Below are 60,948 nucleotides of genomic sequence, written 5' to 3' on the forward strand. Positions count from 1 at the left end.
ACGCCTTGTAAGTTACTTCAATCTCCATTGCCTCAGGTACAAGCTTACATTGTGAGCCTTCTGGGGATACTGAAATCCCTACAGCACCTGAATGTAATCCACTTTGAAATGCCAAAATACAGGTCCTTGTGATGTCTTATTACATCTAATATTTTCTAAATATCCTCATGGCTGTCAAAACTAAAGAAAGCATTGTCACCAATATCCAGCCTCACCATTCTCTTTGAAGTTTGTTTTTAAAACATGGTCACGCCATGCAGGTCACCCCAATGAAGTCCATTACAGCTAAATCACTGCTGTTAGCATCATAACTCTGATCTGTGCAGGTTACCCCATTTTGCTCTTAGAAGCCCAATGCAGTTTTGCCACTGCTGTTTGGGTCATAAACTTGTCTCTATATATTTTTCCCCTTACAGTCCTAGATGTGATGCGTTCTGTAGCCCGTGCATAATCCACTGAACTATCCAGTACTAGGGTTGAAAGGCCAATTCAATAGGCCTTAGACTTTATTTCCGTGTTCTATTTTTTACTACTAAGTGCTCCTTGGTGTTCATCTCTGGCCGTAAAAGAATAATGTAACACTTGGGAAGAAAGATTAAAAAAAGTAACCCTGCACCAGAGGACAGGATGGCGAAGATCTCCACTGCCACCATGTACTTCCCTTGTGTGCTGAGGTAGGCAGGAATGAAAGACAGCCAGACGCTCACAAAGACCAGCATGCTGAAGGTGATAAACTTGGCTTCATTGAAGCTGTCAGGCAATGTCCTAGCCAGGAAGGCCACAATGAAGCTAATGATGGCCAGAAAGCCCATATATCCCAGCATGCAGTAGAAGAGTATGGACAACCCATCATTGCACTCAACGATTATCTTCCCACTTTCAGAGCTAGTATTGTTCTCAGGAAAGGGAGTATGGTTGGAAATCCAATAAGAGCAAATAACTAGCTGGATGATGGAGCAAAAAGCAACAATAAAGTTGGGTATCTTTGGCCCTACCCAGTTTCGGAGGTGATTGTGGGGGTTGATGGCCTTGAAGGCAATGACCACAGTGACTGTTTTTGCCAATATGCAGGACACACTGACAGTGAAGATGAGTCCAAAGGCAGGCTGGCGGATCATGCAAGTGAGCTTCATGGGAAATCCAATAAATGTTAAGGAGCAGAGGAAACAGAGTGTGAGAGAACAGAGAAGGAGGTAGCTGAGGCCCCTGTTGTTGGCTCTGACAATCGGCGTGTTCTGGAACAGGAAGAAGATGGAGAGGATAAGGATGGTGACCAAAGACATAATAACAGCAGCAGCAGCCAAAGCTGCTCCCAGGAGTTCCTGGTAGGACAGGAACTCGATAACCTTTGGTAAGCACTTATCTCGACTTTCATTGGGCCACTGGTCTTCTGGGCATTTCCAACACTCGGTTGTATCTGAAAGAGAGGAATAACCCCAGTTACAAGCCCAAGTTAACAACACAATCTCTCCATTTCTGTAATAATTTTACAAGACACCTGAGGATCATTTTTAAAGACACACACATAAACCCAGTTTTATGTGTGTAAGTGGCTTTTTGAAAATAGCCCTCCCTGGGTATTGGTTTGTACATGAAATAACACGATCACAAGGGTTCTGCCATCACACCAGTGTAATTCTTAGGGGGGTCCAAAAAAAGTATCCCAGCCTGCAAAGATGCCCTATTATGCAATAATGGACCATAGAAGCTGAGTTACAGGAAGATTAATAAAAGAGAAAATTGAGAATTGAATGCCCAGTGTTGCCTTTGCCAACATTTCTGTAGCTGGCTGTCCTGACTGAGAGAACTACCTATGAATGGGCCCTGTTCAGGAACATATAGAGACAGACATAGATTTTGATGGGCAATATGGGTCACCAAGTAGCTTTGAACTACTAGATCCATGCTAAAACACATCTGTTCTTGCCCCATTTCAACTATCAACTTTCCATTGTTATTTATTTCTTACAGAGATTCAAATTGCAAATCCTGCTTGCAATGGGGGTAACAAGTGGATGGACTCATGGACAAACGTTGCATATTTAGAACTCAAATGATCCAGCCAAGCTCATCCATGAGAAGGCTGGAATGTATTACATCACAGCCTTGGGACATCACAGCTGCGGCACATACCAGTCATTCATTATCTCAACAGATTCACCAGAAGTAGCTCACCCGTTTCATTGGCTATTTCACCAGCAGAGCAAGGGACGCAGTCAAAGCAGCAGCTGGGCTGGCCAAGTCTGGCAGATTTCCTGTACCCAACAGAACAGCTCTCACTGCAGACTGAGCGATGTGTCTGTGGATTATAAAAGATTAGAACACAGATACATAGGCTTGTGATCATTATCTGCAAACTTATTCTTATCTGATCTGCCTATTCTCCCTTTCGACTTAAATAACACAGACTCGACTTGAATATGGCTTTCCCCTCACTTTTACTACCTCAGAACATCTAGCATAGCTGAGTTTGAAAGGGGTTTGGACAAGGTCCTGGAGAAATAGCCCAAAACCCATTTTTTAACCGTGTAGACTGGGGAAAGTCAACACATCTCTGAGTGTGATCAATAAGGGATGAAGAATAAAATGAAATACAAAATGGAGAACAGTCTCCGACATCTGCATCGTGAAGGTGGAGTCGGCGCTGGAGGTGGCTCACTGGCAGAAGCGGCAGCAGTGCATCTGGCTGAAGGCGGCCGACGAGGCGGCGCAGCAGGACGAGTCCCAGGTCAACTCCACGGTGGAGAACACCAGCCTGGAGCACGGCCAGCAGGGGGTGGTGAAGGCCTGCTACAGCTTCTCGGAGGACGTGGAGGGGGAGGGCCTCCTGATCATCCCCAGCAGCTTCCACGAGGAGCGCGAGGCCACCGCCGCCAAGTGCCAGAGCAGCCTGGCCGGGGAGGAGGAGCTGCCCGGCTTCCTGCTCAGCGTGGGCTCCCGGCCCCTGGCTTCCTCCGGCGCCGCCAGGGACGGGCCGAGAGCGGGCAACCCCCTGAAGAACCTGAAGTGCACCAAGTGCGAGGAGGTCTTCCAGAGGGTGGAGAAGCTGGTCTTCCACATGCGGGCCCCACCACTTCATCTTCATGTGCCCCCGCTGCGGCAAGCAGTTCAACCACAGCAGCAACCTCAACCGGCACATGAACGTGCACCGGGGCGTGAAGTCGCACACCTGCGCCATCTGCGGCAAGTGCTTCACGCAGAAGTCCACCCTCCACGACCACATGAACCTGCACAGCGGGGAGCGGCCCTACCGCTGCCCCTACTGCGTCGTGCGCTTCGCCCACAAGCCCGCCATCTGCCGCCACCTGAAGGAGCAGCACGGCAAGACCACGGCCAAGAACGTCCCGGAGGCCAGCGTGGCCAAGACCGTGACGGTGGCCAGCGTGGCGGCGGACCCCAGTGTGGCCGAGATCAACATGGTGATGCGCTGAGAGGCCGTGCGGCCCCGGCAGTGGGGGGGGGGGGGGGAGGAGTCCCGGACTTCGTGGGATTTGGGCAGTGGGTGACTCGGAGGGACCGTGCTTAGGTTACGGCAGCGCGCTCCGGGGCTCGGCGTTCTTGAACTTTGTAATCCTGCCGGGGGGAGGAGCTGGCCGTCCCTGGCGTGTTCCAGGAATTGTCGCCCTGCTCTGTGACAATGCGGTGGCCATCCCAGTGCCCTGTGGGATGCATAGTCTTGCTGGCAAGCAAGCTGGCCCATGGGCTGTGTAGTTCCACCATTGTATTTATTTATATACTGGGAAAGGGAGGGGTGCAAAAATGTTTCTTACTGGCATACGAGACTCCGGACTTCCAGGATTTACTGTGGGGGGGGGGTGTAAATGTCTATTCCCGCAAAAAGGCGCACACATCTGATGCAAAGAAGAGACAGAGTATTTTTAAATGCAGGCCCAAAGTTCTGGAATTCTCTGCCTGAGGCGCTACGTATTTTACCAGACAAAAAGAAATTTAAACAAGACTTAAAAACACGGATATTCAAAAACGCATACAATTTAACATACATCAACAGAACATAAAGGACAATAAAACAAGAAGGATAAAGAAATTAACCAAACTCATGAAGAATAATTCAGTCAAAAGAATGCAAGATACTCAAACAACTCTCTAAGAAATTAAAATTATCACTTCACGTCTATTACCCGGTCCCCTAGCCTAATTAAACTAGAGCAATATAAAATAGCCCAGAAAGTTCTCCCGATAATACTTGCAAACGAATACCACTCTGTAACCAATTGTTTCGTTATTTGTTTGTTGAATTTGAACTATGAATGTCACTTTGTAAACCGTTGTGATCTTGTGACCTACACATGGAACGACGGTATATAAAATGTCTAAATAGGGGTGCGGCATGGCCACTCCGGGATTTATGAATGAAACCAGCTTGTAAATATTTACGCGTACAAGAACGCGCCGGGGTCCCCTACTGCATAACTTTACTTCTGCTATGGATGGAGTGTAAGCCCTAAAACAAAAAAAAACTAGGCTAGTCAGTGGGGTTTTAAGGGTCAGGGCTAACAGGGTAAAAGGGAGGCTAACTAGGGGGTTACAAAAGCCTACCCTTTACCTGAGCAAATTGGGAACAAACTGGGGAAACTGGTAATTGTGTCATGCGCGTGTCTACTAAAATTCCTCCAGCATTTGCGCGCACATGTACACATCCATTTAAAATTGTGCGCATATGTATACACATAGAGTCTGTTTTATACCAACCATGCATATATGCGCATAAGCAATAATATGGCTGCATCCTTTGTCATGAGCTGGCATACGCGTGTACATGTGCCTTCACGGCTGTTTCAAAGTTACCATCAAAACCATAACAGAATTCAAGCATGCTTGGGACAGATATAGAGGATAAAGGTAGGATGGGAAAAGGAAGCATGAGTTAGAGAACATGGGAGGCAAGACGATAGGATAATAACTTCAAAAATTCTTGTAGTTGTTTAGATTATTTCAAAGGTAAGATATGATAGATGAGAGAAGGAGGTGTTGGTTTAATTATGGGAACGTGTATGCTTATCTATCAAGGTCTGCAGACAACCAAAGAGAAAATAAACAAAAAACGGATATCCAACAAATGTTGAAACTTCAACAGCCGATAGCTGGGATATACCCTTAGAGGTATAGGGCAGAAAAACTGAGCAGACAGGATAAGCCAATTGATCTTTATTTGTCATCATCAACTGCATTAGTTCTCACCTGGTTATTTTGGTTCCATAAGATGGCAGTGTTATTCAGAATTATTTCAACCCCCGGGGATTCCCTGGCATCATATCTACCCACTTTTATTACTTCATAGGTGTCATCCGGGTGTATCTGGATATTCAAGATGTCAAAGACAGCAGGCACATCCCCATTCTCATCAAAGTACACTTCCTCTTTGAACTCTGTTTTGAAGCGCACAACCTTCAGATAATGGAGGACCTGCAGAATTCAGTAATGAAAGAAAAACATTATGCTGAATAGATAGATATTGTCTGCAAATTTATGCCACCTTTATGAATTCCCCTATGGGCAATTACCTCTGCTTCTGTCCCACCAGACGTCCACTTTCCCTCTGTTATGCCTCCAACTCCCCAGATATATAGCTAGGTTTTTTACCTCTCCTAGGGTCAACCCGAACATATTGATCAAAACCTGGTTATGCAGTGTTGCATGCCTGGAACTGTAATTCTGATTTCTCTCACAAAAGTAGGACTGTACCATCATTCATGCAATTGGACTAAACTAGAAGCGAATTAGCCTGTTCATGCTGACCTGGGAGAGTTGGTAACCCTACCTCCATCACCTTCTACTTTCAGATCAGCAGCTGCACTGAGCATGGGGCTGATGAAAAAATGCTGCACTTTTTTATTCATATGTTTGCTCTTCCTCTACCTCATGGAGTGCCCTTCCACTCTAAGCAGGATGTGTGGGGTGGAAGCAGGAGTGGCAGACACAAGAACAGAGAGAGCCATGACGAACTCATGTAGTCAACAGTATTCCCTCTAATCTGACAGTGACCCTCTTTAAGGGCTTGAATAAATACCTTTCTCCAGTTTTACCATTTTAGAATCAAATAATACAACAATTACTTTATGCCTTCTCTCCAGGCCTTTAGATGTTTACATGCAGTGTGTAGAAACCAGTAATGTACTATCTGGCCAGCCGCATATATGTTTCCAAACCTCTAAAGTTTAAAGACTACCAATTCCCAATATAAAATTAGCATTATAAAAATCCCATTTACTATTACCAATACCTGCCATGGTTTGATAATATGAATGTCGGTGCCTTTACCAAAAGTATCTTCCTTGGGTCCACCTGAAATCATGTTCTGGAGAGAATGTGCATAAGTGTAAACAACCACATAGCCATGATAGCTACCACTTAAATCGTTCAACTGAAAGATAGCTGGGTCCAGTGTTTTGAGGTTCTCTTCACCTGTGCATGGGATAACGTCTTCCCCAATGACCATGAAAGTCATATTCTTTCCCTCCCATTGACATCCAAAGGTCTTTCCCCAGAAGACCTTGGTGAAAGTGCCACATGGGTACTCAAAAGGTAAAAATTGATAGAGGAATTTGAGTGCTGGGGATCCACAGATCTCTGCTCCATAAGAAGCAACTCATTCATAGATGACACCCATACTGGAAAGCTTGTGGACCATGCTTATCTAGCCAAGACTTTCAGAAGCATTGTTTCACACTCACACAGCTCTGAATCATGAGAAGCTGGTGGGATCTCTTCATTGAAGATTTGTCGAGGAGACACCTAAACGCAGTATGGGAAAGAGCTCTGTCTATCGCTGGACCACTGTTATGGAACTCTCTTCCGCAAGACTTGCGATTGGAAGCAGACATCAAGACCTTCAAGAAAGGACTTAAAACCTGTTTTTTCCAGCAAGCCTTTCCTTAACAGAATGTTTCCATCTTATTTTTAAAAACTTTATTATTGAGTTTTAGTTTTCTTTTATGAGTTTTAGTGATTTTAAATTATAGTGTGTTTTATTAAGTTTAGATTCCTTTTATGATTGCATAGAGATTTTATGTTTTTTTAAGAATCGATATTCTGTTTTATGTATTTCATACTTTGTTTTATTTTATTTCAAATGCTGTCAATTGTGCGCGCGCTTGTGAGCGTAAATACTTACGCGCTGACTTCATTTTTACAGACTTGGCCTGCCCATGACCCGCCCACTCCCTGCCTCTTTTTTGATTTTTGTGATTTGTGTGCGTAGCGGGAGATACGTGCGTACCCACGCGGGTTTTAAAATCTGCTTGGCCCGCACCGGTCGAAGTCACGTACGTATATCCTGGATTCGGCGCACGTAGGGGTTTTAAAATCAACCAGTATGATAGTTGCTTTGACCACATCCTCCGGCAACAGATCCCATAGCTTGATTGTGCAAAAAAAACTAGGCTAGTCAGCAGGGTTTTAAGGGTCGGGGCTAACAGGGTAAAAGGGAGGCTAACTAGGGGGGTTACAAAATCCTACCCTTTACCTGGGCAAATTGGGAACAAACTGGGGAAACTGGTAATTGTGTCATGCGCATGTCTACTAAAATCCCTCCAGCATTTGCGCGCACATGTGCACATCCATTTAAAATTGTGCGCATATGTATACACATAGAGTCTGTTTTATACCTACCATGCATATATGCGCATAAGCAATAATATGGCTGCATCCTTTGTCATGAGCTGGCATACACGTGTACATGTGCCTTCACGGCTGTTTCAAAGTTACCATCAAAACCATAACAGAATTCAAGCATGCTTGGGACAGATATAGAGGATAAAGGTAGGATGGGAAAAGGAAGCATGAGTTAGAGACATGCAGGCTGGATGTGGAGAAGACTACAACACCTCAGAAACCAAACGAGTCGATACCGGCAAGTTGGTGGTAACCAAGAACTGTCCATCAAAGTCTTGGGAACATGGGAGGCAAGGTGATAGGATAATAACTTCAAAAATTCTTATAGTTGTTTAGATTATTTCAAAGGTAAGATATGATAGATGAGAGAAGGAGGTGTTGGTTTAATTATGGAAACGTGTATGCTTATCTATCAAGGTCTGCAGACAACCAAAGGTCTGCAAATCTATGCCAGCTTTATGAATTCCCCTATGGGCAATTACATAGAAACATAGAAAAGACGGCAGAAAAAGACCAATCGGCCCATCTAGTCTGCCCAGCAAGCTCCCACATTTATTTTCCCATACTTATCTGTTTCATCAACCACCAAGTTCAGGGCCCTTGTTGGTAACTGTTTGATTCAAATTTCCTGCCATCCCCTGTCATTGATGAGGAGAGTAATGTTGGAGTTGCATCAAAGGTGAGCATAAGGCTTAATGGTTAAGAGTAGTAACCGCCACATCAAGCAAGTTACCCTGATGCTTGTTTACCCAGACTGCACAGATCGATACCTTGTTGGATGTTGTCTGAATGTAAATCCTGTTTTCCACATTTCCCCCTGCCGTTGAAGCAGAGAGCAACGCTGTTTATGCATTCAAAGTGATGTATCAGGCTTAATTGGTTTAGGGTAGTTACCGCCGTAATAAGCAAGCTACCCCCACGCTTATTTGTTAACCAGATTGTGAAGTTCAGTCCTTGTTGGTTGTTGTCTGAATGCAAATCCTCTTTTCCACATTTCCCCCTGCCGTTGAAGCAGAGAGCAACGATGTATATGCATTCAAAGTGATGTATCAGGCTTAATTGGTTTAGGGTAGTAACCGCCGTAATAAGCAAGCTACCCCCACGCTTATTTGTTTACCCAAATTGTGAAGTTCAATCCTTGTCTGAATGCAAATCCTCTTTTCACATTTCCCCTTGCCTCTGCTTCTGTCCCACCAGATGTCCACTTTCCCTCTGTTATGCTTCCAACTCCCCAGATATATAGCTAGGTTTTTTACCTCTCCTAGGTCAACCTGAACAGACTGATCAAAACCTGGTTATGCAGTGTTGCATGCCTGGAACTGTAATTCTGATTTCTCTCACAAAAGTAGGACTGTACCATCATTCAAGCAATTGGACTAAACTAGAAGCGAATTAGCCTGTTCATGCTGACCTGGGAGAGTTGGTAACCCTACCTCCATCACCTTCTACTTTCAGATCAGCAGCTGCACTGAGCATGGGGATGATTAAAAAATGCTGCACTTTTTTATTCATATGTTTGCTCTTCCTCTACCTCATGGAGTGCCCTTCCACTCTAAGCAGGATGTGTGGGGTGGAAGCAGGAGTGGCAGACACAAGAACAGAGAGAGCCATGACGAATCCATGTAGTCAACAGTATTCCCTCTAATCTGACAGTGACCCTCTTTATGGGCTTGAATAAATACCTTTCTCCAGTTTTACCATTTTAGAATCAAATAATACAACAATTACTTTATGCCTTCTCTCCAGGCCTTTAGATGTTTACATGCAGTTTGTAGAAACCAGTAATGTACTATCTGGCCATCCGCATATATGTTTCCAAACCTCTAAAGTTTAAAGACTACCAATACCCAATATAAAATTAGCATTATAAAAATCCCATTTACTATTACCAATACCTGCCATGGTTTGATATTATGAATGTTGGTGCCTTTATCAAAAGTGTCTTCCTTGGGTCCACCTGAAATCATGTTCTGGAGAGAATGTGCATAAGCGTAAACAGCCACATATCCATGATAGCTACCACTTAAATCGTTCAACTGAAAGATAGCTGGGTCCAGTGTTTTGAGGTCCTCTTCACCTGTGCATGGGATAACGTCTTCCCCAATAACCGTGAAAGTCATATTCTTTCCCTCCCATTGACATCCAAAGGCCTTTTCCCAAAAGAGCCTGGTGAAAGTGCCCCATGGGTACTCAGAATGTAAAAATTGATAGAGGAACTCTGAGAAGTGGGGGATGTCATTGGTGGAGCCAGTGAACAACAAGGTGCCATTAAGTAGCCTCCATGACTCCCTGGCAAAGAAGTTGGGGTTGACGGCGAAAGCTGATGAAAATACCCAAACCTTTGCAGTGATTTTCCAGATGGAAAGGAGCTCCAGGATAGGCTTGAGGTGCATTTCATAACAGAGGCACACAATCACACTCGCTGAGGACTGGTGAATCACCTCTGCCACTTTCACCAGCCTCTCTCTGGGGTAGCGATCATCAATCTTCTCCAGGAAAGCCACGCAACCACCATTCTCCACTACCTCCTGCTGTATCTGCTGGCTGCCCTGGCTGGCAGCATCTGAGTTTGAGAATATGATCCCCACCCATGTCCAGTTGAAGTACCGGAGCAGTTGGTCAATGGCCCAGGGCATCAGAGTGGCTGTAGGGAAGGTACGTAGGAAAGATGGGAACTGGAGCTTATTACTCAGCATGGGGTGCTGTGCTGAGATACTGATCTGAAAAAGAAAGATTTCCATCATCTCTCTCACATATATATATCCACAGGGGACATAATACAGCACTTCCGAACCAGTGTGCCATGGCTGAAGTGAAGATGTCCTCCTGATAGCCAGGGGGGCTAGAGAGCAGTGCTTATCAGCAGCTGCTCCTGCTTTCCCCCCTGCTGGCTCTCATCTACCATTGATATTGCATGGGGCCCTATAGTCTTGTAAGAGCTGCTGGCCCCATGTAATTCGGTTGCAGAGAGAAGCTGGCAAAGGAGAAAGAAGCACTCAGTATGCCTGCTCCAAGACTTCTGCTGTTTAAGGATTGCGGGCTGATGATGATACTAGGGGCGAGGAGGTGGAGAGAGAAGCTGATGATGCCAGTAGGTGCGGGGGGATTGGTGGGAAAGGAAAGGTGATAATGAAGATGCTAGGGGGTGGGAGAGAGGTAAAAGACTAGAGAAAGAGATGATATCAGGGAAGGGAGAAGGTGATGATGCCAGAGGCTGGGGTAAGAGGGAAGAGAAAATGATGATGGTGAAGTGGTTGGTGTGCCACAATGAACTGAACACAATGCTAGGTGTGCCATGAAACAAAAAAGGTAGGGAAGTCCTGGCATAACGCATACCAGTGACTTGGGTGAGCAATTGTGAGAGACTATTAAGGGTTTCAATTTCAATGGGTTTTGACAGAGACATAGAGGAATCTCGTACCTGTGGAATCCTGTAAACCCCAAGTATCCTGGCCATGACCTCAGACACTGAAGAGTAGACCTCCCCAATGATTCCTGCCAGGGTCAGGTGAGCTTCACACTTATAATTTGGGAGAATTCGGTTTCCCCCAGACAATAGCACCAGAGTGTCCTGGAGAGCGACTACCTCTGATGAGCAAGAATCAAAGATGCGAAAGCCCAGGGTGAGGTTTGGCAGCAGTCGTTGGTTCTGGTTAATTTCTTCTATGGCAAACACGATTGCCAATATGTCACGGTAATACCGGATCTGAAATCTGGTGGGAATAAACCAACCTGCTTTCATCATATTCTTTTGCCTGCCTTATCCAGAAAGGCTCAAAGTGATTCACAATTAAAAATAAATCAAATCATCAAACAAAATACATTTCAGAAAACTAAATTCAGTTTCAAAACAACAAACAAATAAAGCCAGAAAACACAGAAAAATAGAAACATGATGGCAGAAAAAGACTGTATGGCCCATCCATCCAATTAATTTAGCATCATCATTCCCATCACTTCAATACTTGATTTCAATACTGTTTTTGTCTCAGAGGCTGTTCCATGCATCCACCACCCTCTGTGTAAAGAAAACTTTCCTAAAATTACTCCTGAATCTATCCCCTTTCACCCTCATCTCATGACCCTTCGTTCTAGAATCTCCTTTCCATTGAAAAAGGCTCAGCTCCTATGCATGGAAACCTTTGAGATATTTGAATGTCTCTATCATATCTCCCTTATCTCGCCTTTCCTCTAGGGTGTACATGTTTAGATCTTTAAGTCTGTCCCCATATGCTTTAGAACAAAGACCACTGACCATTTTAAAAGCCATTTTAGTAGCCACTGTCCATTTTAGTAGCCATCCACCATTGAATAATCTACCTTATAAATGGCCTGTGACCGACGGCCCGCAAATGCGCAGTAGAGCGCAGCTCTACTGCGCATGTGCGGGCAAGGATGTCGATCAGAAAAAAAAAATGGCGGTGGGGCCGCAGGAGCGGGAGGAGAAGCAGCGGCGCCGCGCGCGCGGTGCCGCTGCTTCTCCTCCCCAGATCTGCCGGCAGATCTCGGGGGGGGGGGGGGTGTCACTCCCGCGCCCCCCCCACCGAGATCTGCCGGCAGATCTCGGGGGGGGGTGTCACTCCCGCGCCCCCCCCCCCCCCGAGATCTGCCGGCAGGAGCGGGAGGAGTTAATGGAGCCGGGTGAGGGTTGCGGGAAGTCGCGCTTACGGCGCCGGGAGGAAATGGAGGTGGGTGAAGGGAGGGAGGGAGGGAGAGGGGGGACTGAGTGAGTGGGAGGGAGGGAGGGAGAGGGGGACTGAGTGAGTGGGAGGGAGAGGGGGAGAGGGGGACTGAGTGAGTGGGAGGGAGGGAGAGGGGGGACTGAGTGGGAGGGAGTGAGGGAGAGGGGGGACTGAGTGAGAGGAGAGGGAGGGTGGAGAGGAGTGGGTGGGGGAGGGGGGTGGTGAAGAGTGAGGGGAGAGAGAATGAGGGGGAGGTGAGAGACAGAGGGATGTAGCCCGTTTTAACGGGCTTTACGGCTTGTATATTATAAAAATAATCAAACTAAAAAAATATAAAACTAAAATTCCCCAAACAGTTATTCTAAATGCATAAAAACTTATACCTAAAATACACCCACCATAATAGACTGAAATTGTAGACAGAATTCTTAGAGGGAAAATAAATGATCAGTGGTAAAAAGCTTATAAAATGTATTTGAAAGTTGAAGAAAACAGTCAAATTTAGAACATGGTGAGTCAATAGAATCCTCCCTCCTCTACACTTCTTTCTATTTGGTTCTCCTTCTTGGGACTGTGAAATTGTATCCCTCCTTTATGGTGGGCTTATTTAAGAATAAACGAATTGCCCTGCTGGATCAGACAAAGGTCCCTTGAGCCCAGCATCCTGCTCTGACAGTGGCCAGGCCTGGTCGTAAGTATCTGACAGATATCTCAGGGATAGCAATAGCTTCCCCTACTCTATCTGGCTAATAAGATGTTATGGACATTTCTTCCAGGAACTTGTCCAAACCTCTTTTAAACCCCGTTATGCTCGCCGCTTTTACCACGTCCTCTGGCAACAGATTCCACAGCTTGATAGTGTGCTCAGTGAAAAAGTACTTTCTCTGATTTGTTTTTAAGTTGCTGTTTGTTAGTTTCATGGAGTGTCCCCTTGTTTTACTATTATTTGAAAGAGTAAATAACCATCCTTTATTTATCTTTTCCACGTCACTCATGATTTTATAAACTTTTATCATGACCCCCCTCAGCCGTCTGTTTTCCAAGCCGAAGAGCCCCAGCCTGCATAGCCACTATCATAGGAGAGATGTTCTATCCCCTTTATCATTTTTGTTGCCTTTGGTATACACTGTGATAATAATTTGTATAATTTGTTGAGCTGAATGGACTGAAATATTGTGCGCAATGTAATACCAGGTTTTCCTCTCAAGCTTGACCTGAAGTTGTAATAAAATAGCATCCAGTCTCCGACAGGGGCCATGCGTCACATTCACCTCTCTGACTAAGAACCAGTTTAATTGATGATTCATTGCATTGCAACATAGCAAGATAGTAGATGATAGAATAAAATAATATCTGGCTTATTCAGTCTGACCAGTCATTCTGTCCACACTAAAAGTTGAATTTTCAAAACGTTATGAACATAAAAATTAGCATATACAGGAGTGAGTAGCGCTCCTTGTGTATCCTGTATTTTTAAAACTCCATTATGCGTGTGTATATTTATTTTCTGCAAATATAGAATGGGTGGCCTGGGGCATTGCTGGGCAGGGCCAGCAGTTATGCACATAAGTTACTATTTTATAAAAGGCTTACATGTGTGGCTTTGAGGACTCACTCGTGTATATTTACACCTGTATTTATGTGGCATAAGTGATAGCAAATTACTTATTTATTTATTTTATATACCTGTAAATATGAACTATTGATGGGGTGATGGGGGTCTGGGTAAACTGGGGGGAAATCAGGCTGAAGTGCCAGGAGGGTCTTGATGACCTGAACAGGGACTGGGCAAACTGGTAGACTAATTGGCAAAGCCGGTAATTTCACAGACTCGCGCATGTTACAAAATCTCTCAACTTATGCCCATAAAAGGGAGGTTAGGTCATGCATCTAATTCACGCATGCTAAATCTACTGGTGTATGACTTTAAATTTAGAAGTAAAAATATGCACATTTACCAGTCGTGCACACTGATCCGGCTAAATTCCAACGTATCCAGGTAAGTAGCAGGGTTGCTGCCATTTATCCGGATAAATTTCAAGTTATCCAGTTAAGTAATGGCTTTGCCGCTCCTTAGGCGGATAATTCTGAAAAGTGCTAATTGTCCATCTAAGTAGGTGCTTTTCAGATTTCTCAGGAGAGGATAACATCCCATATAAAGAATAGCTAAGTGAAAAACAATGTTAATACATGCGATTTAAGGTGACCGTGGAAGAGAGAGCTATGTGCAGACAATTTTATGAACACAAGAAAGGACAGTTAAAGTACTATTGGATGGGGGACACTATTAAAGGATGTTAAAAAAAATACTATAAAAACATCACGCAAATTATAAATCAAAAAATGGTATGTTTAACAGTAAGGCTTTTACCAACACATGGTCTAGCCTATTGAAAAATATCTGGACTGATCCAGGTATGTACAGGGAACTCGGCATTTATCCGGATAAGTAACAGCAAAGCCGCTACTTACCCATGTAAATCGGAACTGGTGTATGCGAGTATTTTTGACATGTGCGCGCATGCTTACGTGCATATCTGCATGTATTTTATAACCTCCAGATATCATATACATGCAGATTATACAATACAGAAGTAGATTTATACGTGCCCATGTATACGTGCATATTGGTGTGTGCGCAGATTTTAACGTTATCCTCCCTGGATACATCACTGCTGGCAGCCACAGAGCATGGCCACCTGCATGACTTCTCTTTATCCAGGACAGTCTTTCTGTCTTCTTCCTTCATATTCCACCATTTTGAGTAGAAAGGCATGCAAGAGCCCCACTTATTTCCTTCCAAAATTCACTTTTCCTAAGACTAATTCCAAAACTCTGAAATAATCTAAATAGCCAGAATTACTATTGCAGCCATTACCCAAACATTCAGTCTCCTAGTGCCCCTGAGTAGCCTGCCAGAAAGACCCAGCTATGTGGGTAGCATTTTTGTTAGCACTTACTACTATTACAGAACTTGCAGTCAGGTAGAGAGACCTGTGTGCTGCATTGCAGAATGATAGACAGTAGGTGCAAGGCCAAGCAACTTGAAGTATGTCTGAATTGATAAGCATGTAGAACAGTCCAGCTGCAAGGTTTCTATGTCTGTGGTCAAAAGAGACAATTGAGTAATGGTCACAAGAAGGAACAGGTGAAGACTGTTGAATTAATAAGAGGACTGCAAGAAATAAACAACTGACCTCTCAGAAGTAGGTGATAATAGACTCATGATAATGACCTTTCTGGCAAATAGAGCGTACCTCTGGTCAGCTGATAAACGAAAAGAAAAACAAATAGCGTTTCCCAATAATAAGTGACTCTGGTGGACATTCATGGGTACTTGGAAACAAGTTAACACCAGCTCTCACAATACTAAATGGGACTATCCTGTTTCAGGGGCAGAAGATGGCGATGCCAGAAAGGTAAAATCCAGATCACAACAGGACAACACCAGACCCTGAACGTTAAGGACAATGGAGAGAGGAACCAGACAATTTCCAGACATCACCCCTGTTGAGAGTCAACCAATGGCCAAACTTGCAAAGATGAGACCTAGGAGGAGCCAGTATCCTTGCTTAGGAATGCGGAGCTAATCACACGCAGTTAAGAGGTCATGCAAAGCATTTTAATCCTATTTAGCAATAAACCATGCAGGACTCCACAATTGATTCCTCATCATTTTGAACCCAGTAGAGGTGTCCTGGACTGGGAGGTGACAGTTGGGCAATGGCTTTTACAATATCATGATTTCTTCTAGAACTTCCCTTCCACTGAAAAATGTTTTCTTTGGTATGTTTTTCATAAATTTGAGTTATTTGAGCAGCTCTCCTAGAGTTTAATATGTTGCTAACATCTTTAGATAATGTCTATGCTAGTCTAATAAAAGGATTTAAAAACTGCCATTAAAGACATTTGCATAATTTGTTTCTAGAGTAGATAATAATGATTATGAATCATCGTCAGCAGCTTTATAAGTGCCTAGATAGTGTTGACTTTGGTCCACCTCCATCACTACCTCAACTCATACAACTGATAGCCATGATCCTGTCTCGTTACTTTTTAAATGCACCCATGAAGCATGTCACCATTAGATCCAAGGGTAGATTATTGTAGCACCTCATTGCCTACACAACAAAAATAATTTCCAATTGATTGTAAAGTAAATTGATCCTTGATCATCCATTGCTTCAACTTCCACCAGTTCCAGTTATCTTAAATATTCTTTTGCGTAAATATGCCTATAGACAATATGGGGTCAGTTTTAAAAAAAGACTATGCATATTGACCTAGTGCCTAAAGTTAGGGAATTACCAGCAAAACATAGACTCTTAGAGGTCAATATTCAAAACCACTTTATTTCTAAATGGCAGGTTATGAATATTCCACTATCTTATCCGGCTTAAATTTAGCCACATAAGAGAGGTGCGTGTTGACAGCATTCTGGAGTAGGGATGAGTTAGCCAAATAAGTTATTCAGCTTAACCAAGGCATGCTTGCTAGCAGGTGTAAAGTTAATCAACCCTGTGTGGTCAGATAACATTAGCCTTAACCATTTATATTCAAAAAATAAAACAAGTTAAGAGCTAAGCTGCATTTGAAAAAAAAAAGAAATTAAAACATTGTGGGCTCACTGGCCTATCAAAGCAGCCCCCTTCGCCAAACACATACACCCACAAGAGCATTAAATCCAGGACTCAGCCTGGAACCTTTCCTCCCCCCCAAACATCTTTACAAAGTTAATTTTAAAGGGCCAGTATGGTCTTCCCCAATCCAGTCTAAAATATTCCACAAACTGCTTTCCTGGGTCCCCTTTCTCCCTTACCTCCCAACCTTCCAGTACCTTAGATTTGAAAGATCTTCAGCCCAGATCATGCTAGCAGCCTAACATGATTCGGACCCAGTTCTTCTATGGTTGCTAGAGGTGCCACACTGGACAATTTTCAAACCAATTTTCCTGGGTAAATAGCAATTCACCTGCATCAGTTTTCTGTCGGAAAATTGTTCGGCCTCCATCTAGCGAAAAGCTACTTGTGATGTGCTACAATGTGCTACGTTATTATTATTATTATTATTTATTTCTTTTGTATACCGACATTCGATCGAGATATCACATCGGTTTCCAGAAAACAGGTTGAATAGAGCCGGAACTGCCCTATTTTACATTGTAACAAGAGAACAGTTCAACCATTGGTAGAGAGTCGTCTTCAGTAATGTGTGTTTTGCGAAAATAACATGCGTAGAATGTATCTTCAGTGCTACTCACATTATTTTCTATTGCAGATCTAGCCACAGAAAACAATGGTGAACTTTGAGATATTTTACCCAAGCAAAACAAAAAATGGACAGGCAATGGGTTCATTTCAGTTTAGTTCAAAATCACACTCAAGAAATTATCTAGTTGTGCCACAGATTGCCACATCCGATGACATAAACACAACCAAACCAACAGTCATCCGATGATATTCATACTAATATGCTGCTCAGCTCTGAGACCTGGGCCCCAGTTTATTACCAACTAAATGCCAGGTCTCTATCCTGGTTAGCAATCAAACTAACAATATTAATTTTCCATGTGGGGGTGTCTTACCCCTCACAGCGTGCTGGCTTTGGGGTCTCCCTGAAGTCATGGACTGGGTAAATTCCATTAGAATGAGCCACAGTTACCACTCCCAGGACGACGTCTCCATCCATGGTGAAAGGGGTCATCTTCTGGAGCTCCAGCTTGCATCCTGTAGTTGTGGCTTTTCCCATGGCAGCAGTAAGCAGCAGAAGATTCAGTGAATCAAAAAGCTTCATTTTCTTGTCCTCATTCACAAAGCCCCTGGTTTCATTATAGGAAGCATAGAAGATACAAAGATTAAGAGAAGAGATCAAACTAAGCAAAGTGAGATCTAGAGAAAAGAGACGCAGAAAAACATAAAATGAAGCAAGAGAGAAGTGGCCATGGAATAACTAGAGAAAGATCCACCAAAGAGTTCAGGATCTGGAGAATAAAAACCCAGGAAAGAAGAAGAGAAAGATTGAATAAACATGGCTTGCAATGTGGAGAGAGAAGAGGATTCTAAAAACGTTCTCACCTGCGAATAACTCTGCAACTCATCTGTGTTTGGAGGCAACGAGTTTATATCTTCTCTGTCTGGGGGTTGTTTCACTGACCCTGAAGTGGTGCAGCGACAATTAAACAAGGTGGTTGTCAGGTGCATTCCTACGCTCATTACATGATGAGAAGTTGCATGACCTATAATTATGGGTCCTGGTTGATAATCACAGCCTGGTGTGTCCTCTGGGACATAGGGGAGGAAATGTACATTTTTTTCTAATTTCAGATTCTTTATTTTTCTTCTTGTAATTTTAGAAATAGGAAGATTAACCCATTTGTATTCAATAAGGAATATGTCCACCACTGATACATGGAAAGAGAGTGCAATGAAATGTGTGGAAATTCTGAGAATCCAGCGATCTAGGTCTTGATTTTCAAAGTGACTTCTGGGCATAAAATCCCTCTACATGCATGGAAGTGGCATTTTCTAAATCAATCAAGGGCCAGCGAGCATAAAAGTACACCCATATCCTCGTTTTATGAGTTCTTTTGCGCACACTGAGGGGATGCATTCTGCGTACTGGAGTTGCAACTTCTGCACAATCTTTGTGATGTTAAAAAGTATGCAAACAAGTTAACATGGACAAGTTATGCCCTGCTTGGAGCATGTGCAACGTTGATATGAGGTCATTTGTAAGTGTATTTGGCCATTTACCAAGGAGTTTTCAAAGTGAAATGTAACATGTTTGCTTTGAAAATTCTCAAAGAAGGCTGCATGTACAATGTATACGCAGACTTTACCACTATTATATTTATTTTACTTATTTATTTACAGTCATGTTTATACCACAATATCATAAAATATCATGTGGTTTACAAACATAAAACACATACATAAAAGCTTTAAACATAAAAACAGCAAGAACAACAACTTGAGATACCATACCAAATTTCATCTGCATACAAAAGTCAGCAAATCTATCATACACTCCTGTCTATGTGACTATGCTACCAAAATATCTCTGAAAGAGCCAAGTTTTTAAAACTTTCTTAATGTGGAAGTGGTGGATTCAGTTCCATAGTATTGGCCCGCCCACTGAGCAGGTACAATCTCAAATTTCCCCCAAGTGTGCAACTTAATAAATGAAGGGAACATGAGGATTCACTCTTAAGGCTACACCTAACCACAGAAGCCTGACCTGCTTCATTTGTGGATGAGCATAAGGATTTTATGTTTGATTCTCAATGAGACTGGTAACCAACCAATGTAAGCTAGCCAGAACTGGAATAATATGGTTGAACTTCCTACCTCCTACCAGTAGGCGAGCTGATGAGTTTTGTAATAACTACAATTGGTGCAAGGCTGAGTCAGAAAGACCCGGCAAGAGAGTATTGCGGTAATCAAATCACGACAGTAAAATCGTCTGTAGAATTGATTTGTTCTGGTGGTTCCAACAGTGACTTGAGTCTCTTTAACAAGCAGATCTTATAGAAACCAGATCAAATAAGGTTTTTAAAGTGAATAAACATGGATAAACAGGAATCTAACAACACCCGTAAAAATCTGCCACAGGAGGCAATTTTTATCATTTGGCCCTCTATACTGAACTCTAAGATCTCAGGAGGATTTCTTGTTTAGAGAGACAATTGTAGGACATCCATTTTTGAATTGCCTTCAAATACATTTTTAGATATTCAATCAAGGAGGCTAAAGATCTTTTATCACTATTAGAAACTGGATGTCATCAGCATAGATGAAAAAAAGATAGCCCCAAACTGGAGTGCCGTTATCATGATGATAACTTCAGCGGTGGCGGTGGATCCACCTGGGAACAGTGATCATAATGTAATAAAATTTTACATAATCACTGGAGGGCAAATATGCACAGAAGTCGGGCCAGACTAAATAATATCAAATTACTGGGACTGAATGGTAATTACCCCAAAGTTCTGAAGGAATTAAAAAATGACATTGCAGACTTGTTTCTAGTGATTTACAACCTATCATTGAAAAACAGCCATGGAGAGTAGCCAATGGGGTGCCAATTTTCTAAAAGGGCTCCATGGGTAATTTGGGAAGCTATAGATTGGTGAACCAGACGTCCCTTCCGGGCAAAATGGTTGAAGCTATTCTTTAAAACAAAGTTACTGACCACATAAACAGACATTGTTTAATGTGAGATAGTCAACATGGTTTTTGCCTTACTGATTTATTTTTTTGAGGACATAAATAAACATGTGGATAAAGGTGAGCCAGTTCATATTCTGCAACTGGATTTTCAGAAAGCATTTGATAAAATCCCTCATGAAGGATTCTTCATGAAAATGGGAGGTGATGGGATAGGAGGCAGTGTCCTGTTGGGAATTGGTAACTGGATAAAAGGCAGGAAACAGAGGGGAGGGCTAAATGATCAGTTTTCCGAATGGAGAAAGATCTTTAGTGGAGCGCCCCAGGGGTCTAAAATGGGACCTGTGCTATTTAATATATTCAGAAATGATCTGGAGAAAGAAATGATAGATAAAAAACTCTTCCAATAAACCAAACACCCTGTTCAACATCGTCAAAAACCTAATAGACGAAAAAAGTAACAACGCCCCAGCTACCAATGCAATCAACCTATCCCAAGACCTCGCCTCATTCTTTAAAGACAAAATCAACAGAATAACTAACACATTCAACAACTCCACACCCACAAAGAATCATGACACACCACTGAACATATCGCCATGGTCACAATTCAACCCGATCTCGACCACATTAGCTGAAAAAATGCTAAAAAATATCAATCCTGCTCGTCATGACTTGGACACCATCCCTACTCGTAACCTGAAAGAAATGGCTCATATAATCGCCCCTACTATAGCCGCCATCATCAACAAATCACTCGAAGAAGGTGAGCTTACCAACCATGTTAAAAACAGCTACCATCACTCCAATTCTAAAAAAGAAGAATCTAGATCCCAAAGACCTGAATAATTATCGTCCAATCTCTAACCTGCCTCCACTTGCCAAGCTGACCGAAAAGGCTGCTCTGTCTCAACTGAACGAACACCTTGAAAACAACAAAATTCTGCACGATGCACAACATGGATTCAGAAAAAACCGCAGTACAGAAACACTACTCGTCAACCTTTCTAACAAAATATTAAGAGGTCTCGACAACAAAATAAACCATCTTCTAATTCTACTCGACCTTTCTGCGGCTTTTGACACCGTTGACCACAAATGCCTTCTATCAAGACTTGCCAACATCGGCCTCACAGGAAGTACCCTCAACTGGTTCTCATCTTACCTTCAGAACAGATTCTTCAAGGTATCCCTGAACAACAACTCGTCCTTACCCATTCCTCTAGAAACCGGCGTACCACAAGGGTCCGCTCTATCTGCAACCCTTTTCAACATATACCTCCTACCGTTATGCCACCTCATCTCCAGCCTCGGAATTTCATTCTACATGTATGCCGATGACATCCAGTTCATCATCCCAATCTCAAACACACTAGAAGAAGCTCTCTCCACAGCAGCAAACCACCTAACCGCAATAAGAAACATGCTCAACAAACTAAAGCTGTGCTTGAACATGAATAAAACCGAATGCATCCTCATAGGAAGAAATCTCCCAGATCAAACTATCACTACACACTCCCTCACTATCGACAACACCAGCATCCAGATAAAAAACAACTCTAAGAACCTCGGAATATGGATCGACAAAGGCCTCAACTTAAAAAAGAGCATCGCGGTTACCAAAACCAAAGAAGGATTCCACAAACTGCAAATCCTAAAACATCTAAAACCTCTCCTCCACTATCAGGAATTCCGAACAGTACTTCAATCGCTTATCTTCGGCAGCCTTGACTACTGCAATTCGCTCCTGTTAGGTCTTCCCAAATCGTATCTAAAACCTCTACAATCACTACAAAACGCCGCAGCCAGAGTCCTAACTGGCAAAAAAAAATCTGATCACATCACCCCTGTGCTGAGAAGTCTTCACTGGCTCCCAATCGACCAGAGAATCCAATTCAAAACCCTCACACTAGTCACAGCGGTCTACACATAACAGAAAACAACGCACTCTACAACTTGATACATCAACACAAACCTCAGAGACACACCAGAACTTCCAGCAAACTACTCCTGGATATTCCAACACTTCCAGCTGCCAAACTCACGTGCACGAGAAACAGAGCATTCTCAATTGCAGGGCCACACTTATGGAACTCCCTACCACAATACCTAAGCGCAATATCAGACAACAAATCCTTTAAAAAAGAACTCAAAACCTGGCTCTTCAGCAAAACATTCAGAGATGGCGTAGGCTAACTTCATAAAAAAAATACAACAGCGCCGCAGTAATCTGAGCACTCCATTCCCTACTACCCCACCCTCCTGCCTGACCCCCCCCTTACCCCCTCCCCAACTTCTCTTCGCTAGAAGTTCCCTCCCCATATATTCTTGTGCGTATTTATTTATTTATGTTTTACATATGCTTCCGATCTAGTAATGCTCTAATGTTTTTATGACCTGACCTTGTTCATTCAGTTAATTCCAGTTATAGATTATTTACCCGTTCAGTTTGATGTATTCTATACCGTTATATGTAACAATTTGTTCGATTGTAAACCGGGGTGAAGGCTAACTGCTAAACCTCGGTATAGAAAAACCTCGAAATAAATAAATGAAATAAATAAATAAATAAATGACGAATTAGGTCATCAAATTTGCAGATGACAAAAAATTGTTTCGATTCATTAAAACATCTGAGGATTGTGAAGAATTAAAGAACTTTGAGCAATTAGAATAATGGGTTTCTAAATGGCAGAAGCAATTTAATGGGGTCAAGTGCAAAGCAATGCACATAGGAAAATAAGCCCAACTACAGATGCACAATGATGGCTTCCGTGTTAGGAATCATCACCCAAGAAAGGCACCTTAGACACCTTGTAAACAATAGCTTGAAATATTTGGCTTAGTGTGTGGCAGCGGTCAAAAAGGCAACTAGAATGTTAGGAATTATTTGGAAAGGAATAGAGAATAAAATCTAAAAAATCATAATGCCTTTGTATAGATCCATGGTGCGACTGAGCCTTGAATATTGTGTGCAATTCTGGTTGCCCCATCTCAAAAAAGACATAGCAGGCATAAAAAAAGATGCAGAGAAGGGAGAGGAAAATGATAAAGGGGATGGAAAAGCAGATTAGGGCTCTTTAGTTTGGAAAAGAGATGACTGAGAGGAGATATGACTGAAATTTCTAAAATCATTAACAAGGTAGAACTGGCAAAAAGGGAACAGTTATTTACCATTTCAAACAATATTAGGACTCGGGGACACTCTATGAAACTAGCAACCAGTAGATTTAAAACAAATCATAGGAAGGATTTTTTCACTCAGTGCACAATCAAGCTATGGAATCTGTTGCCGGAGGATGTGGTCAAAGCAACTATCATCCTGGTTGATTTTAAAACCCTTCGTGCGCCGAAGCCAGGAGATACGTGCGTGACTTCACCCAGCACGCACCGAGCAGATTTTAAAACCCGCATGGGTACGTACATATCTCCCGCTACGCACACAAATCACAAAAATCAAAAAAGAGGCATGGAGTGGGCGGGTCATGGGCAGGCCAAGTCTGTAAAAATGAAGTCAGCGCATAGGTATTTACGCTCACAAGCACGCGCCGTGGTCCCCTACCACGTAACTTTACTTCTGCTATGGATGGCGTGCAAGTCATGTAACAAGAATCACTAGGCTAGTCAGCGGGGTTTTAAGGGTTGGGGCTTATAGGGTAAAAGGGAAGCAAGTTAGCCAGAGGGTTTAGGAAATTCTCTCCTTTACTCTCTCCCAATTCTTTCCTCTACCCTTCCCCTAGCATCCACCCACTCTCTCCTCCTTTCCTGCAGTCACAGTGGAGGAAACTACTCATCGTCTCTCTTCCTCCAAACTCACTACTTGTTCCTCTGATTCTATTCCCACCCAGTTCTTCAGCTCTCATTGTAGTCATCCCTTCCACCTGTCCCATCTTCAATCTATCACTCTTCACTGTTCCCTGCTGCCTTTGAGCATGCTGTGATCATACCTGCCCGAGTATGCGTGTGTGTGCCACTATGCGCACAAATGAAAAGCTCCAAAAAAGGGTGGGATGTGGGTGCAGTCTGGGAGGGACATGGGCATTCCTGGGTTTCACATTGAAATTAACCTGTAAAGACTTACACGCACAGGTAAGCGCCGGGGTCCCCAGCCGCGTAATTGTACTTCTGCTATGGATGACGGGCAAGTTAAACAATAAAGACAAATAGACAGATTGGCGAGGTTTTAAGGGTCAGGGCAAAACTGGTTTTTGCTCGAGTAAATACACTTTACTCAAGTAAGTGGGCTTTTCAAAATTGCTACAATATATGCCATTGAATTGTCCATAGGATTTACTCAAGTAAGTGCACTTTACTCGAGTAAATAGCTTTTGAAAATTGCTACGATAGTATGTCACATTTACATGCATAACTCCTTTGAAAATGACCCCCTAAGTCTATTTCATGTTACCGTTGCTAGTAATAGCAGTGGCTATTTTCTAAGTCAACCTTATTAATAGCAGGTAATGGACTTCTCCTCCATCATGTTCTCCATTGCCAAACTCTGTATTCTCCCAATTTCTCCGCTACTGTGCCTTCTCAGCACCTCCACCCATCTATCCCTTTGTTTTGCTTCCTTTACCATCTCCATCTATCTGGACCTTCACTCTTGCTCTCTGAAACCCTCTTCTCCCTTCTCCCTTCCCATTCTTCCTCCTCCTCTCTCAACTTTCATCTACCTCTCCTCTCCTCTTCCATCCCTCCTTCCTCCATCCTAGAAATCATGCATTGAATCAAACTGATTGCAATAAACTGCCTGACACCAATTCTGGTTGCCTTGAACCTACTGAAATAACCTATTGGTTTGCACAGATGTTTGTGTATTTATGCTAAGCTTATAGATTATAGTTTAAGGTAGTCATTATTGCTGATTTATTTCTAGTCCATTTCCTTACTGTTTTCACCTTCTTTCTATTGTTAAAGCTGCTTTTAAGTTTAGGCACTTATATACTAGTTCAGTGCTTACTGTGCACCTTACTCTATTGTTAACCTGCTGCTGATAAATTGTATTATACCCCCATCTTGAGTGGATTTCTTATTCAAAAAGCCGAGTAATAAATCCAAATAATAACAACTTGAATAAAATCGGTCACAAGCCTTGCTAAAGTTCTGGCCTTTACCATGTCCTCTGGTAAACCATTTTAGGCCTTGTCATCTACACTGAGGTAAATACAATCACAATTACAGGGAGTTTTGTTTGTTTGGGTTTTTTTGGAACAGAACTGGGGGGGAACTAAAGCTAAAATCTACGCGAAAAGGAGAAACCAGCGAATAAATGCTCATGAGGCACCACCTTCGTTACTTTCGTTGACCGCGCGCCGGCAGCGTCGCAGATCTCCCTAATATGCTCGCGCCACTTCGTGACGTCATGGGATGGGGCGGAGCTGATAGTCCCGCGAGCCGGCGCCTCAGCGCGCGCGAAGGGGAGGAGCAGCCTCTGGCGGGAAAATCGGGCAATTCAGAATGAAAGCCCTCGCTGGAAGCAGGTGGCAGCCGTGTGGCAAATGAATGAAGAAAGCAGCTGCTCCGTTCGACAGGCAAAGGGACAGCATGGCACAGGGATACTCTAGAAATGGATGGCTTAAGGCATCCGATGTAACCTCATTTTGGAACTTGAAAATTCATATGACCCCCACAGGCGTACCTGGGAACTTTTGATTTCCTGTCAGCCTGAGATTGTCGATGGTCGGGGGGTGGGGAGGGAGGCGATTAGCAGCAGGCGCACAAACTTTCTCTTTTTCAGAGATTAGGCTGGAGTTTACATGAAGCTGTGCCTGGAGACCCAGATGCAAAGTATTGCAGTAGTCTAAGCTAGAAGTGATCATTAAGCAGAGATCTTTCTTATCAAGGAATGGGCAAATCTGCCACAACACAAGTAGAAATCTGTTTGTCCAAGCTTCAGTAACGCCAAATATTTTAACATGCTCAGAGCATGAGAAAACAATGCCATCTAGCCTGATCACCAGGCTCCCCGAGTTAATAGCTGGTTTCCCAATTCATAGAATCTCTCTTTTCTGGAGCCTTAATTTGAGTCAGGCAGACTTCACTCAGTCCAAATTTCTACTCAAACATTGCTCCATAATCAGTGAGGAGGAGACATCCCTATCTTTCCCCAAAGGGAGAAATAGTTGCATGTCATCTGCATGCGTACAAGGTTTGAACTTTGCATCCCATACTATATCTCCCAAGGGCAGGATGCAAACATTAAATAGGATAGGAGGAGAGACAATGGACCTCTGGGGAACTCAACATTCCAGAGGCCATATGAATCCCTAGCACTGTCTGAAATCTATTACTCAATTACTGTAAACAGGTATTGATAACGCCAATCTCTCCTCAGGCTTAATACACAGGGAAGATTCTCTATATGATATACAAATACCACAACAGGAGGGATTTGAGTATGTACAATAAAGTAACACATTGGCATATTTCTATTTTTAGTGTGCCTTTCTGGAAGGGTGTTGCACAGGGAGGTGTCTGTGTGTGCAACACTCTTTTCATTTTAATCTTAAGGTAGAGGAAAGGCTATATTCTATTACCAGCTTCAATATATGGCTCAAACTTGGTATAAAGAAGAGGGGTTTAAGTATAATGGGGGCCATCTCTACATTTGGAGTATCAGAGGACTATATTGTGGAGAGATGACCTACATCTGTTTGTAGAAGGGGAAAAAAATCTTAGGGGAGAAATTCACTTACTACATTGACAGGAAGAGGAGAGTGATGGATTGATGGAAACCAAATGGGCTGGGCTATCACCCGCCCCCCCAAGGAAAAAATGAAACTAGTGGAGAAAGATACAATAGCAAGAATTATACAAGGCTCCCCTTAACCAACAGGGTAGAGAAGCGGAGCACGAATGAGGCTATGTGGAGTATGGAGAAGGAAAGTAGAACTAGCTGGAAGACCTGCTAACTCTAATGGCAGAGGCATACCTAGATCTGGAGACATGGTTCCATGAGGACTATGGATGAGATACTATAGGGAGGAAAGAAAAGAGAGAGAGGTGTCTTTTTAGGAGTTTCATATCATGACTCCTGGTTGGATCTGAAGGGTCGATAACGATCATTTAACAAACTGCAGCTGTCAACAGCTTTCCCCATGTAAAAGGAAACTTAGGGCGAGAGAGCATTGTAGAAATCTCATCTTTATGTGACTTTCCTCACTCCAAGTGACGTCAAATCTTCACTGAGGTGTACTGTGCTGTTCGTATGTCTCACTCTGCATGTAAACGTGGCCCCTAAACCACCACCAAAACCTCACCTCGCGTTACTAGCTGGCCCTCCTATAGTGATATAAATAGTTGAATACTGGGAAGGCCTCCCCAGAGGGGCTCTCTCTCCCTCTCACCCCAAGATTGCAAAAATGCCCTTTATTTTCATGAATCCCGCCCAAGCCACTCCCCAATCCTGCCCCTTTGAAAAATGTACGTTTGCACCACACGCTACCATTACTATCGCATGTGTTATGGTGTTAACGCCATAATTCATTTTGATGAATGACCCTGTTAGATTGTAAGCCCATTAGGGGACAGGGAAATACCTGCAGTACCTGAATGTAATCCACTCTGAAGTGCCGAAAAGTGGAATATAAAAATCGAAATAATTAAATAAAATAAATTCTGCCACAGTCAGGCACTGACAAGCACTTCATGCATGGTCACATCACTTGGGGATGACTTCTGGTTATGTGACAGCTCGCTCTCCTCATTCAGCTCTGAACATGGCCCACAGCCCACTCGTGTCTCAGTAAGGCTCAGAAAGCATGCATTCTAGTGTTGCTTCACTATCACTCTTCTTCTCTGCCATCCCCTTCAGGTGGTGGTGGGGCTCAAACAAGGAGACAGAAGGAGCTATCGGGTTCGGACCCAGCCTTCTCCTACCACTGTGAATGTAAACTATCTTCTCTGTTCCATGGAAGGAGATAAAAAGTAGACATCAGAGGACTTGCAACCACTATTCACTAGGGGCCATTTTCAGAATCCACCCTTGCTAGAGAATCTGAGGGCCTGATTTCACAGTGGTTGTGGATATTGTAAATTTCAGGCGCTCCACAGATGTGACGTCTGTGCCATGCTCATAACTTTCACGCCATGTGGGGAAATTGTGAGGCGTGTGTGTTTGCTGACTGATGCAGTTCACCATTTTAGAAAGACACCAGCTGGGTATGTGCTGTATGTGGGCGAAAGCCCCAGACTCTCATGTCCCTGTAAACTTGCAGGAGAGGTGACCTGCCTCATGTTAAACGTGCACCTTCTCATTATCCAGCATTAAAGAAGGCATTGGCACTGCATAAAGAGAAGGACATGGCCTCACTCTGTTCCTTACTTTCAGGGATTAGGCTACCTGTGGGGTGCGCAGTTCCTTGGCCTTCATCTTTACCGAGGGGGAATTTTTGAAGACTAGGAGGCTTGATTTTTATCTGGCAGGGTGACCAGCTTGTTTACTCTGTGTGTTAGAAGCTAAGAACATAAGAAATTGCCATGCTGGGTCAGACCAAGGGGCCATCAAGCCCAGCATCCTGTTTCCAACAGAGGCCAAACCAGGCCTGGCAATTACCCAGACACCAAGAAGATCCCATGCCACTGATGCAATTCATAGCAGTTTATTATGCTTTTCTATTTTCACATATTAACCTGACTGATTTAAAATTGGGACTATATTTTTGAAATTTATGATTATGCAATGTAAATTTAAAAACTCTTTAGCAGTACTGCGCCTGCATTCTAGATATAGGGGTATATGATTATTACTTGTGCAGCAGCGCTTTTGTACGACATAGCGCACACCAGCACTACTACATGGCACCTCCTTTTTCCAAAATAATTTTGTATTTGATGTAATCGCCCCGCATTGTTCTGCAGCTATTGATGTTATTGCATGGTGCTTACACTTTGCTGCTATTACTGCTTTTCACCAGTGTGTGGCGCCAGTTCCCTTAGCTTTCCTGCAAGGACAGACATCTTTGAATTTGGAGGAGCAAATGGAGAAGATTTTGCATAGGAGGGATATGGGCAGCAGAGACCCCAAACCCATGGTTGCTTGTCTTTAGCTGCAGACCCTTGCAGCATGCTGCTCAGGTAAGTGCTTCTTTGCTAGGCAGAAGTAAGGGAGTCCCGGGGAAGTGTGCGCCGGCAGCCGGCTGGCGGGTGGAAGTTGGAGCAGTAAGTATTAAAACAAAACAAATTGGGGATAGCTAGGTAGGGGTTAGGGGTCGGGGAGAAGAAGGGAAAAGGTAGGAAGTGTAGTTAGGGGGCTAGGGAAGTTCCCTCCCGGTCCTCTCCTTAACTGGAGCGGACTGGGAAGGAACTGGGGAAGGCCTACTGGTGTCGCCATGTGTTGTTTTTTAAAATTCTGCCCCCCTCTGCGTGCGTGAGTCACGACCCGCTCGCACACGCCCCCACAGATATTGCAACGTGGTGAGCATGTGTGCGCGGGAACCGTATTTTATAACGTGCGCATTATAAAACAGACGCGTCCATGCGCGCACATGGACACACGCGTGCTTCTTTTAAAATCAACCCCTGGTTACGTCTGGTCAGACTAATGAGCTGTCCTAAAGTTAGAAGGCTATAGTTAGCCGGCTAAATTCGAATAGTGTGATTGCATTATTGAATATAACTCCAAGGTTAGCCTTATCCAGCTAACTTTGCTGTCCGGATTGTGTCTGAATATGGACCTCTCATGTACTATGCATGAAGGCAGTGTTATACGTAGTGACCCTGGCTGTGTCCTGCAAGAAATCAGATTGCTCATAGGCATTACTCTCACAGTTTCAAGGACTACAGACCAAATGCACATTGCAGCTGATTAGTGTTATTAAACTCCTCACCTAGAATTTTAGTCAAATTAATATTTGTCTCTCTGTTATTGAAAGCTTGACTTTGGTACACTTATATTTTATAACAACCTATATTTAATATTAAGTCCACAGATCAAAAGCAGAGATCCCTTGAGGCTCAGCCTGTAGGCAGCAGGGAGCAATAAAGAGCATATGCTATCCTCATAGATGTTGGGTCTCAGCTTCACCTCCATGCCAGTGTTGCTGTCTTAGCTCAGACTGCTTTGTGTCCATGAAGAGGTCCGCCCGTGCAAATTTCAATACATAACATTTTTTTTTTTTTGCCCATCCTTCAAAAATGCAATTGGACATAGTCAACAAAACCCATACAAAATCCCCTCACCATTCTCATTAACCGTGGCGCAGGAAGGGCAGGCATTGCCACGGGATAAGCTGTTTCACGACTTGACAGATGGAAGCTCATCTGGTTTTGATTTTATTGATGATTTATGACGTACTGTGGAAGACCACTGAATGCCGATGTGCAAAAACAACTCAAACATCGTCAGATCCAGGACATGGCCTATATGGTGATTTTGTGATTGGGGGAATCATAAATGTTGGCCGTTTTGAAGAAGTTTCTATAGATGTATCCTTCACAAGACCTTCCTCTTTTACTGGAACTCTCACGTAAGTGCCATCCTCTCTCAGACATGCTTTTTCATTTTATGTTGGGTGCTCACTGGCAGGGATCTCGAGCTGTAAGGGGATCTTCTAACAATTTCAAATGTTCCTGCCACTATTGTGTAGGGCATTATAGAGTTAATAAAGATCTAAGGTTTCATTGTCCCTCAGAGGGTGCAAATGGGTTACTTGCCATTAAAAGACATTTATTGACCAGGTAAAGAGATGAGACAACGCACCAGGTCGGTATTCAAAACAGACTGTTGAGTAACTTTTTGAGTTTCATATTTCTTACCCTGCTGAGCATTTCCTAAGGTATAATTTATCCATATAAAGAGAAGCAGGGTGGGGGAATTTTCAGGGCCATAAGCAAGGCAAGTCAACTCAGGGAAACCATTGATCTTTTACCCTGATAACTTTAGGTGGGTCTATTCAGTGGCAGCTCTATCTGGCCAAGTGCAGTTGAATGTCTGAGTAAAGATATTTGGGTTACTCTACCTCTCAGCAGTCCACTGAACTCTTATTAACTACGCATTCGGGTTTATTAAGCTGGTAATATTTTATTATGTTTTGAACTGTTCTTAGCAAATCCAGATTCCCTAAACTGTAGTAACAGAGATGAGGTCAGCAGAGAGCGACAACTGGGTCCATCCAGTCTGCCGATTTGTGCTGTCGCTGATCCTTCTGTAACCTCTGCTCTTCTCTCTTTCTCCCCCCTCATGCTAAGATTCCTCGGTAGCAGTCCAAAGTATGTTTGAATGCTGACGCTGTTCTAGTTTCTATCTCCTCAGGTATCCTCCAAGCTGGCTGTGAAAATAAATACATTCTCCCTTTGCTTTTGACACTCTCTCTTTGTTTTGCATGATGCAACACCCCCTTTCTTTGAGCTTTTCATCCTATGGAAAAGGTGACTTATTTGTATCTTACTTAAGCCAGCTATTTGAATGTTTGCATCGCATCTACCCTTTTCCCATTGCTTTTCAGTACCTGTTACCTTCTTCGTTATCTCTTTCTTTGGCTTATAGCCGTGAACCTCCTGTGAATTTCTTTTGCCTTGTCTATGACATGTTTTGTAGATAAAGGTCTCCTGAAGAGCAATAGTATTCCAGACTTAATCTCTTACCCTACTCCCACATCCTGCTTGTCATTGAATTTATTTTCATCATTTTGCCCTCTTCCTTCAGTGCTTTTTTAAAATACATCTACAACATATCTTTGGGCTGATATTAGGAAATATTTTTCTGCATATCAGTACTCCACTTCGGTCCCGAGTCATTTTCCAAGATATTAAAACAATGAATTTTCCATGGTTGTAGCCAGTTACTGATTGAGCTCTTATTTGTTTATTTATTCCTGGATGCAGTCAGGTTTTGCTGTCCATCCTCTAATCACTAGGACCCATACAAATATCTCCTTCCTGTAATAGAAACAATTCCCTTTGGACCTATTTAAGAGCTGATGTATAGTCAGGGATTTTCCCTGCAGATTATACGCTGCCAGTTGTCCAATTGACCATGTCATTTAGAGGAGAATATTCAGTGGGGCTTTCCATAAGTTCAGGACTTAGCCAGAAAAAAAGAGAGGTAGCACTGGGGGACTCTGTGGATGGGCCAGACAGGGAGAATATGCAGTGCTATCCCAGGTAACGTTTTCCAAGTAAGTCTGGTCATGCCCTAGGCTGTTTTAATGTTAGACAGATAACTTTATTAGGGAACGTTTGATTTTTAGCCAGTCAAGATCAAGGGAAGGCGAATGCAGCTATGTTCATCAAACTGGCCAGGTAACGTTTCCTGGAAAAGATCCCTGCTGCCCGGATTCCCCAGGATGCTGTTCTAGGAATTCTCAGGGATTGCAGGAAGTTGCTTCATCTGCAGAAAGCAATGGAAGTCTCAAACCGTACCCAATAAAAAGTGGCAGAGCATGTGCCATTGCCACCTGATCCTCTCGTTCATTCTGGTGGAACGGCAGAGACAGTGAGGGCTGGTGGGAGCAGGGTAGGGGCAGTGGCAGCAGTCCTGCACTTCTCCATAATGGAAGAGATATTTGCAACAACGGAGTAAGAAAAGAAATAATGTCTTGGATTCCCTGTAACACAGACTATTGAAGCACTACACCTTAGGGGTCGTGCTGCCATATTCCACATGCTACACCTTAAGAGTTCTTATTGCTTTATGCTCTACCGCACACTCAACATCTTGGGGAGTTTGGATTCATCTTTGCTTTATGCTACACCGCACCCTTTAAACCTTGGCATTTTTTTATTCTTCTGTGCTGTTTGCAATACTGTAATGGTGGCTATTATGTCAGAAGGAATCACACAAAGACACAGATCAGAGTATAAATTCTTATATTCAGTTAGACACCAAAGGTTATGTACATATAAAAAGCAGTAACAAAAGGCATTTACAGTGATACTTCCTTCACATGTTCCCAGGTGCAAGACCATATCATAAACACAGAAAACTCAGTGCTGGAGATCAGTCTCGGGTCTTCAGGATGGCTAAAGGCATTCTCATTACTGATTTGATCTCTATCCTGAATCTCTCAGCTTTTATGCTTCATTTTGGGCTCCTTGCCCAACTATTACATGTGAAGCTGCAGCTGTTCGGTTCTTAACCTAATCTTTGTTACATAGGAGAGATCTGCTTCTAACCTAATCTTGGTTATACAGAAAGCCTATGAGCAATCTGATTTCTTGCAGGACACAGCCAGGGTCACTACGTATAACACTGCCTTCATGCATAGTACATGAGAGGTCCATATTCAGACACAATCCGGACAGCAAAGTTAGCTGGATAAGGCTAACCTTGGAGTTATATTCAATAATGCACTCACACTATTGAATTTAGCCGGCTATCCTAAAGTTAGCCGGCTAACTCTAGCAACCTTGCAGCTGGTCTGTGATTTTATACCTGCTACTCACATCACAGAAATGAAGCCACACTTACATTTTGTCTGCAGTTTTTGGGTGGCAGGTCAGGATAAATTGGTGAGGGGTCAGGAGAAGTGATGGATGTTTGGGTGAACAGGCAGAGGTGCCAGTGAATTGGGTGATTAAAAGTATGTGCACAAGGAAGGATTTTCATAAGTGGAGCACACATATGCAGTATAAAATATCTGCTTCTGCACGTACACCGTGCGTTCTTCACCTCACAGTTTCTAAAATAAGGCTTTCAGCTTTAGATGCACTGACGTGTGTATATATGTGCTGACTTATGCACGCCCTTGACTATTTACCCCCTTTAATGTCCCTTACAGGTTTTCAGAAATACATTACTACAACTTCCTGGCCTTGTTCTCTGCCGTAAAGGAGATTAACAGGAACTCCGAGCTCTTGCCCAACCTGAAACTGGGCTTCCACATGTACGGCACTCGCAGCATTCTGAAGCTTGTGATTGTTGCGGCCTTGAAAATATTTTCAGGAGGGGAGAACTGGATCCCTAACTACAACTGCAAAACGCTTGGCACCCCAGTTGCAATAATTGAAGGCCTAGCTACCGAGGAATCAAGTCAGCTGTCCAGTCTTTTGAGGATATACCACTACCCACAGGTCAATTTTACTTTACCGCCCCTACCGCATAATCCACCCCTCCTGAACGTCATCTTCCGTCACCTGAAAGGTGACAAAGGCACAGCGAGGAAGAGAGGGCTAGGAAACAACAGATAAATGAAATACATGCAAGTAAATAAAACGAACTGAATAGGGGGGGGGATTTTCAAGCCCCCCCCGTCTGCAAGTGCTTTTTACCCGTGGACTTTGCATTAATGGGTAAACGCTGGCTACAATGCGCCCTCGGACACTTCCGTTTGTGTTTTCTGCAGGGACTCTTCCTTTTTTTTACATAGAAAATAGCATGGGAAGGTTTGGAACTTCAGTCCCCCTCCCCGAAGTAAATATGCCCCCGGGAATGCCTTTTCATGAAGCTACATGTCACACATTGTGGATCCCTGCCCACACAATTGCAGATGGACAATTTCTGCAGCTTGTACTCGCAGACATGGCTTTGAAAATACGGGTGGGCTGGGATGAAAATAGCTTAAAAAGAGAGCAAAATTCTGATTGAGGGAATCCAAGACGAGATTTGTACTTCCTCAAAATCAGTTCTTAAAAATGCTGCCTTGATTAAGGGTCAGAAATTCACTCAACGTAGATGAGAAGCTTTGGAAAATAATTCTAGGAAATTCAATTTAGAAATACTTCATTTTCCTAAGTCAGTTAGTATTTCTCCAATTGAACTATTGAGGAAATTGTATCCTGAGGTTCTTAAAGTGCCTCAGGATTCAGCTCCTCCTATCACTAAGGCTTTCTGTTTACCCTCTAGACAGGCTGCTCTCTTATCCAGTGGTCCCCCTATTCAAACTATTGTCTTAGAGAACTGAACAACTGTCCTTCAAGATTCCCAGATTGAAATTCAAGGTACTGCCACTTTTTCTTGTATTATGTGCTTTAGAGCATGATCGAATTTGGACGATGAAAACATTTTTTCCGTACGCCTCTGAAAAAAGTTGTTGCGGCCAGTTTTGCAAGGTCCCCTTGCAATTTCTCTCAATCCTCTTGTCTTTTAACAACTTTGAATAATTTGTGTCAATCAGCAAATCTGATCTCCTCCCTCGACATGTATGTGTTTCACGAACAGCGCTGCACTGGGAGAGACATAACACCACAACAAAGAATAAAAGGGCAAAATCACTCAAAAATAATACATACCACAAAGAAATCTTCAACTTAGTGTTAATTAGTGAGGCATTGCAGATATTGTTCAAGTGCAGGTTAACTCAGAGATAATGCAGGCGTTTATGATCCTATTCATAATAGTGCTTTGCTCTGTAAAAGTTAGAAACTTAGAAACAAAACTACATTTACATGTAGATTTGGTACTGGAGGAAATTCGGAATCAATCACTGAGGTATTCTTATCTTTTAGTTTTGGCAGATTTTAGTTTACAAGTAGACCATTCTGACCCCCCACAAGTGCAATACAGTGGTCTCTGTCAGACTGTACAGGGTGAGACACTTTGTTATTAATGTGAATTTGTCAGTGCTTTTTTCATTTAGCGAGCATTTTCTTCCTCCTGCTTGATCTGCATCCCACTAGCTTACTGCATACCTGGTTTTAACTCTCCTGTTTAGTAAGCCCATGCTAAAATGTAACTCCAAGTTTAACACGAGTTTTATTATGTCCGTCTCACTGAGAGTTCAGGACAGCTCTACTGCTGCTGCATGCAAGCTGCCTTTATCTCTCACTTTCGGACTTCCACTCTTCCAGGTGTGGTTATGTTTTGAATATGTGATACGTGAATTAAAATGTAATCTCACAATAGCAAAGATAGTGATGCATTCAAAACGTTTTTCTCAACAGATCAGCTATGCCTCACAGAATCTTTATACGAGTGACACTTACACATTTCCTTCTTTCTACCGGACCGTTGCCAGTGAGGTGTCCCTCTGTGCTGGGATAGTCAAGTTACTGAAGCATTTTGGCTGGACCTGGGTCACTATCATTTCAATTGATGACGAAAGCAGCAAGAGAGGTGTCCAGATCCTAAAGGAAGGGATTGAGCTGAATGGAGGTTGTATCGCAAACACAGTAACATTAGGTTACATGAATACCAAACCCTCAGTGCAGCTCTTTAAAATTATTGATGACCCAATAAATAATGTGATCATTAGCTATTGTCATAGAGACTATACGTGGATCATATTTGGCTACTTACTGAGTTTTGGGACACCTGGCAAGGTCTGGATCACCACAACTGAACTGGACATTCCTCCATCTGATTTACTATATTATTCTCTGAAGAACCACATCTTGCATCTGAGTAATAACCTCTTGGCATTCACAATGGTACAGGAGAATGTTCCAAGTTTTTCCAAGTTTATCCGTGAGGTGGATCATACCATGTTTCCAAGTGATCATACCACTGAGAGATGGTGGGCTAGCCTCTGTGACAGCCGGTGCTCCAAGAGCATCAGAAGATCCTGCAGCACTAATAAGACAACGTTCGAAGACCTCCCTAACAAAATGCTCAAATACAGGCCTTGCAGCACCAAATACTTAGGAAGCAGCTATAGCGTGTATACTGCTGTGTACGCCCTGGCACACGCGCTGCATGACATGGTCGTGTCTGGCTCTGGAAACTACACTGCATGGAGAGGAGAAAGCGAGGGTTTTAAGGATTTTAGGCCATGGAAGGTAACATGCTTTGTCAGTGCAATGAAAGAATCAGAACAATAAAAGGACTGATCTGCAGTGTTACCGACTGAAAGGGAAGAAGGATGCAGTGAAGGCTGCAGGCGTACGCAGATGCGCTGTTCTCAAGAGCACAGAGTGCTCACAGCATCTTTGCCAGAAATCAAGCTGAGGTCAACTGAGGAGGAGGGAGGGGAGAGAAATGAAAGTGCCTTTTTGGCTGACAGAATTGAATAAATGAAGGTTTGTCTTAAAAAGATGAACAACTACATTAAAACAATAAACATTTAGGGGTAATTTTCAAAAGGGTTTGCATGCTTAAGACTGGATTTTTCACATGTAAATACACTTTACGCATGTAAACGGGCTTTGAAAATTGCTACAACAGTAGATTACATTTATGCAGGTAACCCCTTTAGAAGCGCCATTTTTTTTTTTCTTTCTTTCTGTAATATAAATTATCACTTAAGTAGAAAGGTTAATTCAGTTTGTAAATCAAATTACAAGGCCAAATAGCTCACATACTGTAAGAAGGGGGCTAAATCTCTCTGTTCTAGCTAAACAATTTTGATCATAAACAACCTTCATATCCTTTTCATACTTCCTACTCTCTCAAGCAAGACAAATCTCTGAGGAAAAAAAATTAGGTTCTAACTGACCGGCCAGGCCAAGAATTAGCGAATTATCCTTAAAAAGAAATGAAGCCAAATAAGCATCCATATATTGACTTGCAATAGGGATTTCTGAATGACTGTTTCCGATTTATCATTTAATGTAAGGGGTCTGCATTTTTTTAACCCTGTCATTGCTTAACTGCATGGAGACGATGCAAGGTGCTGTTTCCCGTTTTCATCAAGACTTGTCACTCCCCATGTCCTGTACATTTCAAAAAGCAGACAAGAGAGTTTAGCCAGCAAGGATGGAGGAAAAGAGAAGTTGGCAAGGAGTTAATAGCTCAGAATATTAATAACACTGAAATCTTGGAACCCTGTGAGCCTGCGGCTCCCTCCTGCTCTGTCTGTCTGTCTGTCTCTTTGAATGCCCCCCATCTCGCTCTAGGTGTGTGTGTGTCTCTGTCTCACTGCAATCCTGCAGCTCCTTCCTGCTCTATGTGTGTGCGTGTGTGTGCATGCCCCCGCCTCTTTTTGTTTGAGTGTTTCTCTCTGATTATGTGTGTATATTTCTCTGTGTATTTGTGTCTGCCCCTCTCTCTCTCTCTCGTGCTCTCCCTCTGTCTGTTTCTCTATCTTGGAATCCTGGCATCTGAAAAACTGATATAGCAAAGGCAATAGTTGTGAATAATTGTTACAAAAATAATAGTAAAGTGTGATACTTCCTTTGAAGATAGTAAATGGTGCCCAGGGAAGTAGCATGGCTGGGTTGCTTCTCAAAGGTCCAGGGATCGGGGGAATGGGAATTGGGAAGAGAGGAACTGGAATAAAAGACTCTCTTTTATCTGCACATCTGAAAATATGAAGAACTGAAGCAATTTCCCAAAACATGAACCAGAGTTAAGAAACTGCTCACTTTTTCATAGAGCCTGTACAACTGTTAAATAAAATATTACATTTATTTATAGTCCGCCTTTAGTCAAAGTGGATTATATTCAGATACTGTGGGTATTGCCCTATTCCCAGAGGTTTTACAATCCAGTCAGTATTTTTTACTTTTCTTAAAATACGCAAATAGAGGTTACTTACGTGCATACGAGCTAATTCTTCTGTGCATAACATTTTGAAAATTCCTGGTGTAATCCTGTCTAAACCTTTTTCACACGTTCATCATCCTCCTTTCCCAGCTCCTTCGTTATCTGAAGAACGTCCGCTTTAAGAACAGTCTGGGTGAAGAGATGTTTTTCGATGAGAATGGAGACCTCCCCATTGGTTACAATATTGTAAATATGGTCTATCTACCCAATGGGACGGGAAGGCATAAAATTGTTGGAAGCTATAACCCTTATGCTCCTCAGGGGCAGGAATTCACTATTGACGAGAAGGCGATTGTGTGGAATAGCGAGTTCACCCAGGTAAGACTGAAGTGACACTAGGAAACGAACCATGGCAGCTCCATGCATGTTGGCAAAAAATTCTAAGAGAAGCTGCTGCTTTGTGATCGTCTGCCCCATATGCTGGGTGCAGAGCAACAGACCCTTCCAGATAGGATTGGAAAGAATAAGGCAGGTCATATGTTGTTCAAAGGAGCCTGCCATGCAGGGCTTATTCCCCTCACTGATTGAAAGCCTTCCTGCAGGCTGTCTGTGGACCGATGCTCAGAGGCGTCCAGCTCATTCTCATCTACCACTGGTTAACATCATCATTTCCCACACTCAGTTAATGCACTTATTAAAAGCTATTCCATCAGACTGCTGTAGGATCCACACTCAATCAATGCACAAAGAGAACGAAATGCAATGTTTGTACTGAGTTCTTCCTTCACTTGTTGATACCATTAAACAAGTACAGAAAATGTATTCTAACCAAGAGTACATGTGGGCGTGTGGCACCCATAATGACCAATGAGTTCACGTTGATATGCCTCTCCGTTTGCCGTCCTGCATAGCCTTTGAGAAGTATCTCACCTTAGCTCATGTTCTGCTCAGTACTGGGACACAAGACTCTGTACTGGGCTGCGAGGGTGGCTCTGTGCGATCCGTCATGTGAGGCACATGGGCTTCAATTCAGTCCTCTTGGCACCGTGTCACCATCTGGATGCTCCCCCCAGGACAGCAAGCTCCATCTTGCTGAGAAGAGTGTGAGACACGGTGGTGGCAGCATTTTCTTAACCTTGCCACGGTGGCCCCTGTGAGGCTTGGGTTCCGAGCCGGCCGGTCCTGACCTATGCTCTCTTGGTTTCCATCACCAGAGTATCCCCCACGAGGCAGATCCCAAGACACTGGAAGAAAATGGTCACAGTCAGACAGACAGACAAACAGAGAGATAGATGGACAGGACATGGAAATGCGGCATTCCTATTCATTTTTAGAGAGAATATCTAAAAGTGAACTTTGAATTTGAAAGGTAGACTACAAAAGCTCTATTTTTAAGACTTTACGTTTACCAAAAGTATATTCTCATACTGCTATTCCTTTTGAGAGTTACCTATACAATAGCTAGAATCATTGCTCACGACCTTGCCAGATCAATCTGAATGCTTGATTCCAGGTAAAAAATAGTTTCTTTTTTTTTTTTAATGAAAACAGTGCTCATATCTCCCCACAAATATCACTGGCTATCGTGGCAATGAGATCAGAAATCTAACTTGTCTGAATTTGCTCTTATCTAGACAAAAACGTAACACTGCATTTAAAAAAAAAATCACAACCCAGTGTTATGTCAAGTCATCCAGATTTGTTTTTTTCTCAATGTTTAGTCACCTCTGCGGGGCAAATGCAGCAGGAGCTGCCCTCCTGGCTTCAGGAAACTAACCAGCAGAGAAAAGCCCGTCTGCTGCTACGACTGCATTCTCTGTCCAGAGGGAGAGGTCTCCAACCAAACCGGTGGGTGATATTACGTTACCATGGGCCCTGCCCCATGCCACTGCTTCATCCCTATGTCCACGGCTCTTTGAGATAAAATTTGCTCTCAGTAAGTCTTACCGTGCTTTAGAAATACAGCGGTCAATTTTGAAAAGTCCACGCGCACGGTTCCCGGCGCGCGCGTATGGACGCGCCAATTTTATAACATGCGCGCGCCGGTGCTCGGTTAGAATATCTGATGGCCGCGTGCACCTGTGCGCTGGATTTCAAAATCTGTGCGGGAGGCCCATGACTCGTGCACGCGGGGGTGGGGGGAGGATTTTATAACCCACGCGCAGCAACGCAACCGGGCCTCCCCCGAGTGGAATGGGAGGGAACTTTCCTATCCTTCATCCTACCCTTCCTACCTCTTCCCCGCTCCTCCCCAATCCCTAATTCCTTTGTTTTGATACTTACTGCTCCGCTGGAGCAGAAGTAATCTGTACGTGCCAGCCAGCTGCTGGCGCACGCTTCCCCGGGACAGCGGCTAATGGCGCTGTCCCGGCCCACCCCCTGCCCAGACACACCCCCTGGCCCACCCCTTTCTTTGGGCCTGGCACCGCGCAAGGCCTGACCACACACGTAACCCCTGTTAGTTACGCGCATGGCCCTTTGAAAATTTACTTGACAGTACATACAGAGGATCATTTTCAAAGGGACTTCTTCAAGTGAAGTAGTGTTTTAGCCACAAAAATGTTCCTTTAGAAAATGCTGCATTCTTTTTTACACAGAGAGCCTAACGGGCTCATTTTAAAAGCCCTTTCCCTGTACGTACTAGGATCAGTCCAGACCGTGGTTATGTCCCCCGTCCAGCAGATGGAGTCAGAGCAAACTTCCGAGGGTGCTGACATATAAGCAGGTGCACCCTCTAGGGATCCTTAGTATCTCTCTGACTCCAGCAGATGCGAGTGGGGGAACCTTTGCTTCCCCAGTTGGTGGCTTCTGCCCCACTATTTCTATCTTTTTCTTTTCAGGACAGGATCAAGCAGGCCTGGGTTCTAAATTATTAAATAGAGTTTAAAAAAAAAAAAAAAATTTTCTCTTCTCAGGGAGTCTCTCTGAGCCCCTGCCCGGGTCTCGCAGCCCTGGTTAGCTTGCCAGCGGGACTACTTTCTCATTTGTCTGCCTTCTGTTCTTCTGTTGTTTCCTCCTCTCTCCGGCGGTAAGTTTTTGTGTTGCTGTTAATTTTTTCTTCACAGCTTCGCCGTCGGACGGCTCAGGGGCACGCTGGTGGAGCCAGTCTCTCCCCTGTTCGGAGCGCCGCGATTCGAACCCCTCCCCCTCGGCCCTGCGACGTTTCATTCCCCGGGGCCGCGGCAGCAGGGAAGTCCCATTCCCCTGCTGCTCCTGAGGGGAGGGTTCGCGGAGTTGAGCCTGGGCGGACGAGCCCGCTCCTCCCGCGGCGCGGTTTCCCCGGATCCGGCCCCAGGGGCGGTCGCTGAAGGGGTTCTCCCTCCCGACCGGACGCCATGCAGCGATTTCAGGGGGCTCCCGGCGCCGACCCGGGGCAGGGCGGATCGTGGGATGTCTCCTCCGGCGTCGCTCTCCCCGGGGGGGAGTCCGGGCCGTCTTCCCCACCGCAGGACCCTGGAAGTGACCCGGCTTCGACGGCTGATGAGGATTCGGTCCTGGCAGCGCACCTGGAGTGTGACGACCCACGGGTGCTCCGGATCTTCCGAAAGGAGGAGCTGTCTGACCTCATCCCACACGTCCTCCAGGAATTGGATCTCGACCCGCCCGTCGAACCGCCTGGGCCTCCGGCTCCCTCCGTAGCCTCAGCAAGCTCCAAAGGGGACCCTGTCCTGGCGGGCCTACGTCCCCGGGCGCGAACGTTCCCGATTCATGAGTCTTTCCTACACCTTTTGGTACGGGAATGGGACACGCCGGAGGCGTCGCTCAGAGTGGGCAGAGCCATGGACAAGCTCTACCCTCTCCCCGGAGACTTCTTGGACCTGCTTAAAGTACCCAAGGTCGACTCGGCAGTCTCTGCCGTCACCAAGAGGACCACGATTCCCGTTACAGGGGGAACGGCCCTCCGCGATGTCCAAGACAGGAAGTTGGAAGTCTGCCTCAAGAAGATCTTCGAGGTCTCTGCGCTGGGGGTCCGCGCAGCTATTTGTGGTTCACTCACCCAGCGTGCGGGGCTACGGTGGGTGCAGCAGCTCCTTACTTCACAGCAATTGCCACCTGAGGAAGCGGCGCAAGCGGACAGGCTGGAAGCCGTCATTGCCTACGGGGCCGATGCTCTCCACGACTTGCTGCGGGTCCTGGCGAGGACCATGGTTTCGGCTGTTTCCGCCAGGCGACTGCTGTGGCTTCGGAATTGGGCGGCGGACGCCTCGTCCAAGTCCAGCCTAGGTTCTCTACCCTTTAAGGGTAGGTTCCTTTTCGGCGAGGATCTTGACCAGATCATTAAATCCCTGGGGGAAAACTCCGTACATAGGTTGCCCGAGGACCGCCAGAGGTCATATCGTCCGTCCAATTCCTTCTCCACGAATCGGTCCCGCTCTCAACGGCGATTTCTGAGCTCCAAGCCCCAGGGTCCGAGAAACCCCTCGAACAGGTCTCAGTCTTGGACCTGGTCCTTTCGTGGCCGCAGACCACCAAGGGATTCCTCGGCGCAGGGAGCTTCCGGCAAGTCCAACCAATGATGTCAGGCCGGCCCACTCCCCCCTCCCGAAGATCGGTGGACGACTAGCCTGGTTTTACGAGGAGTGGGCCAACATCACCACGGATCAATGGGTCCTGGATATTCTAAGGCACGGTTACGCGTTGGATTTGCGGCATCGCCCCAAAGACAGATTCGTCTTCTCGCCCTGCGGGTCAAGTCACAAACGCCTGGGAGTACAAAGCACGCTGGACCGGCTCCTAGCCCTGGGGGCCATCTCACCCGTCCCCTCCGGAGAGGTGGGCTCGGGTCATTATTCCATCTACTTCGTGGTGCCCAAGAAGGATGGATCCTTCCGTCCCATTTTAGATCTCAAGGAAATCAACAAGGTCCTCTGGATACCCCGGTTTCGCATGGAAACCCTCCGCTCGGTCATAGCGGCCGTTCATCCGGGGGAGTTCCTAGCTTCCCTGGATCTGACGGAAGCCTACTTACACATTCCGATATGTCCGGACCATCACAGGCTCCTCCGCTTCAAGATACTGGGACAGCACTTCCAGTTCCAGGCCCTCCCCTTCGGGTTGGCAACGGCACCCAGGACGTTCACCAAGATCATGGTGGTGGTGGCGGCTGCGCTCCGACGGGAGGGCATTCTAGTACATCCTTACCTGGACGATTGGCTCATCCGAGCGAAGTCCCTCTCGCAGGGGCAACAGGCGGTCGACCGGGTGGTCGAATTTCTGCAGTCTCTCGGCTGGGTAGTCAACTTCGGCAAGAGCAGTCTCCTTCCGTCTCGGCAGCTGGACTTTCTCGGAGCACGCTTCGACACAGCTCAAGGCAAAGTCTTCTTGCGGCCGGACAAGGCCCAGTCGCTGAGGGAGCAAATCCTCCATTTTGCCGCTCTCCAGGTCCCAATAGCGAGGGATTACCTGCAGATCCTGGGTTCGATGGCCTTCGCAATCAACCTGGTACCTTGGGCCTTTGCACACCTGAGGCCCCTACAGATGGCGCTACTCTCGCGGTGGAAACCGGTCTCGCAGGACTATCAGGCGATACTACCTCTTCCGCCGGCGGCCAGACTCAGCCTTCGTTGGTGGCTAGATCCCAGGAACCTGGCGCAGGGCTGTCCCCTGGAGTCACCGGAATGGATTGTGGTCACAACCGATGCCAGTTTGACCGGCTGGGGGGCCGTGTGTCTCAGAAGCTCAGCTCAGGGGCAGTGGACACAGGAACAGGCGTCCTGGTCGATCAACCGCCTGGAGACCAGAGCAGTCCGATTGGCGCTCATCCAATTCCTGCCTCTCATCCGGCAGCGTGCGGTCCGGATTCTCTCGGACAATGCGACCACGGTAGCCTACATCAACCGACAGGGAGGCACCAAGAGCCCGGGGGTGGCCCTCGAAGCGGCCCGCCTCATGGCCTGGGCAGAGCGGTTCCTCGACCGCCTGGCGGCCTCCCACATCGCAGGCGTGGACAATATTCAGGCGGACTACCTGAGTCGGCAGACTTTGGACCCGGGGGAATGGGTTCTCTCCGACGAGGCAATGTCGCTCATCACGCGGCGCTGGGGAACTCCTGCCATGGACCTCATGGCAACGTCGGGCAACGCAAAGGCTCCGCGGTTCTACAGTCGGAGGAGAGATCACGGGGCGGAAGGAGTGGACGCCCTGGTGCTACCCTGGCCACCTCATGTTCGGCTGTACGTCTTCCCGCCGTGGCCTCTGGTGGGCAAGGTGGTGCGAAGGATAGAAGATCATCCAGGGCAGGTCATTTTGGTGGCGCCAGAATGGCCGCGGCGCCCGTGGTTTGCGGACCTACTCAACCTGGTGGTGGACGGACCTCTGCGATTGTCACACCTTCCGCGGCTACTCCATCAGGGTCCGGTATTTTCGGACCAGGCGGAACACTTTTGTCTCGCGGCCTGGCTTTTGAAAGGCAGAGTCTCCTGCGCAAGGGATACGCAGTAGCCGTGGTAGACACTCTTCTCAAGGCACGTAAGACATCCACTTCAGTCGCCTATGTACGGGTCTGGAAGGTATTTGAGGTCTGGTGTGCTGGACATGGGGCCTCCGCGACGGCGCCTTCGCTCCGTCAGGTCCTGGCCTTCCTCCAGGAGGGCCTGGAGAAGGGTCTCTCCTACAACTCCCTGCGTGTGCAAGTCTCGGCTCTAGCCTCCCTGGCTCGTACCACGGGACATCCAGACCTTTCGTCTCATCCGGACGTCTCGCGCTTCCTCAAGGGAGTCAAGCACCTGCGGCCGCCGGTGCGTCATCCCTATCCCTCCTGGAATCTCAACCTGGTTCTCCGTCTCCTTGGACAGGCTCCCTACGAACCACTACGGCAGGCCTCCCTCAAAGACGTCACACTTAAGACGGTGTTCCTGGTCGCCATTGCCTCGGCGAGACGCATCTCCGAGCTTCAGGCGCTCTCGTGCCGGGAACCGTTTCTCCGCTTCATGGATTCGGGAGTTTCTATACGTACGGTGCCTTCATTCCTACCTAAAGTGGTGTCGTCCTTCCATTTGAACCAGTGGGTGGAATTGCCGGCCTTCCCGTCGGATGCGCCTCAGGCCCTCCGGCGTCTCGACGTGAAGCGCTCTCTGCTGCACTACTTGGAAGTGACCAATGAGTTCCGGGCTTCCGACCATCTCTTTGTGCTTTGGTCCGGTAATAAGAAAGGCCAGCAGGCGTCTAAGACGACTATCGCACGTTGGCTCAAGGAAGCGGTTTCCTCAGCCTACATCGGCGCCGGGAAGGCGCCCCCGGAGGTAGTCCGGGCTCATTCGTTGCGTGCCCTGGCCACGTCCCGGGCAGAGTCTCAACATGTTCCCATTCAGGAAATCTGTCGCGCGGCGACATGGAAGTCGCTGCATACCTTCTCGAAGCATTACCGGTTGCAACTACCGGTAGGTGATTCGGGTTCCTTTGGGGACAGGGTTCTTCGAGCAGGGTCTTCAGGGACCCACCCGGTTTAGGGAAGCTTTGGTACATCCCACGGTCTGGACTGATCCTAGTACGTACAGGGAAAAGAAAATTATTCCTTACCTGCTAATTTTCGTTCCTGTAGTACATAGGATCAGTCCAGACGCCCACCCGGGTTTCTTAAGTAATGGTCAGACGCCTGCTCGTGTACGTTCTATCTCCTGTCCCTCCAACTCCTACATTCTGAGGTTTTGTTGTTGTTCTTCACAGTTCTCCTTGCAAGTTGCATTGGTTAGATGTTCTGTGGTTACAATTTGATTGGTGCTTGATCCATCCTACTTTTCTGTCTAGTGTTGTTTTCTCTGGGCTTTGATATTCTCGATACTGAGGATCCCTAGAGGGTGCACCTGCTTATATGTCAGCACCCTCGGAAGTTTGCTCTGACTCCATCTGCTGGACGGGGGACATAACCACGGTCTGGACTGATCCTATGTACTACAGGAACGAAAATTAGCAGGTAAGGAATAATTTTCTTATACATGCCTATACCGGGAAATACGTGTGCGGCTGGGCCGCACACGCGCCGCGGGCGTTTTCAAAGGCCAGCGGCCACTCACGGAAGAATTGGAGAAGACAAAAGGGGCAGGCAGGGGTAGGGTTGGCGCATGCATGTTATAAAACTGTGCGCGCCCCTGGAACCGCGCGCAGGTGGATGGCCACGCGCCAGGTTAAACATTCACCATTAACTTTCAGACATGTCCACATGGTCCCATATATGCAATGTATCGGGAGAGTCTGCAGAGATTTCATTAAGTACTTTAGAACCTGCAGGTGGCCATCCAGCTACTACCACCACTACCTGCAGCAGCAGACCAGCCAGATTCCTCCCTCTCCCCGTAGGGTGGCCTGGTTCCCGCTGGATCCGTCACTTCCCAGCAGCCCTACAGGGCTTCCTTCACATTTTCTTCCGGAGCCTGAGAATTCAGGTCCTGACGATGCCTTGCCATTGCCGAGAGAGTGAGGTGAGCTTGACCATGCACAGCTTCCCCTAGAATCAGAGCAGCAACCCATTGCTGCAGAGGATTGCTTTATGGCAGGAGTTACTCACTCCTAGACCAGAGGCCCAGCCTTTCTGAGCTTCGGGTGCCAAAGTTCAGAGGATGAAAGAAGCTGCCAACAGCCTGTGAGTTGACCTCAGAAAGTTGATAGCAGTGGTGGACTGCCTTGTCCATCTGAAGAGGGTTTCGCAACTGTTTTTCAGCCTGTTGGCATGTGCCAGCCACCACCGTCCCCAGCCCCCTAAGCCTATCAGGATCTATCCTTCTGAGATTCCTAGGGCTTTTCTTTAAGTAAATAGTAATCCCCCTAGTTTTTCCTTTTCCTGTCTTCTTTTTATAAACCACCAAGAATACATATAAGGCCCAATTTTTAATGGCCCGCGCACGTAAAACACAGAGGTTGCGCATGCGCCACGCGCATTTTAAAAGGGGCCCGGCCGTGTGCATAACCCCTGTTACGCGCACAAGAGCTGGGCCTCGGCAAAGGAGCAATCCGGGGGAGGGGGGGCAGCAGCGCTGAAGGCGCCAGTTCAGCGGCCAGCAACCTGCTACTGCTCCTTCGCAGGAGCAAAACATAAGTTAAAAAAAATGGGAGGGTCCTAGGATAGGGATAGGGACAGGGGGTGGATAGGATAGGGGAAGGGAGGTTAGGGTAGGTGGTAGGGAAGTTCTCTCCCAGTCCGCTCCTTAATTGGTGCGGATTGGGAGGGAACTGGGGGAAACCTGACGATGCGTCGCCGCACGATTTTTGCTTTAGTCTGCCCCTCCTTGCGCACGCCGCCTGCGATTTTAGAACATGCGCGCACGTTATAAAATTGCGTGTCCATGGGCGCGCGCCGGGTAGCGCGCGCCCATGGACACGCGCGCGTATTTTTTTAAAATCTACCCCATTGTGTACATAGAAAAAGATTCAAATCCAAATCCAGATGTAAACTGCAAAAAAGAAATCCAGCCATAACTCATTGCATTCCAGTCACCCTGTAGGATGGAGTTAGGACACCACACAGCGAGGAAACAAAGGCCGCACGACTCTAGGACTAACCTATGTGAGACCTCAGGGATTGGTTGGAGTTGAAATAGGAAAGGAGATGGTAGCAGGGGCCAAATCTACTTTTTTTGCTGAGGAAGGCGATCAAATGTGAAGGATCATCAGCAAATATATATCTGGCGGATTTCTATTTTCCAATACATTTTCAGGGAAAATTAAGCCAGAGAAGGTCAGCACATCGTCGGACCCTAGGTCAACGCAAGAAATTGCTGCCTTCTCTTCTGAGTGCTTTTCTAGCCACTTCAGGAAAGGTCCAAACTAGGCTTAAAAATCAATTGGAGGACCAAGTCTCTATCCGGAGAGAAAACAAAGTACCCAGTTAAGGTTGCTAATGTAGGCTTCTCCTCTTCTCCCTCCAATTTCTGAGTTATATTAAGGAGGTCAATCAAAGGCTGTGAACGCCAAGACTGCATAGGATCACTTTTTCTTTTCTTAAAAGGAGGCAATTAATAAACTCACACTAGTAGGGGGGACGAGATTTCTCTGCATCTCTTTATATTGCTTGAAGGAATCCAGTGGTGCACGGGTAGGGATCTGTGGGAAATGAATTAATCCCCAAAGTTTGATGTCTACATTCTACATTCTTTCTACATTATCATGAAGCAAAAGGTTATCTTTTATTCTTCTATGTTTTTAAGTAACAGATAGACATGGTTTCGTTCAAACTTATGTCTGTATAGGCGGTACATAAACATTTTTAAATAAATAAAATAAACAATGGGACACAGCCAGCATGGATTTACCTAAGGGAAGTCTTGTCTCACAAATCTCCTACATTTTTTTGAAGGAGTTAATAAACATGTGGATAAAGGTGAACCGGTAGATGTAGTGTATGGATTTTCAGAAGGCGTTTGACAAAGTCCCTCATGAGAGGCTTCTAGGAAAAGTAGAAAGTCATGGGATAGGAGGCGATGACCTTTTGTGGATTACAAACTGGCTAAAAGACAGGAACAGAGAGTAGGATTAAATGGGCAATTTTCTCAGTGGAAAAGGGTAAACAATGGAGTGCCTCAGGGATCTGTACTTGGACAAGTGCTTTTCAATATATTTATAAATGATCTGGAAAGAAATACGACGAGTGAGGTGACCAAATTTACGGATGATACAAAATTATGCAGAGTAGTTAAATCTCAAGCGGTTTGTGATAAATTGCAGGAGGACCTTGCGAAACTGGGAGATTGAGCATCCAAATGGAAGATGAAATTTAATATGGACAAGTGCAAAGTGATGCATGTAGGGAAAAATGACCCTTGCTGTAGTTACACAATGTTAGGTTCTATCTTAGGGGTTACCACCCAGGAAAGAGATCTAGGCATCATAGTGTATAATACATTGAAGTCGTCGGCTCAGTGTGCTGCAGCAGTCAAAAAAGCAAATAGAATGTTAGAAATTATTAGGAAGGGAACGGCAAATAAAACAATGGATATCATAATACGCTCCATGGTGAGACCGCATCTTGAATACTGCGTACAATTCTGGTCACCGCATATCAAAAAGGATATAGCTGCACTGGAGAAAGTGCAGAGAAGGGCAACCAAAATGATAAGTGGCATGGAATGGCTCCTGTATGAGGAAAGGCTAAGGAAGTTAGAGCTGTTCAGTTTGGAGAAGAGATGACTGAGGGGGGATATGATAGAAGTCTACAAAATCATGAAAGGACTTGAACAAGTTAATGTAAATCGGTTATTTAATTGCTCAGATAATAGAAGGACCAGGGGGAACTCCATGAAGTTAGCAAGTAGCTCATTTAAAACAAATCAAAGAAAATTCTTTTTCACTCAGTGCATAGTTAAGTTCCTGAATTCATTGCCAGAGGATGTGGTTTCAGCTGTTGGTGTAACTGTGTTTTAAAAAAGGTTTGGAAAAGTTCCTAGAGGTTAAATCCATAAACTGCTATTATGATAAATAATAAGCAATAGTAGCTTGGGATCTATCTAATGTTTGGGTACTTGCCAGGTACTTGTGACCTGGATCAGCCAGTGTTGGAAACAAGATACTGGGCTTGATGGACCCTTGGTCTGACCCAGTATGGCAATTTCTTATGTTCTTATGTTCTAACTTTGTCTCCACCACATCTAAATGGTTTGTAGGTACCGGTACTTCCATTTTAACTTCTAAAGATGCCATCTTCTGATTAATAGTTTTGAATTGAGAGGCTAGAGACTGAAAAAATTTGAAGAACCACAACAGTGTCCCAGATGTTATGAAGACTGTCAACCTTGGGCTTCATCAAAGCCAAACTCGGCATAGAAGAAAAATCCCTCTCCACAGCGATAGGCTTTGAAGAGGCTCACACAGACTTCCCCTCGCACGGTACCTGAGGATCCAGCACGGCCATTGTGGCACCACCGTCCTTGTTTCAGCATCCATCCACTAGTATGACGAGCAGCCATATTCTGAATCAAAAGCGGCCCCCTCCTTCCTCGTGCACTCGAAGCAAGAGAAAGCCCTCTTCCCTTCGAGGGGACTGCGTCATTACTTCCACTGCCGGATCATTTGGGGGAGTTATCTGCTCGGGGCTAAGAGAGGTCATAGATGCCAGGAGGTCCAGCGGCTCACCTGTCTCCAATGGTGATTCTATGAACACTGCTGCTTCCTGGTGACTGATGCACAAGCTTGTCCATAGCACCCACCAGCACCAGGCAATCCAGAGAGAAATAGACTCGGGCGCTTCCTTTCTGCTTAAACTACCCTTTTTTTGGAAAATGTTGTTTTATATATATATATATATATATATATTTATGTGTGAGGCTTCTTCTTTTGCATGCTATGTGCCATCTCACGTATACATATATATCCTAGGGTCAACCACAGGTACTATAATTCATGAACAACATATATCACATACCTGTATATATGAATAATACAAAATGTATTAATATCACAATATCTTTTGTTAAAACCTATTACAATTTACATATTTATCAAAACACACTCATACCACACATCCATACAATACAGTACAATATACATTTTTCTAGTTGCCTGTCTCGACAATATATAATTTTCTGCTTGCCTATCTTAACAGTATATTTTAATTATTATCACAAAATTTTAAAGCATTCCTATAAATTCACAATTAATTTACAACAATTCCTTCACATCTAAGTAGTACAATCCATATGATCTGCTTTTCCTCTCCCTTCTCCCAAACGATTCCTCTTATTTCTTTTCCTCTCCCGACAAGAGACTCCTGTTTCGCCCACGGTTTCATCAGGGGATTCAATTGTATCATCTGGGCAGATCCCCACTTATTCAACAGGGAGCCACCCAAATTTACATCTACTGATATATTTGACAATTCTTCAATACCTCTCAATATCCATTATAGAAGAATTCAAGACCAAGTGTCACAAACTACAGCATAGTCTGTCTTCTGTTCTGAAGAAAATTGTTATCCTCTCATACCACAATCATCGACTGCTTCCAACCATTTCTTCCATCACACTCGTGACGACGACAGCGTCCGCCATCAAAACGCCAATGCAAAAGGAAATATGCACTATATTTTGGCCAGATGAATATTCATTTTCCCAGAAAATCAGCGTGCAAATCTCCTTTTACCAGCACTAAGTGCGATTATTCTTTTGATAATTGCACCCAAAATACTATAGCACTGCAAATACTGTAATATTCAAAGCTACAGAAAAAGCATCCAGAAATATAAGATAAATGTGTTCACTCACAGACCTGAAACTGATATTGTCAGTGAGATACTGAATAAATATTCTTTCTTCTCAGATATGGACGCATGTACAAAGTGCCCAGAGGACAAATGGTCCAATCAGAGGAGAGATGCCTGCATCCCAAAAGTGATAACCTTTTTATCCTATGAAGAACCTTTGGGGATCGCTTTGAGTCTAATCAGCATTTGCTTTTTTCTCATCACTGCTGTCATTCTGGGAATCTTCATTAATTACCAAGACACTCCCATAGTGAAAGCCAACAACCGGGAACTCAGCTACATTCTCCTTGTTTCCCTCATGCTCTGCTTCCTCTGTTCCTTGATATTCATCGGCCATCCTGAGGGCATGACCTGCATTCTCCGACAGACTGTCTTTGGGATCATTTTCTCCATCTCTCTCTCCTCCATTCTGGCAAAAACCATCACAGTGGTCATGGCCTTCCAAGCCACCAAGCCTGGAAGCAAGCTCCGGAGATGGATGGGTTCCAGGGTCTCAAACTCTATTGTCCTTTCCTGTTCCCTTCCTCAAGCCTTTTTATGTCTTGCCTGGTTATTCACCGCTCCTCCTTTCCCAAATCTTAATATGCAATCAGAAACTGGAAAAATATTAATTGAATGTAATGAAGGGTCAATAACTGCATTTTACTGTGTTCTGGGTTATCTGGGACTTCTGGCTGGTGTCAGTTTCTTCATAGCTTTCCTAGCAAGAAATCTGCCTGACAGCTTCAATGAGGCCAAGTACATCACCTTCAGCATGCTGGTGTTCTGCAGTGTTTGGGTGTCCTTCATCCCAACGTACCTGAGCACCAGGGGCAAGTACATGGTGGTGGTGGAGATATTTGCTATCCTGGCCTCCAGTGCTGGACTGCTGGGCTGTATATTTATCCCCAAATGCTACATTATTCTCCTGAGGCCTGAAAGGAACAACAGGAAGTACCTAACAAAAAACTAGAATGATTAATATCTGTTTAGATGACTGAAACATTTAATATTATTTGTATTATTTGGCCAGTTCATATTGATTGATCTGTGTTTTGCCCAGAAATGGATCACTGATCCAGAACATAGTCATTTTCATGGTTTTTTAATTAAATTCAGAATAATGTGTAAATACATTGGGGTCAATTTTAAAAAGTCCGCGTGGTTCCTGGCGCACGCACATGGACACGCCAATTTTATAACCCGCGCACATATGACTTATGAATATACTGACTTGCCACTAAAAAGAAAGGCTCAAGACACGAATCTGATGTGCAGTCTGTGACTTAGAGATAGGATGGTCATATTTAGGCCATTCTGATCCATATCTATTGGGTTTCACTCATTTTCTTGCCTTTTGATATTAGCACTACACATGAATTGTGCCATGTCCTTTGTCGTCAAATGAATTTGATTTCTGGATTGGTGGCTGGGAGAAGCACAGAACTAGGGATGTGCATTCGTTTCATACATGTCATACGTTTCCTATACAAGCATGTAATATGAATCGTATGAAACGAATGCACATCTAATTGGCATGTAATGGGAAACGAATGAAACGAATTAAACGCATGAAACGAATGCACATCCCTACACAGAACTCAGCCTGCCATAGCATCCCAGGCTCTGAAAACTGGTAGTTAAATCAGAGTTGTTCAAAGACTGATAATGAAATACAAAACTTCTATAGATCCGCTCACAAGCAAGGCGATGAGACTTGGGCAACCTTTTCACCTTTGTCGTGCAGGAATACTTTGATCTCCTATCAAAGCATGGTAAAATGCAACATTTAGATTCATTCATTTTATCACCCACAGATATTCCCCCCACTGACTTACCCCTGAGGTCTTAATAGATCCTTCCTCATCTTTTGCTATATCTCCTGTAGCTATTACTACTCTGCAATTACTCATTTCTTATAAATATACCTGCCATCAAACCTGGGGAAAACAAAAGACAAGCTTTTGCTATCTTTCTAAATCTAAGGTTGTTTCCTCCTAGTTTCAGATCCAAAGTGAAATCATTCCAGATCTTTGCACAGGATCTTTGAGCACAGCCCCTAAGCTGAATGACTGGGGTGGTCTTTCTAATATGATGGAATAGATGGCCTATGTGCAAGGGAGAAAGTGCTTTTCCTTCATCACAGGTTTCTTTATTTTTTCAAATTTACAGCCATTTACATTTATTTATTTATTCAAAAAGTATAAACTGCCTATCAACATTTCTAGGAGGGTTCCAAAAAAATATTCATAATATGACAATGAATACAGTTCTTCATATCCAAACCTTTAATTTTGTTCCTCATCTGTCTATGAAATATTTTTTTTCCAGTGAGTTGGAGGGTAAAGAAAAAAATCCCATCCCTTCAAATTCATGTTGAGGTCGATATTGAATAGCTGAGCAGCTCGGTAATTTAGCTGGATACACTGAACTGGGATATTTACCCAGCTATCTTAGGCCTGGATTTTCTAAGTTCGCAGAACTTAGAAACTCCGGCGGTAACGGGGGGCGGGGGGGTGGGCCTGTGAAAGCCGGCAGCGATCGCACCACCGCGGTGCATTCGCTGCCGGCTTTCACAAATCAATAGCGCCACCGTGAAAGGTGGTGCTATTGGGCGCATTACTGACGGCGATAAGGCTTCTTACCTTTTTGCCGTCAGCGATGTCTTCATGCCGTCCGCCCCGGTGCCGCCCCGACTCCTCCCCTTCTGGTGCGGACGCCGCCCAGAACCCACCCCGATCTAGGTATCGCACGCGAAAAGGGACTTTTCGCATGTGAAAAGTCCATTTTCGCGTGCGATCCGCATAGAAAATGACCCCCTTAGTTAGCTGAATAAGTATATCCAGCTAACTTTAGGACAGCCCTACAGCATGACCAGAGTTAGCCATGGAACGCTCTGACTTATCTGGCTAGAATACAGCCGGATAACTCATTATCCTGCTAGAATATAGCCGAAGACGTCATTTAATATTACGGCTAAGCCATATAGACGGATAACTTTTCAGCTATGCATCTAAATGGCTTCTGAATATTGGCCTCTATATCTAAACATAAAGACATTGCATTTATAGAGAACAGCCACAGGGTGGCAACATAGGAAGAAAGGTATTGCATTCATGAGGTTACAATAATAAGCTATTGATGCTATGGTCTTAGAAGCGACTGAGTGGGAAAGTTTTATTTCCAGGAAGACGTGCACAAAAACAGTTATGCTTAGAGCAATCCGCTGCAATAGTAAACACAGGCTTTACAGGCGTTCACACAACGCCCAGCGAGATGTTGCCTAGTTGCTGGAGATGTACACAAAAGATACTGGAGACTTTACACATAAACTGAAGAGCCATTTCCTGTGATTATTTGCTAGTGGCAAGGTTATTTGACAACCCTCAAAAAATCTATTTTGCAGTTCATAGTCTTTTCTCCATTGGTCAGCTTCACCCTGGATTTGGAGCTGGGGAGAAAGACAGGTGACGTGCATGAAGTGTGGGCCTGCTCCTTTTGAAATGAAGTTCGGCCGTCCACCAGTTTGGTTTGCAAGGTTTCTTACTGTGCTCTGGTCGTTTGAGCGCGGGGACAACTGGGGGAGGGGGATTCATTTTGTGGCCCTTCACGTTCCTTGCTGACGTCTTGCAATTGGAACGGCCTCAGCCATGACCTGCTTCCCATGGAGGACAAGGGTGTGACAATCCCTTCTGTTTTGGAGAAAAAGTCTGTGTATTGGGCAAATGACTTGTCAAAGTAACGTGTTGAGGGTTGTGTCCCTGCATTGTGGGTCCTCCAGAGATACCAGGTTGTGAGGTTTTCATCTTATAAAAACATTAAAAAGCATCCTTATGCTTGCTTCAGTCAAATAAAAGTTGCAATGCTTGTATGCAAATATAAAAAAACAAATAAAGATATATTTGCTGAATGGTGTACTGCCCTGAACTATTGCTTCCTTTACTAAAACCTCGGGCTAACATCATGCTTTCATAAAGCTATGCAAATTTCTAAGGCAATCTATGTCCCTTAAATGTAGTCTCTCGCAAATTGGTTAGCTTTGTTTTATTCCTATTTTTATATTTTGTTGCCGTTGTAAAGCTGTGTGACTATAGAAAGCAATGGATGTTTACATTAAATTTAAAAAACGGTATTAAAGAAAATTCAGAATGGAACTTGCAAGTTTCTCTGGGGTTGGTGGGCCTAGGACCAATATCGATTTTTTTTTTATGCAGGGCCTGCATAAAAGCTTTCAGTGCAGACAAAGGTGAAGCAGTGATGTGTGCGTCATCATTACCGAATGCCAGTAATAGGGAGAGCACTGTTCAAATCCATTTACACTGGCAACTTCTCTCCTCAAAGGCGGCTAAGAGTATGCGTGGGCCCCATAATGCACAATACTTTTTGTAACATAAAAAGAGGCATTTCTCAGGGCCTGTGCAGGTCAGGGGAGCACAATAGCAATGCATGCAGGCAGTTTCCAACGCTGCATGTGCCACTGTGCTCCTGACTGGCCACGTTTCAGAGAGAGCTTATTCATTTAGTGCACATGATTTGCAGTTGCTAATTTTCAAAACAAAGCAATCTAATGTTCTTTTCTTTAGATCATTTGCAGAAAAAGAAATGTGCATGTGTAAAAACCGCCCATGGCATTTGCAAGCATGCAGGCTATTTAAAGATTCCCCCAAAGTCACACCATCTGTGCAAGGATGAGGAGTGGGAAGCTCTGAGGTTGGTCTTGGTGGAGAGAGCCATGCAGACATGGAATAATTTGCTCCTTTCAAGCTGCTCTCTATAGACTGCTAGACTATTTTGTATCAGGCGCCTGGCCTTCACGATTTTTGTTCCTGCCATGTGGAATTTGCTTTCTCAAGATCTCCAGAAAGCATAAGAATTACCTTGTCTTTCACAAAAACAGTGAAAGCTTGATTATGTAAGGAGATTTTTTTTTTAAGTCTCTGTTTTGCTTATTGCTCTGACTTGATATTGGGACTCATTGTTCTGATTCAAGTGCAAGACTTTCTTGATAGCTTTTATTTAGTCTTGCTGTATTTCACAAGGAGGTATGGCGTGAGATCTGTGTTTTTATGTTTGTGTGTTTTGGTATTTCTTTTTTTGTTACCAGTTAGTGTTCATTTGCCATTTTATGACGTTACGATGATTCTCTTGTTTACTGCTTTAAGGATTATGGTACAATGGAAAGGTAAATAAATGAACCTATATAAATTCCAAAAAAAGGCTTTTGAATGGAGAAATACAAGGATCATCAGAGAATAATTGATATAAAGCCACTGAGAAAAAGACAAGGAGAGATCTTGAGCTAGAAAACTAAAGAAGCGATAAGCTGGGTTACTACAAGTTTAACTCACATTTTCAATAAATAACTAACAATGTCATTGACTCACTTGATTTACATATCTTGTCATATAAAATGTGGCTAAGTTAAGAAGAGGAGAGACTTTTTAAAAACGTTTTATTTAACCAACCAGCACAGGTGAAGAGCGTACACTTGGAGAAACCATTTACAGTAGGGAATGAGAATGGATATGCTCCATAGTGGGGGAGGAAGAGAAGGAGTAGACTCTTTGGTTATAAAGGTTGGGAGCAGGGTTGCCACCTCACCCAGATCAATCCAAAAGAGGCTGTTCCCATGATGATTTGGCTTCGCTACATGGTATAGATTTGCAGTTCTGATCTCCCCCTAAGAAAAATAAGATCTATATCACCATGCATGCAATGGGTTAAAAGCAGGATTGGATCATCTTCCTTACATTGACCCGAGTAAGGCCATAACCCTACTTGGGGAAAATGTTCCAAGAGTTCTAGTTACTCTAGTGGTCCCAAAGAACACTGGATTCTCTAAAAGCTGTGGTACTTTTCACTAAGCGACCACAAGAATTATCCAAATATGCTGCTATATGTGAGCTTTTGGGGCTATACAGTGCCTTCAACTGATGCCCATCTTAGTGAAGGAAACCATTGGAGAGGACTGAAGATATGATCTCTGTGGTCTCAAAAGCTCATGGGCAATATCTTTGGATAAGACTCATAATGGTCATTCTTTTTGGTTCTCTACCATCCTGGGTAGATTAGTGGCCACACGGGAACAAGACGGAGCTTCGACACAGAGGAGATGAAAAGGACATTGCCAGCTATTGTACCAGGGTCACAGGAGCAAAAGAATGCCAACTTCATCTTATTTATTGATTTGATTTGATTTATATTCCATCTTTCAAGCATTTCAAAGTGGATTACATTAATGTACTCTACGTGTACAGCTTTTCCAACTTGCATTTTTTCATGAAGGCAAACACTCTCAGTGACACTCACCCTACTACCCTGCTGTATCCTTCAGGTACTGCCAGAAAAAGCTTGATTGAACAGACTTATGCAAAACACAGAAGAATTTACTTATTGGGGGATCCAATGTTCACTCTTATTGTCTTCCTCAGCGCTTCCTTGACATCATTGTTTCTTAGTGTATAGATGAGAGGGTTCAGCATGGGAATTAAAGCCCCATAGAACATGGAAATGATTTTATGCTTGTCCTCTGAAACCAACGAACGAGGTGTCATGTACATGACCATGCAAGTCCCATAGAACATAGTAACCACCATCAGGTGAGATGTGCAGGTAGAGAAGGCTTTGTGTCTTCCCCTGCTGGAGCTGATTTTCAAGATGGCAGCAATAATGTGGACATATGTAAAGAGAACAAAAGAAAGGGGAATGATGAGGATCACCACTCCTACTGCAAAAATCACCATTTCATTAAGGTGGATATCGGTGCATGCCAGTCTCAAAACTGCTTCTATCTCACATGCGACGTGGTTTATTCTGTTCCGTCCACAGAAAGGCAACGTCAGTGTGAAAGCCACATGGACCACCGACAACACAAAGCCACTTATCCAGGTGCTGATAGCCATCTTCATACACAATGGCCTGTTCATAATGGTCACGTAGTTCAAGGGATGGCATATCGCCACATAGCGATCACAAGCCATAACAGCCAGGAGGAGGCACTGTGTTTCTCCTAAGGCAAGTGCAATGTACATTTCGGCTGCACATCCGGCAAAGGAAATGACTTTCCTCTCCGAAAACACCTCCTTCAATGAATTGGGGAGATGGGAGGAGATGTAACAGATGTCAAGGAAGGACAAGTTGGTAAGGAAAAAGTACATGGGCGTGTGGAGGTGTTTGTTCACCCAGACTGCCACAAGGATGAGCATATTGGCAGACACGGCGACAAGGTACATCAGCAGGAACACTGCAAAAAGAATGAGCTCTACCTGGCGATTGTCTGAGATTCCCAGAAGGATGAATTCCGTCACCTGGCTGTGGCTCTCATTGCCCAAGCGATATTCCTGGAGCATGAGAGGTGGCATAATCTGTAGCGGGAAAAATGATACAAAACTACAGGTGGCAAAAGAAATTATTTCCATTTTGAAATACCCTCCCATTCATTATCCTTCCAGCCATATAGGTTTACTATCTAATAAGATTCAGGCATTCCATATTTTCTAATAAAATCAATCCCACGCCACCATTACTAACCTAAGTCTTTGGAGTCCTGAGATGTGAAACCAGTACTCATTTTCGTGAAACGTTCCTTCAGTTTCTGGGAATGTGATTAAATTATGTGTACAGAAAACAGTGAGGCAGATAATCAGCGGGCTGGCGACAGAAAAAGCTGTCAGATTTTCCACAGCCCTTAGCTGGAAAACTCTGCTGCTGAATATGCTTGGCCGAAATGACCTGGATACATTTATCCAGGTAACTTTAGGGCAGGTATTTAATTTATCCATGTTGGGCAGAATAGCAACGCTCACTGGCTAAAATGTAACCACATCTCCCAGATCCCCTTCATCTCTGTCTCTTTCTGTCTTCCTAAATTTGTCACTGGCAATTAATTACTCGGACAAAATTTAGCTGGGAAGCAGGGGGGAATTTTGAAATATTGTTTTTTCTCCAATAAATCCAACAGTGGGAAAACCCAAATAACCTGCTATGCACCAAGGCCTTGGCATCTACATGTATTTATTTTTATTTATTTATTTATACATTTATTTATTTTACATAGAAACATAGAAATGACGGCAGAAGAAGACCAAATGGCCCATCCAGTCTGCCCAGCAAGCTTCACACACTTTTTTCTCTCATACTTATCTGTTTCTCTTAGCTCTTGGTTCTATTTCCCTTCCACCCCCACCATTAATGTAGAGAGCAGTGATGGAGCTGCATCCAAGTGAAATATCAAGCTTGATTAGTTAGGGGTAGTATGGGTAGTAACCGTCGCAATAAGCAAGCTACACCCATGCTTATTTGTTTTACTCAGACTATGTTATACAGCCCTTATTGGTTGTTTATCTTCTCCCCTGCCATTGAAGCAGGGAGCTATGCTGGATATGCTTGAGGTATCAGTTTATTCTTCTCCCCTGCCGTTGAAGCAGAGAGCTATGCTGGATATGCATCGAAAGTGAAGTATCAGGCACATTTGGTTTGGGGTAGTAACCGCCGTAACAAGCCAGCTACTCCCCGCTTTGTGAGTGTGAACCCTTTTTTCTTCTCCCCTGCCGTTGAAGCAGAGAGCTCTGCTGGATGTGTGTAGTATCAGTTTTTTCTTCTCCCCTGCCGTTGAAGCAGAGAACTATGCTGTATATGCATAGAAATAGAAGTAACAGGCTTATTTGGTTTGGGGTAGTAACCGCCGTAACAAGCCAGCTACTCCCCCCTTTGTGAGTGCAGATCCTTTATTCCACATTTCCTCATGCTGTTGAAGCTAGAACGATGTTGGAGTCACAGTAAGCATGTGTACGTTTATTGAATAAGGGTATTGTTTTATTATACATTCAGACACTCCTCCAACGGGTTAACACGGGGATGTAAAAATTAGCACCCGCATGAGTGCAAGGGAGGGAGTGAAGCTTTACAGAGCTTACCTGGCCTAGAACCAGGCTGACCACCACTGGTTATCATGGGCCTAGTGATGACAAACACTTGCCATCTGCCTCAGAGCAGGCGTTAACA

General features: G+C 44.5%; 3 protein-coding genes across 3 annotated transcripts; 2 read left to right on the forward strand and 1 right to left on the reverse strand.

Moving 5' to 3' along the window:
* The first annotated feature begins 1,038 nt into the window (after positions 1–1,038).
* On the forward strand, positions 1,039–3,431 carry LOC115080357 (zinc finger and BTB domain-containing protein 12-like). Its single transcript, XM_029584501.1, is given in 3 exon segments — positions 1,039–1,173; positions 2,633–3,067; positions 3,069–3,431. Coding segments are annotated over 3 exon segments (933 nt in total).
* Positions 3,432–21,260: 17,829 nt separating this feature from the next.
* LOC115080358 (vomeronasal type-2 receptor 26-like) lies at positions 21,261–56,434 on the forward strand. Its single transcript, XM_029584502.1, has 8 exons — positions 21,261–21,459; positions 32,671–32,722; positions 34,201–34,492; positions 36,302–37,135; positions 38,931–39,158; positions 40,502–40,628; positions 52,023–52,913; positions 56,355–56,434. Exons 1-8 carry the CDS (start codon positions 21,261–21,263, stop codon positions 56,432–56,434), a joined length of 2,703 nt encoding a protein of 900 aa, XP_029440362.1.
* A 1,897-nt stretch (positions 56,435–58,331) lies between these two features.
* LOC115080359 (olfactory receptor 2G3-like) lies at positions 58,332–59,192 on the reverse strand. Its single transcript, XM_029584504.1, has one exon. The coding sequence runs from the start codon at positions 59,175–59,177 to the stop codon at positions 58,332–58,334; it is 846 nt and encodes a 281-aa protein (XP_029440364.1). The 5' UTR covers positions 59,178–59,192.
* Positions 59,193–60,948: the final 1,756 nt, after the last annotated feature.

This window comes from Rhinatrema bivittatum, chromosome 19 (assembly GCF_901001135.1).
Source record: "Rhinatrema bivittatum chromosome 19, aRhiBiv1.1, whole genome shotgun sequence".
In the NCBI taxonomy this organism is placed as follows: Eukaryota; Metazoa; Chordata; class Amphibia; order Gymnophiona; family Rhinatrematidae; genus Rhinatrema; species Rhinatrema bivittatum.

Coding starts and splice junctions, on each gene's coding strand:
- LOC115080359 (XM_029584504.1), bottom strand. CDS start 59,177: ATGTACCTTGTCGCCGTGTCTGCCAATATGCTCATCCTTGTGGCAGTC.
- LOC115080358 (XM_029584502.1), top strand. CDS start 21,261: ATGTTAAAAACAGCTACCATCACTCCAATTCTAAAAAAGAAGAATCTA. Junction 34,493..36,301: donor GGATATACCACTACCCACAG/GTCAATTTTACT, acceptor TTTTCTCAACAG/ATCAGCTATGCCTCACAGAA. Junction 52,914..56,354: donor CAGGAAGTACCTAACAAAAA/ACTAGAATGATT, acceptor GAGGCATTTCTC/AGGGCCTGTGCAGGTCAGGG.